General features: G+C 38.4%; 1 long non-coding RNA gene across 1 annotated transcript; it reads right to left on the reverse strand.

The window, feature by feature from the left end:
• Positions 1–10,172: 10,172 nt before the first annotated feature.
• Positions 10,173–60,621, reverse strand: LOC145420453 (uncharacterized). Its single transcript, XR_013901765.1, has 3 exons — positions 60,388–60,621; positions 11,320–11,426; positions 10,173–11,227 (listed from the first exon to the last, which is right to left on the reverse strand). It is a non-coding gene; the product is annotated as an uncharacterized LOC145420453 (long non-coding RNA).
• Positions 60,622–68,410: the final 7,789 nt, after the last annotated feature.

A 68,410-nucleotide genomic window follows, 5' to 3' on the forward strand; every position in this document is an offset into this window, starting at 1 on the left:
CTGCTTTTTTGCAAATTTGCACTATAATATTTATTTTCGTTTTTCCTGCAGTGTATAGAAATTGGTGTATTTCAAAAATAAAACTATGAAGACACTCAAAATAAATTTCCTGTGGTGGGAAACTATTTTGTGCAACTTTTTTGTATTTACAGTTTTGAGGGATAAGCCTCTTAAATTTCTCTAACTAGAAATATATGTTAAAAAACAAAAACGATTTTCAATTTTTTTGTAGTTTATTGCAGTTTTTTTTTATAATTTATGTAATTACTATGCACTTAATGCAGACATATTATTAAAACTTATGATATAATGGTTGTATTGATGCATAGCAACTTGAAATACTCCCAAAAATGGCTCCACAGCATGTAAAAATATAATATAAGCTCTGGCGGAATTGGTTCTATGGTAGGTCTTAAAGGGTTAATGCCATTCAGTTTGTTGCCTACTACCCAGATCTAAATGTGGCAGGAGATGAGTCAAATGGTTAGAGGAGAAAGATGTCTCCTCTTCACTGAATGAGCTGCCTTGAAGCTTAGTCATTCTTCAAATGTCACACACACGCAGGCAGGAATAAAACATGTTGTTCGTTATCATTGGCAGTGCATGTAAATATGATAATTAACACTGCAGAAATAAGTCATTAAGATGACCATCATCAAAGAATTTCAAGCCATTTTCATCTACACGCAATGATGATGTCAGATGTCACGTTTTCAGATTTGCTTGAACATGCTTTTGCATTTGCACGGAATCAAATTACTGCTGCATTTTCTTGAGTCTGCTCCTGGTGGAATCTAGTATTTTTCTTTACTATAGCTTGCATGACAGCCAGCTAATAGAGATCAAACGCAATGCAACAGTGTCTAATTCCTGTGACATACTCACCACACACTAGCCACAGGTATTTCAAGCTGGAATTAATTTTTACCATGTCAGCATTCACCTCTTACCTCTGGGATAGCTCTTTTTCCTCGGAGGCCTCCTCTACGCCTTGTTAGCCAGAAAGCTGAACGTTCTGCAGACCCTGCAACACTGTCAACCTCTTCACAGCTGTCTAAAATCCCAACAAATCACCTCAAGCATCTCCTGACACTTTGCTCTTAAATTCAACTCCTGACAAATTCCCAGCCTATTTTACTTCATGTCCCCAGAAGAATGACGGCCTGTGGTCGGAGCAGTTTCCCTGTTAACCAACTGGGGGCACTGTTGCATTTCCAAGCTTGTTTTCACATGTAGGACACTAAGGTGTTGAGGTACGGGCATACCACAAATATATCCTGTGTTATTCATGGTTTCCCCACTGTTTAGGGAGACTTTGGTCAAAGGTTTGGGCACAATTTTCTGTTCACACACTTGCCAAAGACCTTTTAAGGTGCACGTCAGCATGCCACCACACACCAGAAACACAGAGAAAAGAGGAGAGTGGGCGGGAGAGAACGAGAGAGAGTAGAATCCAGGAGCTGTGGGTGCTGCACTGTGTTGTCTCCTGAAGCAAATGAATATGACAAGTTCCTGCCGACTCAGTTTGCTGGCAAATACGAAATCATTCTTCACTAAGCCAAGACTTTGCGTTGGAGGTGCTCCTCTCCTCCCTTTGCTGAAATCACCCATAAACAAGTGGCTATCATTTTTCGCTTCTTAGGCTCCTGCCATTGTGACAGAAAGAAAGAAAATATGAAAAGAGAGCATTTTTCTCTGTGCCTCATCTCCCTACAAATGCTTAACTACAATAATCCCCTTTCAAAAAAGATTGTTGCTACTGAATTATTTTTAAAGCAGTGTTGTTCTCCTTCCCAGCAGGTCTGCGGAGAATCAAAACCTGCAGTCAGTGAAAAATTGATTACTCAAGAGTTCTTACTTGTAGGTGATATTTTGAAAAGTCATGTTGCAGGTATGGTGCCCCTTAATAATTGTTTACTTACACGTGAAAATATAATTAGCAGCAGAAATTAATTGTTAATTTTCAGTTAATTATACAAAAATGCAAGCCTTCACTCGCCAATTATTTCCCATCTATAGTGATCACTGAGTAATTGGTATTTTTGTTGCAGCCCTGAAATTTAATCAGCTGTCCGACTGATTTTCTGGCATTTAACAAGTTCAAATTCAGTTCTGTTTTCTGACTGGGTTTGCCAGATTTGCAGACCATAACTCTTTTGTAGGCACAGATAAAACCCATATGACTACACAATACAAAGAACAAAGTGCTTGACATGTACATACAAAATTTAGTAGAGTAACATCTATGTAACTGGGACCAGCCACATTTGTGTTGAATTTGTATTACATGCCATGCTAAACCATTTCATTTTCCTGCAGTGTTCTGACAGACAGCTAGTCCCATCAATCAGTAAATCCCATGATAGTAATTTCCTTTTTGTCTGATCAAACCTTCAAACTTGAAAGTCTCTCAGGGAGGTGTCTGGCAAGGTGGTGACTGGATGAGAATGATAGTTAGAGAAAGAGCGAGAGAGAGAAAGAGAAAGAAAGAAGAAAAGCTAATTTAGAATTTACTATTGTGTAGTGCTAGCCAAAACATTAAGCAACATATGTATGTGTTTCCCCTGTATACTAATATTTGTGAGTTTAAAGTTAAAAATAAGAAAATATGGATTTAAGTATTCAAATATGTTTTAAAAGTTTATCATTAGGTGTAACACACCAAGACCTTTAATTATTTAAAAGAAACAAACCCTTAACCTTCTTCATGTAATAGTAATGTCATACTTCTTAAGCAAGGTATCCAAATAAGGGCAGCAACAGAGGATGATGACACCCTTGATCCAAAAAATGCATATAAAAGAACTAAGATAGCATCTTATTTGTATATGAAGCAATGGAGCTCTAGTTGCCTGCCTGATCATACTTCCAGGCTTTGCTCCATCTATGGTTGTCAGCTCTATTATTGCTTCTGTGACCTTTAAACTGACTGTAATTAAATTGCTAGAAAGAGACATAATCCACAATACGCAAAGTACAACATGGTTTTTGACCGATATGTATATATATTAAAAAAATGTTCTGTTTTATAGGAGCATAACTGAAATACAGAGGGGGAAAAAGGCAATTAAGATCTCCCACTGGACCTTGGCATATTGTACCTGGTATATTTTCACTATTTCTTTCTTAATCTTTCACAATATTAATACAATGAAACAATCTTTAAAAGAGTAATTGCATTAACAGTTACATTTAAACTTCAGTGAAATATGCAAAAAATGTTATAAAACAACATGCAGATGGCCTGTAAAGAAAAAAAATACCTTATGAGTCTATATCATAAAACAGACTGGAGAAACTCTGCCAACAGTATCAGCAAATAAAGATTGCATTATCCCAGAGCTTAGTCGACACCCTCGTCCTACCTCAGAGAAAAAGAAAAGAAAGGAAAAAAAACACCCTTTCTTTCAAAAGAAAGGGAAACGTTTGCCATGCATGTTGCAGTGTCTGTCATTATGCTGGAATGGCATTTCAAGAGTCAATTTGGTGCTGGAGTTAAAGTCGAAGCTTAGATGGCAGCAGCAAAATTACACTGGCATCACTGCAAGTCATGAACTGAGCCTCTGCAGCTGCGTCCCAAATCTCCCTAGCAACCACAGATGGTATTGTCATGAAGGTCCACAAGCTGTGGACAAATAAAGGTTTAACACATAACAGCTAGGAAAGAAAATGAGACTTAACTGCAAAGCATATTTGGTGATGTGGGTGAAATTGTTTGGATATGGCTGCTGGCATGGGTTGTGACATTATTGTAGTTTCTTGGCCTTCAACCTCTATGTCTTAACTACAGCACTGAGAGTGGCAGGACCCATTTCATTTAAAGAGATCTGAACCTATCATCATTACTAAACCTTCCTGTTCCCAGATTTTTTAACCCTCGTGGTCAATTAACATTAGTTATTCATAGTTTTCTCATCACACAAACTCAAAACAACTTAAAATCACTTAAAAACACACCTTTTAGAGGGACCTGATAGCTGAGTGGTTAGGGCACATACCTTACACCGAACGCGATGGACGCGACCAGAGCGTCAGGCCCTGAGCAGAGTCCCAGGTCCTATATAAACCACCAAGACAACAGAATTAGATAGAATCCCTTTATTTGTCACTGTAGAGGTGTACAGCAAAATTTGGACCGTCTCCCTGAAACATACATACAACCAGTTCCTCTTGTTTTTATTCTGTACTTGCAAGTGTTAATGCTGCTGTGTCTGTGCATGTGGCCAACTAAAACTATATGCCTTTCCCCAGTAACTAAGGGTGTAAGACCTACAAAGGAGAGACACCCACAGCAAGCCTATTATCACTTTATCCTGCAAAGAAAAACACCATTAGAAGTTGTGCAATAATAACAAAAAAGAACAACACTTCTAGAGGTCTCGCTGCATATTATTTGTTGAGTTTTGAAAATAAAACACCTCTTATGCCTAGAGAGAAATGTTTAATGATGTTGCATAATGGTAATATTGCAACAATAGAACAAGTTTCATTGTAGTTTTTGTTCATTAAGAAATGTCTTAAATTCTACCCGACATTGCAAGAGCTACTTTTCCACCACCGAAGCGCTGAGGATCTTTTCTATTGCGTCTGAAACTCGGTGTTCCTACTAAATGGCAGCCATTGTAAAGCTGCTGTACATGTTTTCTGATAATTAAACATTTTTAAGCTGCACAATATAATTTCAAAATACGGATAACGCTCTCTCTAAACATTTCTAAACAACATTTTTGTATCATTCCTCATGGCTACTTCACTTTTTACTCAGGAGTCCTTGGATTTTCTTTTGATTAAGTTAGATTGAAAGGAATTGAAAATACATACTTAACAGTGTTAAAGCCTACACAGTTCTGTTGTATTCACCTTTACATATGCCTGATGTGTACATTAAATAAACAATAATAGAGGTTTCAAAGTTTTCTGTATAAATTGTGTAACAGATCGATCAAATTCATAGAGATAAATCTTCCAGTTATCAGTTTTCCCTCTTTTTCAAGTGGCAGAAGTACAACTACAGTCAGTGTAAATGCCTACACAGCACAGGCATTGCCAATGTTTGTTATGCAACAACAATATTTAGCATGTTTATCGTCCAACCCCAACAGCTTAATGTATGTACTTTCAGGGCTGAGAGCAGGTATACAATAGTGGGGGTGGTTCTCCAATGCAGTGATTCACTGTTGAGAGTCCTGGAGGTGTTTTACTGTACATGCTTAACTGAACAAAACACTTGTTTTAAGAGATGCCCACTTGATGCCCACAATAACCTGCACTCATGTTTTTTAACCTCTAAGCTAAGGTTTAACTGATACAGAATGTGTGTAGTGCTATTTAATCTCCTTACTATGTTTTAAAAGTGTGTATTTTCACATTTTACCTTTATTTTAGCTTTAAAATATCTCACATTTGGGTGGTTCAGCTTGCATTTGCTCCTCTTCATGATTCACACTGACTGGCATATTCTCTCCTAACCCAGACACTTAGCCTCTTGTGGACTTACAGCTTTCACGTCTCAGAATGTATCATCTACATTCATAAGTGTTCAGCCCTGTAGTCCACAGTCTACACAATGGGATTCAGCCTTGGTGTGAGTGACTCACTGCTCAACATTATGCATACTCTACAGACTCTGCAACTGCTCATCTTTATTTTGTAGGCCTAAATCCATAAGCAACAACTTTCAATTGCTATTTGGGGAATTAAGAGGCAGCTGTTGTAAATATGTTACAAAAACAATACTTCTGGCACTAATAGTCACTAGTATCAATAAAAATTATAACTACTAGACTAGAAAATGGGATGTAAATCAATTCAAAAGTGATGTGCATAGATGTTTGTAATGTTCTTCAGCTGCAAGCAGAGCTTGACATTATTCCCATGTCTGCGCTTCACTGGGCTGAAAGTATGAGTCACAGTGAGTCAAACTATAGATAGGCACACATTGGAACATGACAAATCAAATGTTTAGGCATTACACTCTGAAGTTGTGCAAGATTTTAAAATGAGCTGTTAAACACATTGTAATACACTGAAATCAATATAGCAATTTTTATTCTGAAATTTCATGTTACTCACTGGCTGACACATACACACATATCTGGAATGAATAAATATCAGCTGAGATTAAGGTCAGGCTCGCCTAGATTAGCTCACTGCAGATAACCAGCATGCATGCCGTACTTCAGCTGAGCTCTTGCAAATTGCTCCAAGCAGCACCCAAAACAGCTGGAGAAAACCGAGAGAGCAGAAATGGGTTTAACCAGACACATTTCTGATGAGAGGTTCCGAGACAGCAGCGGTCATCAGGACACTCCTATTGATTATACACTTTGTGATTAGAACAAGTGATTGACATCTGACATTTGATATATGTCATGTTCTTCTCCTATACTGTGTCTGCATGAGAATCTGAACTGTGGATGAAATTCAGCCAGATTCAGGTGATCGAATTTATCCTCTTACCATCACATAGTTTATTCATACAGCATGATCAGATTTCTCTAAAAAAGTACAGCACACATGCAGTTAAATTATTTATTAAGCAAACTATCCCACATCAGTAAAGTTTTGTGGATTGTATCTGCTCTTGTTCCTAAATTCTGATGATATTTTCAATAATTTCTTTGGTAAAATTTGAGGAAATAAGAAAACCTAAAAACATGAGTCAGAAACATCGCAGAAAAAGCAGAAATTAGCCATGCTAAGCTTGAAGTAACTAATCTTAAGGTGAAAACGAACTGTTTAAACGTTGTGTACAGAGAAGATAGTATTTCGATCTTATGTCATGTTTTGTGCATTACATAAATTCCTATTACTAGAAAAAAAGTGCTACTGTGAAATGTGATTTCTGCTCCCTCCAAACTTTTTTTTCAGTTTTGTTTATTTATTTATTTGTTTGGCTGATCATGAGTTCCATTTTACAGTTTGTGCATCAGAGGATAGTAAAATTGAATTTCAGTGAACTTAAGGTTAGGACACTAGCATCAGCACACTTCAGCACACTCCTTTGTGCATTTACTCTTGATAAATCATATTCATTCAGCCTGGAACAATCCCATATTTTTGCATGCAGTTTGAGAACAACTGACATAATGATGCAGACTTGCACTCCTGCTGCATGAATAGCCATTTTTTACACTATCAAAAACAGAATTTCTGCATTATGTGTATCAATACGAATATTGCACATTTAGACAGTAACATAATGACATGTTGTATTTCACGAGTAGAGACTGTTAGAGAATCTATAGTTAATTAATAAAATGATGCCAGTTTCTTTCGTATTTCCACGTCAGATTCCGTTTAGTGCATATCTGCATATCTGGTCCAACAAGGCATGTAGTTTGCTAAATTCTTGGCACGTAGTGCAAATAAAATAAAAATGCTCATCCTACCCAGGTTGTAAAGTTAGTCCTATATCAGAGAACATTGAAGCCATACTGTAAATGTGCAAGCTTTTTTCAATGTTTGAGAACAAATCAAACAAAAACAAAGCTAAATGTAATGGGGGCTTAGCGAAAGCTTGGTAATCTTACATACAAAAACCCCCTAATTTGCCACAGTGACAGTGCTAAGTTCACATATCTGGACATGTGGCTGTGATAAGTTCGGGAATGTGATGCCAGTACCCTTGCACTTGCAATGAACTTCTTTTGGTGAATTACTTGCTTACAGGAATGAGGGTAGTATTAAATAATTAAAATGGCTAATTCCCAGCAAAAGAACTTACAACTTTGCATCACCTGCATTAGTTACAGACATTAAATGCCCCAGAAGGGTATGTTGTCATGGACTTCTGCGGTGCATTACCGGTAAAAGCCTTTGGCATTTTAATTTTGAAAGCCATCCAAAGCTATTATTGTCATTGTCAACAAAGTCTTCTGAAAGCAATAGGGATCCTGTTTGAAACCTCTTAAATATACTCCTGAGGTAGAGCAGTCATCTTTGCTGACAAGAACAATCATTGCATTTCAATTGAGACTATAATTACTGCAACATTTAACCCTTTATTCGCTCAATGCACCATTCAAGAGAATCAGATGCACCGTTATTGCCACACGCGCATGAAATGGCTTGATGACATTTCTAACATCTGACAGCATGACTAGTGACACACAAGGTATTACACAGCACACATAGTAAACAGTGACTCACATTAAAAAACAAAAAAAACAAAACAAAAAAAACCCACCCCTCACACACCGACCAAAGGCGCTGTGAAACTCACCATGAAAATACAAGCCATAATTTCATTCTCTAAACATACAGTGAGACTGCTTGTCAGCAAACAAACTGAAAACTATCATTTCATGCAGTTATTCCGTTATTCTCTTTCCATGCTTTCTATGGTAAGGTTGTATGTATAATGCACAGGGCTGTCACTCCACTACTAAAAAACTAACAAAAAAACAACAACACTCAGCGATGGGCCCTGGATGTCAAATTCACTTTAAGCTTCATGCGACATGTTGGTGGAGTCTCACACACAGACCTCAGCACTAGCTGTGAATGTAAACTAAGTTAGAGTATAATGTTGCAGCAGCACATGTCGTGTGGTTAAAACATGCCCAGGTGGTTGCAGGTCAGCAGGTTGTAACGTATGAAAACATTTAACTATTCAAATAGCGGATATTTACCTTCGAACTCTGTGTGTGAGTTCTGAGTTTTAACTAATTTGTGAGTTCTAAATGCTCCCACAAGGTTTTGCTGCGATTTGCCCTGATTGCCTGACTCTTATCTGGAAGCCAGTCATGCATTTTCCCATCAAAGAATTGTGTTCTGGGTTGTCTGCTTGTTTTTGTCCTTGGTGTAAGGCCACAGTGACTTTCCTGAGTGTGCTTCCACCCACACCTCCTTGTTTTGGGTGCAGTTGCATTGCCCTTCTCAGCCAGTGGAAGGATCAACACAGGCTGGGCGGGATAATCCCCATTGTGCTAATCTGAGAGACTAGCCTCTGGGATGCCACAAAATTGACTTGCTGAAAAAGCGATCTTGCTGCTCAGTATGAGCCCGGCTGACCACAAAACATAAACAAACTGGCTTTTAGTTATCTTGCCATTGTGAATGGCCTTACCTCACTAAAGCAGCAATGATACAAATTGAAAGAGACAACCTTAGGCCTAGGAAGAGGTGAGTCATTTGAGTTTTGTCCATATTTTTTCCTCCAGGTACAAACATGCCACACTAGCTCTAGGAGATGTTAAGCTGACAAACATAACTTCAGAAAAAACAAAATGCTTTACAGGAGAGTAATGAATTTATTGCACCACATTTGCCTGATAGTGGACCAAATTGTCAACTCATTGGACATGTTTTACATCTTCAGTGTGACATTTCCACTTGAGGCGATATTCATAAGGGAGGGGTTTTGATTTTTCCTAACCAATTACTAGAGACCAATGTATCAGCCCAGGCTGTTATTTATATATATATGCTAGTAAACACTGATGTGAGCTCTGCAAAGCGAGCTCTAGTTTTTTTTCTAAGGGATTTTAAGAGTGAAGCAAAATGGAACAAAATCAAACTACAAAGCTGGGTGATCTTAACAATGCATGCTGGTACACATGGCCTCCATTGCTCCATTACGTCTCTATGGGTCTGTTGCACAGCTTGACATCACTTGACAACAGCATTGCTTCCACCATTGGTACCGATTGGCTAATCGTTAGTCCTCATATGGTCTCATTTGACTGATTGTTTTCTATCTGAGAACGCGTCGTTTCACGTCAGACGATTCAGTTACCTTTAAGGAGTCAACCAACTCAACGGCGAGCAACCTAATGGACTGCAGAGATGGTTTTTGCTGATGAAACCAGTTTTCATCGGGCAACAGGAAACATTTGAGTTTGAACATGTTTGGGGTTGCATGCAGCAATATTAATAATTAAGAGGCTTATATAAGCTTAGTAAGTATGCAAGCTGAATAATTGTCAGACATCCATGTTTTGTAGTATGATTGAATTTCAGCCTTAGGCTGGTGAGCATGACCATTTCTCCCTTTGAGGTGATGTTATTCATAAATTGAGCAGTCTTTGTTATTTTGCATTAATTAGCATGCAACACGAAAACTGCACCACCACAAATTAATCTTGACCTAAAAAGAAGAACAGACTGCAATTTTGCATTTGGCACCTCGCAGCAAACTAGTCTGCATTGCGTTTTAAACATGGCTTCCAAGTGTAGGCACCCAGTAATCCTTCATTATCACTTTATTCTTTACAACTCTCATTTAACAAGCAGGGATTTTTTTAACAGTAATTCTGGGGGGCTTTACAGGGGTCCTTGGGAGGTTCACAACCTCACACATGCTGCTCTTCTGGCAGAGTCAGCAGGCAGATTTTCATGAGAGTGCGTGTCTGCTGTTGTCACCAGAATGGACCTGTGGCACACTCTGCTCTGCTGAACACTATTTTATGACACAGTTGTACAGACTATTTCAAAGACAAATACAAATGTATTTATTTTTCACTATTCCAACAACAAAGGAATACAAAATCATTACTCTTATGATTTGTGCTCTGCAATAACCCACTATAAGAATATAAAACTAGCCTTTCTTCTTCTCCTTCTGCACTAATTACTGTATTTATATGATTATCGGCCTCACAGTAAGCATAATCATTAGGCGAGACACTATAAGAGGCTTGCAGTTTGGCATCATCAAATTTTAAACATTTTTTTCCCCCTCAAGTAAATGACACTGTGCACTGAAGCAAAAACAGAAGAATAAAAAACCATTAGCACCAACTTATGCATACAATTATGCTACTCAATCTTAGTCTCCAATTTGTCTGACCTACTTCATTTATCTGGCAGCTAAACTTTTCATTCTGAATCAATACGCCATGCTGTTATTCTATCCTCCACTGCTGCAAAGTACATGCTTAGCTTGCGTTGTTTCACCGACAGTACAGTCCATTTTTTTTAAGCGCCATTTGCGTTTCACCATTGTGTGGATGTGTAGCTAAAATCAATCCAACTTCGTTTTGCCCGGTGGAAAAATGTCTTTTTGAGCAAGGCTGAAAAACACAAAAAAAACTAAACCCCACATAAACACACTTCTTTGTACACCGAGCTGCTGTTGTCCCATGGGATGATTATTGTTTCGAGAGGTTGGAAGGTTTTTGACTTGTTGACTGAGAAAGGCATTTCCCGTAGGACTGAATGTTGAGAAAACACTTTGCTGCCAATCCCACATGCCAGCCAATCATCTGACCACCACGGTATCCCACTGAAAATCAATGGCAAAAAAAATTGTTCAGACTTTTTTCCTATCAGGGGAAAAATCTCATTCACAATATCACAGAGAACATTTAGTCTTACCATTTTCCCTAGAGGTGTCAATACAGGGAAAGTTGTTTGTTGTGGGAAATACACCAATAATCCAGGACGGCTTTTTTGTTGTTGTTGTCGTCAGTTTTAAATTTGACCTAGAAAATAAAGAAAGTCTGCCATGCATGCAAAGATGGCTCATAACATAGTGAAAACTACATTTTCAAAGCATACATCGTCATTCGAGTCCCCTTTTAAGCCCTGCAGAGAAGCACCCTCAAGAGAGACATATCAATTACGTTTTGGCTGAAACACTGGTCACTAAAGGCGCTTTGTGCGTCATTGTGGATAATGTAATGTAAGTGCAATATTGCAGAGCATAGTTCTAAAGCCAGCTCATTTTCATTGGGTATCCCTCATTCATACCATGATTGGATTTGTGACATGCTCTCCACTTAGGTAAAAGGAGTGTAATTATGGGCTTGACCTTTAGGGGCATTTTCTCAAAAGTGAGAATAAAGCTGTGATTGGTTGAGTTTTGTAGATTTCATGAGCCACACTTCTATTTCATGGGGTTAACTGATGTTGAAATGGTGTACGCTATCACTTGAATAGATTTATTTTTTCCTTTTTAAATCCAACTATATTTTTCTGTAGCAAATGGAACGGTGGAGACATAGTCTAAGAGGGTTGGCTTTTCTCTCCAGGCGTTCGAAATCTAACAACAGATTTTGTAAAAATTAATTATTGTGTACTATTCTGTAGGGAAAAGAAAATAACATTTAGACCTGGTCTCCAGTTGCCAAATTTAACGATTTATATGTCTATGAAGACTTTATGTCTCATATTATTTTCTAATTTACATTTTTCTTATTGCACAACGTTCACTTTATTCATACTTAATTGTAATTATTAGCTGCTACAAGGAGATTTCTGCTATGAGTAAAATATAATGAGAAACATACATCTTATAAGACGTAAAGTACATAATAAATGTTTCTTTTCCATATGAAATTCAGCTATTGAAAAATTCTTTTTTCCATGTACAGAAAAATGGATATTTTTATGTGCACGGCCAGATCAGAAGAAGAGTTTCAGGAGCTTAAACTGTGAGGTAAAACCTTACTACGAAGGTCTGTTAGGGACATTATTGCTTAAACCAGCGGCCTCCAACCTTTTTTGCGCCACGGACCGGTTTATGCCCGACAATATTTTCACAGACCGGCCTTTAAGGTGTCGCGGATAAATACAACAAAATAAAACTAGTACCGGTACCGAAAAAAATAAGATTTATTCATAACACACATGAAAAGACCCAGGAAAACCGAGTTAACGATAAAAACTATAACGAAATAACGCTGAAAACCGATAAAAACCTTGAAAACCATACATTTCACACCTGAGCCTCAACTTTCGCCGCCCGGTACCAAACGACTCACGGACCGGTACCGACCGCTGGCTTAAACGCTCTCACTATCACTGCTGAAAACCAAGGCGTTTCAGCGGAACATGACAGTGACCAAGGAAAAACTAGGATATTTCAAAATATGGATAACACTATGCTAATGTCTGCTCAACAGCCTGCTAGTAGCCTAAGTGAAATATATTAGCCTCGGTAGAGACCATCAGAACTCAAATGCGGCAAGTGTGGATGTGCTGGATAGTCACGTAGAATCTCTCTTTCCCTCACGTCAGGATAGGAACTTGCCCATGCCAGCAGCATTTATGGCTGAGGTACTGTCAGATAGTCTTCTTTCCAGATTGTAGGTGCAGCTAACATGGTGCAGCTTACCATGGCCAGGATGCAACAATGAGTTGCTACCCTGCAACAGTGTTTGGATGGTCACTTCCAAGGCCAGAGTAGACATCGGGGTTGTGTTAGTTGTGTATTGAAATAGGCCGTTTGTTTTCCTCACCTTCCTGTTCAACTGAAATCCTCTTGGTTTTCAGTAGTGTGTGCAAGCATTTCAGTAATTTGTGTGAGACTGTTTCAGTAATTTGTGTGAAAGGCTTTCGATACTGTGTATGAGAGCAGTAATAATGTCCCCTCATACCCTACAGTATTAGGAAGATAACCACAACAATCAGACGATCCCCTATACGCAGGGGATGATGGGAAGGAAAAACTGACTTTCAAAAGGAAGAAGCCTTCAGCAGAATCAGGCTTAGGTAGGGACAGCCATCTGCCACCACCAGTGGGGGGGTATTTTGGTATTTGTACTGTTATTTCTTGTGTATCGGTTTGCTTTGGGGGGCATGGTTCTCTTAAATGACCTTCCCACTCTTCCAAATGAGTAGGTGGAAAGGCTGAAGGAACAGTGCTGCAATACGACTCAAACAGAGGACAAACAAGGCATCAGCGACAACAGTTATGACATTGATTAATTTGCCAAGTGACTGGCAGAGGCAGCAGTTATAGTAGGCTGGCTAAAGCAACTTAATGCCATGTACTGCATGATATTTGCCAATAGGATGCACAGAATAGTATCCTGATATCTCAGCTTATATAGGCTCATATTGAGAGCTTTAATAAAGTGATGTACTGGCAGTGTGTGTTATGGTTTGGCTTTTTAAAAGGCTCATTGACAGTTAGACTGGAAAAGTTTAACAGGCTTAATGAACAGTTACGGGATGTACAACCAGCAGGAATATTGGAATAGAATTGGAATTTCAAACTTTTCTTATTCTTAGGTTTCTTCAGCGAGGGATCGGGTTTCATCTCCAAGATTCTACAGGCTCACCACATCTCTGAGATTACAAAAGGTCTGCTATCAGATAATTTCCTTCAACGTTCCACAGAGTTACACAGACCAGTTATGCTCTAATCTCAGGTACTGTAAGTGTAAAGGAAGAGTGTGAATTAGGCAGGTAGACCCAATGGGTAGAGGACAAGCAGGTTAAGTATTTTAGTCAGCAAAAGCTTTAGGTGGTCTGAGCATCAATGCTAAATGACTGGGGCAGAGTTTAATACTGCAAGTGAGTATAATGAGGAACAGCTGTTTCAAAGTGGAGTTCTGGAGCCACTGGGAGGGGGCAAGAGAGAGGCTGGGTCCTTGTCTGAAGAACAGAGGGCATAGCTTGACCCCATGGCTTCTTGAACTAGCAGTATGATCAATAGTGCAATCTGTTTACCAAATGAACATGATCAAGTAAACTGACTTGTATTCAGATACCAAAAATGCAGGAATTATTCAAGTGTTTTTTTTTTTTTTAACTTTTGTTTCCTTGTAGCTTTAAATAAGTTGATGTACCATAGGAAGAATACGTTTATAATTTCTGAGTGATGGACATGATGCGTCTAACATGAAGTGCTGTTGATAGCACTTCATGTTAGAAGCTTTAAAAGACAATTGTGAACATGTCTGATACTGTTTTGTTTCCAACAATATTTGATAGCAATGCTACAAAGATGTTGCAATATTCATTGGTTTGAATGGGACAATTTGCTTAAGAAGCAGAAAATGTCACACACTAGATATTACAAAAGAGATGCTTGTTTGAGTGACAGTTTATTGTTTCTGACAACGCGCTGCTCGAGTATCGCTTTGGCAGTATTTGCCGGCAAGTCGGGTGTGCCATTTCTAGTGTACTGTGACTGGATTTTGTGGCCCCATAGCCAGAAGCAGTGTAAATAAACTCCACAAAAAGAAGCCATCCTCTATCACCTGCATTTGAATTAAAAGGAAAGTGACACCTTTGCACTAGCACCTGCTACCATAGTGATATCAAAATCAATGCAAGCAGATATTTTCAGGTATTACAGAAAGATGAAACCGTATGCTTGCATGCAGAGAACACTTGATGCTCAGAGGCAGTCAGACATCACTTAAGTGTCTCTTTCTATGACAGCCTCTTTTCTGGGGGCCCTGTTGGCAGGGGGTCACTGTCCTCCCAGTTCACCACACTCATTGCCTGTGTGACTGACTCTGAGCCGCAGATCTGCACAGAAAGCTGCTTGGATAACTGTCAGCTCTACCTCTCCCTCACTGCCATCAAAGATGAAGGGTCATTTTTCTTCATCTAACTATGACTCTGCTCAAGACATCTCCCTTCAAAATGCAGAAGGATGGTTTCCTGACCTCCCACACACCAGCATGTAATAGATGGCTCCTTTCTGAGTGACAGTCAATCTGGTACTTATGCTGTTTTTGTATTTTCTTTGATAGGTATGTCCTATAGAATCGAGTTTACGTTAAATTAAGTTCAAAAGCGTCAAAAAAGCATATCATGTTAAGGGCCACACTGGTATGTGAAAAGGGATGAATATATTCGATGCCAGAATGAAATTTGCTTTTTGTTGTACTGAAAATGTCAACGTTTGATGTGAAGTGCAAACAAATACAAAATCCCACAGACACTGGATTTCAACTATGCCTGCTGGTTTGTGAGCATACTGAAGCTCATCTCCAACATGGAGTTAAAGAGCACTCCAGAAAAGTGCAAATGTTATGGATAGGCATGTACCGTTTTATCTGCCCAACATTCTTCCTGTTGACAGGAGGCAGAGTGATAAAAGGATGAAAGACTTTAAAACAGTGAGTTATTTATTTATAATGAAGATTTCCTTCTTTCTCCTGGCAGGGGGCACAGGATGAATAAATAACAAAGACAAAATAAACAAACAAGCTAACATTACCATCAGCTATAGGCCAAATTGTTATTTTTTTTAAAAAGTGGTATTGGCCCAGAATTTCACTGTGCTGCATCCCTAATTATAGCAGCTTCCTCTCCTCCTCCATTAATCAACCTCAGTCAGACAGCTGTAAAGCATTTCTCCCTTTGGGTGAGGGATTGATGGTCACCTAAGCTTGGTTTATCGACCGTGAACCTAGCGAGCACTAACCATGGCACCTACTATTCCTGTCCAAAATCCTCCCATAGATACTAAGAGGCAAACACATTTCTGTATGGTAGTTAGACCTTGACAGATAGGGTGGCAGGAGCCCGTCTGATGTACTTTGGAGACATGTTTGTTTCAAAAAGTACAATTTCAAATGTATGTGCCGTAAGCCCACGGAAAACACTGCCCTCTGTTACAGCATCGTATGCACCAAAGGTTGAAAATCGTTGAATATTTCAGTTTTTATACACATGACTCTTTCCCCCCAGGTTCTTCATTTGTCGCTAAAAATATATTTTGTAAACATCTCAAAATCCCAACGGAGAATCTTCACCATGTCTCTTCAGTTGGCATTCATTTCATATTTGCAGTCACCTGGAAAAAAAACACCATCAGTCGCAACACACCTGAGACATTCACACAACTCAACCTGGCTGACAAGAAATGATTGATTTTTAAATAGAGACGTTATTGATCCTTATCCAGGATGTAAATGAAAGCCTCCTCTACATCGCTCCTGACAGCCTGGGCTGCTTCTATTAGGGAGATGAGAGGAAACGTGTGAAAAATGAAGACCATCTGTCTTGATGGTGCCATGTCCTCTGTATGCTGTGTCTGATGTAAACAACTCCATTTGTCAAGATATGATGAACCTTGAACTGTCATAACACACACACACCGCATGCACTAAGATCCCCAGCCTACACAAAGCAAAACTCAGCAACCTCTGACTGGCTTGGGCTCGGTCAAATCTTTTTGGTGATGCAACGCTATACATCTTTTGTGGACCAATCACTCTCAGATAACAAAGATTCAAAAGGTTATACACTGACTCCAAGAATAACAGAGGTAGAGAAATATACTGGACGTTAAGTATATGGTGAGATAATAATATATATTACAGTGTGGGGAGACTAAGCACATCCCCTTATTATCCCACTTGGGGCACAAAGGCAACTCCACCTTCACCACAGACACACCTACACACAGTGAGCATTAAAGCCAATGTTCTCTTCACATTTGCTCAGTTGCCCTCTACAGCAGCAGGATAAGCAGATATACTTACTGTAAAAATCAGACATGATAATATTTTAAAATAATCATGTAAAGAGTCAGAGTGACATAAATTATTAAAAATATATCAGGCATATTCACAGTAAGTGTTTAAAAATGATCTTACTGTAAACAAAACCTGAAGTCTTTCCAATTACTTGCCAGCAACCAGAGAATCAACTGTATTTATTACAGTCAAACCAACAGCACGAAAGACTATTTTATCAACTAGTTTTAGCTTATTTTAAATATACCTACAAAACAGGCTTTTGGCAGTTCATAAATAGGAGAGCTGCAGCAGGAACTGTCTGTTGTTGAAGAAGCAGTGACAGCATTACAATCCTGTTCAACAGACAGCAGTGACTGGCTTCTGTTCTTCTATAGTAATAAAGTGTTCTGTTCTGCACTAATCTTGTTCCAAAAAGCAGAAAAAGAAAATGTGGATATTGTATGGCTCAAATATAATCCTGTATTGGGTGCAGTGTTTGTAATAAAAGCCAATTACATGTTTTGTGAAATATGCAAGAATGTTATTTCATCTACATTAAATTTAATTGGTGTCGTATTTCTGGATGCACTGATGTGTCTTCAGATCTGCAGCACAAGCCAGGATTGGTGACCGAGAGTGGTCCGCGTTTACGTGTTCCTGCTATTTTTCCACTGGCTAAATTGTGAAAGGTAAAACCTGAAACCAACCTTGACACAAAAAGTGGAAGTAAATAACAACAAAATGAAACAAGCACAGCTGCATTCCTAGTTTCTGGCTAAAGGTTAACCAACATTCAGGAATATTTGGAGGCAGTAATGCTAATATATGTGAGAGCTTGATTTTGTACGATTACATTTTTTTCCTGCTTTAATTATTTGTGATTGCAAATATTACTTTTTAGCTTTTTGGATCCACGAAGCTGCCCTCTCAACCTGCAGCACTACCGCAGAAAATAATTTTGGTTGGATGAAAAAAATGACTGTTAGCTTAAGGGTCTTCAGTTATTTAAAATTGTGTCTCTTTGATACAGAGTATTTCATAATTGTGTCCTTCAAAGTTTTTACATTTTATTTTTCTTAAGCTTCTGGTTTATTTATCTGACAAACTTGACCTGTTTTGATATTTGACAACCACAGAAATACAATAAACGACTTTCCTTAAAGTAGCCCAAAATAGACAAAAATTTAAATATATAAAAATGTTATACAGTTGTAAGTAAATGTTTTTACACTGAGGCTGTTCTAGATCACACATTTACCATATCCGTTGAGAAGTATTTCAGTGTAGGTCAGATTAACGAAAATTGTTGTTTTAGGGAATTTGCGAATTGAACTGATTGCGTCCCCCACCACATTTGCTGAGGTTCCACAGAAACAGGTGTTTTTAAACTGTGAAATAATAAAACAGTGCAGGAGTGATCATATATGATCATATCACACAGGGGTCAGAGGATACTTTGACAGAAGATGCACACATGAGATCTGCACCTAAAAGCACCTGTAATATGACTAAATACTAACAGTAAACAAATTAGAATCCTTTTACTTCCGAAACAAAGTGAGTTTAAAACAGAGAACAAAGGATGAATTTTGCTTACCTGCTGTGATGTTACCCATTGGTTTCTGATGTTTCAGTTTTCCTTCCATCCAAGTTCCACAATATTCTTGCCATTTTCACTTTCGATAAAATATATGGAAATCATTTTAGCTGTTGTATATTCATGCCTTAGGTAGAACAGGACATGGATACTATGTCCTAGATTTTTTTCCCAAAAAGGGAATGTTGTGAAGCTAAAATAGAAATACTCTCTGCGCGTATAAACACTTATTATGAGGGACCTATTAGCCTGGGTCAAACTTGAACCATGTTGTGAACGCATGGAAATTGATACTATGTAAGTGTTAAAATGATTACTATAATATCCATACAGCAAAAAGCAAAAACACTGAACCAAAAGAATGCAAACCATGAACAGTTACATGATGTAATGAGCCAGAAATAAGATGTGTCTCAGTTTGCTGAACTCAGACTGCACAAGACACACAAACCCAACAATAGGAAACTTTCGGTTCGTCATCAAGTTACTCATGGAATTAATTAGCAGCAGCTGAAACGAGCTGCCACCAGCAACCATTTTAAATAGTGGAAATAATAATCAGCCCCAGCTAAAATGAAAAACTACTTCCCAAATGTTTTGTACACTGATCTTTTTTAATGAGAACGGGAGAGAAGAAACAATGGATCTGCTAAGCTAAGCAGCTTAGTCAATTTTGCTAACCTGGGATTCAGAGCAATCAACAGTCAGTCACTATCTTAACCAGTTCTCTTTTTTTCTTCTTCTACTTCTCTTATGCAACAAATGTCTACCATTTGGAGAAAGAAAGAATCACAATTTAAAAAAAAGACTTCAGACACCCATTCATTAACATATAGCTGAAGCTCAACTACTCCATTACATCTTAACTATTCACCACTAATGGTTAAAGAAACGCCTATTTCATATGTAAGTGAAGAAGCAGGTTAAGCAGGTGGAACAACTAACATTCAAGAGTAAGCACACCAAGAGTTCTTAGTCTATCTCCAAACCCCTGCATAAGTTTGAAAAATGTTAAAAAGTGATGTGCATGAGGCAGGGAATAGGGGTTTGGAGATGGGCTGAGGAGGGGGATGTGGACGTGTAAGGCAAGAGTTGTTCAGTGACATCCCAAGGCCATAGGAAAATGGAGAGCAACACCAAATCGCAAGACATCTATCTATGAAAGTAAAAGGCTCTTTCGAAGTGGAGGAGTTTTCCTCCTCAAAATACCCTGAAGCAGACATTAGTGTGGCGGAGGACCATGGTGGTCCCAAGCCGTATCAATTTGAGCTATTGGTTGCAGGCCTGCAATGCCCAAAGCTGGAAATCTCTCTCTGTTTCTCTCTCACCCCCTCAGGAACTGTCTTGCCAGCTGCAACCATTGTCAGGCCATGTGATGGTCTAAAGGGAAACACTGCAGTTCTGTGGCACTTTGACAGCAGTCAAACGTACCGTACAAGTCCAAACCATTGTGCAAAACTTTGAAAACAATGTGCAGAAGATGAAAGAAGAACAAAACTGACAAGTTTTCTTCAAAATGCCTCAAGGCACTTTATGTTGTATGGTAAAGACACCGATAGAGACAAAACAAAAAAACAAAACCCACAATCATATTTGCCCCTACGAGCAAGCACGTTTCAACACTGGGGAGGAAAAAACTCCCCTTTAACAGGAAGAAACAATATGGGCATACTTGTACTCTATTCTCTCCCTTATCTTTATAGCATAATAACAAGAGAGCTTAGTTTAAGAGATTCATTATGAAAGAGTTACACGATCTGAATTTTAGATATTGGAAAACTAAAATGGTATTTGTTGGGTCTTTTAGCGATTCTTATCTTAATTTGTGGTAATATTGAGGTGAAAGTCAGTATTTTACCTCCACCTCAGTAGTGTGGCCCAGACAGAACTTTATTTATTCTTTATTCATGAATTTAAAGAGTGGTGACCTTCATAACAATACCTGGATGGTTGAAATATATATATATAAAAAAATGCCCTTTTGATTATTACATATACTTCTGTAAATTCCAAACGTAATATACAAAAACGATTTTTAGGAGTTTTGTGCATGAGATTAAGTTATCTTCCCTTTGGTAGGGCACTAATGATAAAATTGCTGCCACTAAGAGGATATCAGATGAACAATCTCCATCTTAATCACATGAAAATGAAAAAACAAAGCAAAAAACCCAAAACAATTTCTTTTCTCAGTAGTGGGTGAAGTGTTTGTATTTTACAATTCAGTCATTGCACAATTGAATAACTTCACTCAGTAACTACTTACTGGATTGGATGGCCTATTTTTGAGCATGCAACACTCATTCTCCTTCTCTCAAAAACATGTGATATGATCACATAGCCTCAAGCATGTTTTAATGAGTTGCTGAACAAAAATAACTCTTCTTGCTCTTCATGTGTGTATAAATTTATTAACCAAAAATGTAAAATGTCTCAGTTCACCTCACCGGCTCACAAACATCTTGTTTTTATTTATTTTTTTAAAGAGATTTTAAATAAAAGAAGTATACTAAGACAGGTTTCAATCAGTCTTCGGATGCTTCAAACTTACAAGGAAACTAAGAAACAAATCACCTTGTCTGTTATTCAGTCTCAAGCAATGCGACTGAGCAGTGTTTCCTCTTCACACTGGATCTCTGTTGCTTTTGATCAAGTTGCCAATCACATCTATGTCGGACCTGTTCAGACTCCAGCCCTCTGTCGACAATCATGCCATTTCCGCTAGCAGTTTATACCTCCGACAGGCGACTGGATTGAATCTGCAAGACAGTCTCCAAGTGGTTTCTGCCAGAAAAGGCATCATCAAAAGTCAAACTTTTGTTGCAGGTTTCGAGTAGCAAGTGGTCATGTATTCACAGTGCAGTTTTACTCCCTCAGCACCAATATCACTCAGTGTCTAAATGAGGAATTGTCAAATGTTTCCACATCAAGAAAATCCATTTAGATACACATTAGGCCAAAGACCTCAATTTCATTAGCACTTGTTCCAAACCTCCTCATCTAATATGATCTTTTTGGAGTTTTGGAACAAAATTATTTTACAATGTGTACAGAATTATTCAGCAGTGTGCACTGTGCAGAGAGCAGGAAATAATGTGGGCAATGATGCTTGTAATCTGAACAATCATCATTTTGCTTAATCGTTTCCATGAGTTTTAGGGTAATGAATAACCTTTTATGTGATTTGGTACCAGAAGACAACTCGATAGCCTAAACCTGGCCAAAAAGCTAAAAATTTTACTACAAAGTCTAAAGAATACACATATCACTTGAGTGAATTACATCTTTTTTCTGATTTTGCAAAAAGAAAAATTAAAAGGCAAAAGCTGAAAAGTGGTGGTGGTTCTGGCTTATTAAAACCACCAAGGAGAGAGTGGGAGCAGCTGTTAGTTAGGCGAGGGCAATTAATATAAATTAACCTTGAAACTATTTTCAGAGGTAGTGTAGTGTAGAAAATAATAAAATTGAAGTAGAGTGGCAAAGTGTTCGAAAAACTTCAACACATTTCAAATAGGACAGTGTTGCACTAATTATACAAGCAAAAGTATATTCAGATTTGTAGTACCACGCCACATCTGACATTTAAACAATAGATTTCCAGTAGTGTATGTTCACACTTACAACAAGTGATGTAACATGATATTGCTTCGGTTTCCTGTTTTTAGCAGACAGCAGTGGAACCCAGTGTGGTCTTCTGCTGCTGCTCTATAGATCTTGTCTCTTTTTCAGACCAACCTCTGTAAACCATAGAGATTTTTGTGTGAGAAAATCCCAGTAGTTCTGAGATAATTACAATTTCAGACCACCTCACTGGCACCAACAAGCATGCAAAGTTCAAAGTCACTTCAATCATCTTTCTCCTCTATTTGAACTTCGACAGGACATGCATCTAGGCACTACTCAATATTCTCAGTGCTTTCCAGTTCACTCCAGCGTGTTATATCACCAGTATCATACCATATATAGACTATATGGTGACACAGAGTCATTGTAGGGTCCAGTTACTCTGCCCTCAGTCCAATATTAGAGGATAAGTCAGGATAAGACCTGGGGCACACTAGCTAACTTTCCCTGTGTGTGACAGCTACCTCCCTGAACTGCTGCACTCAGCAGGCATGTAGTATCTATATAGACACTGTTGCTATGGCACTATTACTGCCAGTCCACAGAAAGAAAGAATGAAGCAGAAAAGAGGATGTCCTTATCGCACTGCTTCCTTAACTTCTTTGAAAAACATAATTATAGCCTAGACTGGGCTCCTACAGTGACCATATATAGTACATATGTAGGCGCCCTTGTTTCCCATGAACGTATTTCCAAATGTCTGTGAAATAATGAGATATAACTCCTGCATTCAAACTTCTAATCTGCCATGATTGCATGTATTTTTTTTTTAATTTTCATCCCTAAATACCCACTAACTACTAACTCAGTGTCAGTAAAACAAGAAAAAGTGCAACACAAACTATAAGTGGAGCATCACCTTCAAAATAAAAGCAGTCAGCAGTGATCAACATCTTTTAAGAATTCAGGAAACATAACAATGTTAAACAAAGGCGAATGACTACTTAACAGAATAGAACCTTATTTTACCCACTGTAACAGCACATAAGTTAAATATTCACTTTATTTTTCATTAAACTGGATAAATGCATTCTGTATATGTTAAGCTTCCATGTTTCTTCATCTTATTTTTTGTTAGAGCTATCAGACGTGAATTTAATGAAGAAGGTTGTGGATGGTTCTTTGATGAGCAGGGGATCAATCCTCTGAGAAACAAAATAGCCCAAAAGCTCATCAAGAAATAAGCTGGTATATAATTTGTTTTCACTAGTTATTGTAATGCAAGCTTCATTTATTTCATGAAATAAAATGATGATCTGTAATCAGCAGATGATTTGTCTGAACTGTGCTGGGTATGTGGCCATCATAACACATGCACTGAGTTAGGCAAGGTTGGGGCTCTTGCAGTTGATTAATGTCTTAATTATGGAACTGCCATGCATGTGCAATGGAGTCTGGACATGATTCACTATTGTCAGTGTTTCTGTACACAATTACATTGTGTTCTCTTCTGCTTTAGGTACATTTGAGTCATTTATTTTCTTTTTATATGCTTCCTTTAGCTGGCCTTATTCAGTCTTTTAGTGACCTGTCTTATCATTTCTATGCCGATGACATTAAGCTGTATATGTCCTTTAAGCCTCATCAGCTGGATAGGCTGTCCACCCTAGTCCAGGCTTTAACTCAAATCTCTGATTGGCTTTCTAACAATTACCTTTTTTTAAAACATGAACAAGACAGAGACCATGATCATAGCTCCTCCTGATCTATATTCTAAAATCAGTCAGGTTCTTGCCCCTTTCTGTTCTTCAGCTAAGCCAAATATTCGAAATCTTGGAGTAATCAGATTATTAAGTGATGACGTGACGAATCCTACTTCCGGGCCTAAAGTAGTCTGCGTTTAATATGGCTTTTGTGTTGTTAACATGTTTAATGTTTTGTATTTTCTTCTATTTAATCTCAAAAAGCTCCTAAAACAGTCAGTGATCACTGTTGACCTCCCTCGGCTTTTATTACCGCTAATCATTTATTTAAGCTCAGTTTTTAAAACCTTACGATTTAACTACAGCACAGCCCATGCAGCAGTATATGAATGACTAACCTCGTATTGTGGATGGATTATCTCAGTGGTTCTCCTGGCTGAAGTTTGGTCCTTTTACAGCATCCTGCCATGCGATTACATTTGTTCCTGACCACCGAGAACACTCACGTTAACTTTTATGGATTGGAAAAAAAGTTAGCTTGTTTATATTATGCTAACATACAGTAGCTGTGTCGCTAGCGGTCACGTAGCACATCATTATATACCAGCTAGCCTAACTTCAGTAACCCTACAAACGTCACTGCTTAGTTTTCTGTCTTCATTTATGTTGGAAGTGATAAGAAAGCTGTACGTTTTAATTTGTTTCCAAAGCCCCGCAGTCAGGACATGCTATATTGCATTTAGATGGAAGCTAGCGAGCTAACTTCCTGCTAACTTCTAACTCCGTTAAATGTCATAAATTCCATTTTCATGGATGCCTGGATGTTAAACTCAATTGTTACACCTGGTAGAGCAGAACGCTGATAATTTTATTAAAGATGAAAGACTTAAGACAGTGTTTTAACTCTCAGTAATGCCACAGTGATCATTTGATATATGGACCTGCAGCAGAGTTTAGGCCCAGACACGGCTAGTGACGTCAGACTGAACAATCGGATATTTGACTCTTCTTTGGGCCTTGACTCACACGTAAAATCGTTTCTTTCATTTAAGGAATATTTCTAAATTGCGACATATGGTCTCCTTAGCTGAACTGGAAAAAATTGTCCATGCATTTGTGTCATCGCGTTTAGATTATTGTAATTCCCTGTTTACCAGCTTGGATAAATCATCTCTTTCTCGCCTCCAAGCTATACAAAACGCAGCAGCTAGACTACTAACTCGCTCTAGCAAGCGAGCTCACATCACTTCTATTTTATGTTCTTTACATTGGCTCCCAATAGATTTTAGAATTCATTTTAAAATTATTGTTTTAACGTACAGAGCACTAAATGGCCAAGCCCCAGATTATTTAACCAAGCTTCTCACAAAATACACAATTCAATTCAATTATTTATATAGCGCCAAATCACAACAAAAATCGCCTCAAGGCGCTTCATAGATTCAGAGAAAAACCCAACAATCATATGACCCCCTATGAGCAGCACTTTGGCGACAGTGGGAAGGGAAAACTCCTTTTTAACAGGAAGAAACCTCCGGCAGAACCAAACTCAGGGAGGGGCGGGGCCATCTGCTGCGACCGGTTGGGGTGAGAGAAGGAAGACAGGATAAAAGCCATGCTGTGGAAGAGAGACAGAGGTTAATAACAGATATGATTCAATGCAGAGAGGTCTATTAATACATAGTGAGTGAGAAAGGTGACTGGAAAGGAAAAACTCAATGCATCATGGGAATCCCCGGCAGCCTACGTCTATTGCAGCATAACTAAGGGAGGATTCAGGGTCACCTGGTCCAGCCCTAACTATATGCATTAGCAAAAAGGAACGTTTTAAGCCTAATCTTAAAAGTAGAGATAGTGTCTGTCTCCCGAATCCAAACTGGAAGCTGGTTCCACAGAAGAGGGGCCTGAAAACTGAAGGCTCTCCCTCCCATTCTACTTTTAAATACTCTAGGAACAACAAGTAGGCCTACTACAACACTACTGCTCGCCCTCTCCGCTCACAGACTCAGAGTTTGTTGGTTGCTCCGAGAACACCTCTGAAGACGAAAGGGGGCGGAGCTTTTCAGTCTGTGGCACCAAGGCTGTGGAACAGTTACCTCTACAACTACGTTTGGTTGACTCTGTGGAATCCTTTAAAAGCAGTTAGAAACTTTACTGTTTAAAAAAACTTTGTTGACCAATGCTTTTTACATTTTTATATTTTTAATTTACATTTAAACTCTATATTGTGTATACTGTGCATTTTGCTATTTATCATACTGTTTATTTTAATCTCTGTGTGCAGTGCTTTGTGACTACCTGTCTATGAAAAGCGCTTAATAAATAAACTTTACTTACTTATTTACTTGAGTCTTTTCGGTGCTCTTTCCTGAGCACATTAACTGTACCTGTGCTGAAATAAGACATTTGAGTTTTGCAGGAGAAAAATTATCTGTCTGTACTTTTCTATAGTTTGTAACCTAGTGATACCAGCTTTTCTCTGCTGGACATCCACAGAAACAGTGCTACACGAACACAAGAAAAACTAATGTCATTTCTTTTAAGTTATTATCTTTCCTGCCGAGACTAAGTGCATGCTTTGCGGGATCCTGTTCCACTGGATATGGTCAACTACTTCTTATTGTCTTAGCTTTTGTTGCCTTAGCTTACATGTGCCGAGCAGATGAAGGAATTAAAATAAAGACTTCTTTGTCATACAATGTCTGTTCAATTGAATTAAAAAAGTGATAAAAGAGCTAGCAAATTAATACTCAAAGCCTATTTAAGTTTAGAGTGCTTTATTTAGGGCTTGAAGCTCACCATGTAGGGCTGGTTAAACACAAATTGCTCTTTTGATCAGGGGATTTAAATCCTGCTTAATTACTTATTTTGAAATTATTGTTCTTGGTTTATATTGTCTAAAAAGGAAGTTCTACATACAGTACACACATAATACATAAATACTGCGTATACTGTAAGGTGTTTCTACATGTTATTCTGAAAATTATAGTAATAGATTAACTGATGATAGCAAAACTGCTTTTATCTGAGCTTGTTTCTGTCTATCAGGCAATAGTTGACAAGGAGTATGATGTTGTTCCATTGCTTTTAATCTGGACAGAGACATCGGTGGTTTGGGGCTGACCTTCCTTCAGTTTCCACAGGGAAATCTAGCGTTTTAAGCTCTCCTTTGGTAAAACAAAAGTGCATTACAGCAAGAATGGAAAAAAAAAACATTACAATCTTTGTGAATCAAATAAACAGTAAGTTTAACTTAAGTGGACAAAAAGACAGTTGAGTTTAAATATCTGTGCTTGGAACACAGAAACTGAATCCACACAGACTACAGTTTTATTTGACTTCACTATTGTTTTCTGCACATGCTCACGCACAGCAATATACTATCCATCTACACCATCCATCTTCAGATATATACTCTTGCATTACTGCTACCATTATGAAATCATTAGCATCATAATAACCAATGATGCATTAATAGATGCAATTATAACCTGTATTGATCCATTCAGCTTATTTTTGTTGGTATTTTTGCCTTTCTCTCTGATTGAAAACCGATTGTGCTTTGTGCATTTAACCAAATCAATAGTGAAATGTATAAGCACTGTTAGTTTCTAACCTTATTAGAATCAATACCCACTACAATATTTGCCTTTTTTTTGACGGTACAAATGTGATGGTAGGCTTTGTTGCACAACCTTTGTTTTTTTGTAGGTGTAGCAGTAACTTATCAGCTGCTTTTTTAGGCTTGAAGTTTGATATCTTTTTAAATGAACCTATGCTACTGTATGTACATTCCACTATGTTTCAGAATTAGACTAGCATAGAATTAATTATATATAGATTTCTCTCTCACCTGTGCAAGCAGTCTTTATCCTTCAAGCCTCTACCAGAGGCCTGGGAGCTTGAGGGTCGTGCACAGTATATTTGCTATTACTACTGGGACCACCATTACCTTCACCCTCCACATCTTGAGCTCTTCTCTGAGCCCTTGGTACTTCTCCAGCTTCTCGTGTTCCTTCTTCCTGATGTTGCCATCATTCAGTATCGATACATTGATCACTACAGCCGCCTTGCTCTGCTTGTCCACCACTACTATGTCCGGTTGCTTAGCCATCACCATTCTGTCTGTATCTGAAAGTCCCACAGGATCTTAGCTTGGTCATTATTGACCACCCTAGGGGGCATCTGCCATTTTGACCTCAGATCTTCCAGGCCATATTCGGCACAGATGTTTCTGTATATTATGTTGGCCACTTGGTTATGGTGTTCTATGTGTGCCTTACCTGCTAGCATCTTGCACCCTGCTGTTATGTGCTGGATTGTCTCAGGGGCATCTTTACACAGCCTGCACCTGGGGTCTTGCCTGGTGTGGGGTCTTGCCAGCATCGATGGATCTTGTACTTAGAACTTATTCCTGCCATGATTAGTGTCTCTGTGCTGTCTTTCAGTTCAGCTTTGTCCAACCACTGGTAGGATTTCTGTATGTCAGCCACTTCCTTTGTCTGCCGATGGCCCAGCTGGACAGCGTAGTGGTCAGACTACAAGCCTTTGGAACGGGACTTCCGAGCAGGACATCTGTATCTAGTAAGGGTCCCTAGGCTAGACCCCTATGCTAATCAAGCCTATGTCAGATATGAGAGAGGTGGGCTAAATAAATAAATAAATTTGTATCTAAATAAATGTTATGAAATCCAGACACATGCAGACTAATGACTGTGCAGAAGTTTTTTAACAGTCATCGATTTTTCATAACTTTCCCTGTAATACTGATGGCAACATATGGCAGGCAGTGTCTCTTCTGTTCACTCTGAAAATATAAATATTGTATGTTCTTCAATATGTTGTTTTTCTGAAGTATTTGCATTTCTTGCAGTCCTCTTCACTCAAATGGCTGGAGGGTAATTGAGTTCACATTTTATACTGAACCTTTGTAAAAGTGCAGTGAGTGGAATGGCTGATTTGACAGTAATCAGCTGATTAGCATACAACCCTCACTATACCATACCACTTAAAGTGAGTTATTAAAAATTTCCAGATCGCCTCCTGCCAACAATGTGTCACCTACTGCTGTAGCAATTACACCCAACATACCAGCAAACTCAGATTTTTCAGCCAGAAAGCAGTCATTATCTTTCATTACACACAAAAGCTACTCAGCAAGCTTAGCTTGACAACCCAGAGAAACAGGACTGTCCTCCAGAATTTTTTTTTTTTTAAATAAATTTACATTTTAAAAAAAGTTCTTGCGTTGTTTCTCTAAAATGGACATTATTGTCACCATTGTCGATAAGAGTGTTTGGTAGACAATGTGAATATATCTTTAGTGATATTTTGAGCAAGGAAGCGAGGCTTTCAAAGGGGATTGTGGTTACTAGGCAACAAGCAGCAGAACCAATTGAGGACTAAAGTTAAAAAAAAGAAAAGAAAAGAAGTTTCCATCCATCTCAATCATGCAGTCTCTCTCTCTTATACAGTCTCTCTCTTACACATGTGTAAGTCCGTGTTTTGCCTGCAACCAAAATCCCCTCTGAATGGGGTTTGACCATAGATGGGGACTCAGCCCATTTCTTATGCTCACGTGCAGGATTTATGTCCGGTTGACACTGAGAGAAAAAGCTTAGATAACAGAAAGGGTACACAAGTGTTGGTAAAAATCCATATTGGTATGTTCTTTGTTCCCCTTTGAAAAGGCTTAAGAGAATGAGAAGCAAATGTTGCTGATACAACCTTCAATGACGAATAAAAAGAAAGAAATGTCATTGAAAAGTTTGAATGACCATTCAGGATGTCTTGTTTCTCTTTAAGCTCCTGTTGAACCACTTTTGTGTTTTCTTTTTTTTGCCTGTGCTAGCACAGGACAATTAGCCACGCAATATGGGCACAGTAATTGAACACAGTGCTTTGATGATGTAGTCTCTTGTCATTTGAATCTGGACATAATTTTTCTGTTGTCTCACCTGTCATAGGATGAGACTTCAAATATAAACTGATGATTACTGTGAACAAAAGTGCTTACATCGTTATCACTGAAATAACTGTACCCTACAGTCATTGTTACTAGCAGTCCCTTACATGGCTGATTCTCAACATCTATTTTTCCAACTTTCAAAGCATTGGTCTAGCACTAAAAACATAATACCCATTGATGAACTGCATGCAAATGAAAAACCTGCAGAGTTGTGTGTTACAGAATACCTCAGCTTGGCTTTCAGTTAATTTCTTTCTTTTGTGTTTGCACATCAATTTTCAGCAAGTCATGTCAGGTGCATGGACAGCAGCAGGTATTGACTGGTGGAAAAATCAACACCGACTCACTGCTGGGAACGGATAATAACACCTGGAGCATTCTGTAAGAATTTTTTCTCCACTCACTGCAGATGCTACAGCTGCCACAACTGCCAGTGTAACAAAAGCATAATCTGCATTCACATTGATGGGGACCTAAGCTCTCATCGTCTATCTATTCAAGTTTGGGACAATTTTTGTGTGTTATCTTCCTCTGAAGATGTTTTGTTGGAGACTCGATTTGACATTTTAGGAAGATAGGGAAATGTACTTTTGACAAAAGATAGAGAATGAACCTTAATCCAATTTAAGGTGTTATCAAAGAAAAGGTCTGTTTAAAAAAAAAGAAGAAGAGCGAAATTGTCTGCAGAGCACACACATACATAAAGAGAATGATTAAAAGAAGTCTTATGCCAACAAAGACAAATCCTCTCTGACGTCAAGGGCAGTTATAGCACAAGTTGCTCTTAATAGAAAGACAGAAAAAGTGCATCTAAAGGAGCTGGTGTATTTTAGTATCTCTGGTCATATAGGGGTTTGATTTGGACATTTGTTTACACTACCTCTGCATCCAAGCTTTGGAATATAAAATCCTAGTTATGTAAAAATGTTTCAAATTAAACACTACAATTAGACTGATATGATCAGACTAGTAAGGCTGAGTCAAAGCATGCCCGAGGTTAAAAGAATGAGTCATAGTTTTAAGCAGTGTCTTGTGAAATGTCAGGACTTAGTAGTTGCTCAAGGCCAACCCAGTGTTTTATACATAAATGCTAAAAAAAAAAACATCTTTGTGTATGTGTTTGTTCAAAGTATAAACCCGGTTAGACGGGGGAGGGGGAGTAAATTAGGGACAAATCTTGTGTTAGATTTGCAGAATGGTTGAATGTCAGTAAAGCAGCTTGGCCTTTCGAGCCCTGTAAAATACAGATAAATGCTTCAATGTGCGTTAGGTTATATTAATAAAGACAAAATAAATAGTGTTCGATGACATACAAAGCACTGCTCTATTTATTTGCACTTGAAAGGGTTGAAATGATGCCAGAGCATAAACTGTCTTATAAGTCATGTATTGACACAGCTCTTGAGATTTCTTTTTTTTATTAGTTATTCAGGCCCAGTTTGCTAAGCACTCAAGCACATTTTGCATACTACCATTTTCACACTTGTACACATTCACATCCAGGGGCTACATTAACAGTGTTTCCTATTGGCAGCTGAGAACTGACAGCCTGGATTTGAGTTCTTACCTTAAGGGGGTCTCAATAAATGTTTTCTTTGTTTTAATTATTAGTGAATAGTAAAACAAAGAGTTGGTTGAACAGCCTTTTTGTTATTGTGCTGTGTTTATTCGTTTCAGGTTGACGCTATCTTTACAGTGTCATGTTTTTCTTATTTTGTTAAGTTTTTATTTAGTTTCATTCATATTTTATATCAAACAGAGAAAAGGAGACATGGTTTTCAGATTTTAAGGTGTAGGCACCTCCTACTGGCAGTCTATCAAAAATATTGAGGCAGACTAGAAATTCATGTTTTATTCTCTAACTGTAACATGCATTATAAATTATATTTTAGATAAGGTAGTCGAGATTCTAGCTGTGTAAATTTTAAGCACTAAAATATTTTACCTAAATATCGAGGTCCTCACACAAAAACAGGAAAGTGGGATGTTTTTAGAACAGCACAGCTTATGATTGTGGGCCAACAATCACAATTGTTTGTATTTTGGGGTATTTTCTGAATAGGAATTCTGTTTCTTCTTCAAATTTTTTTTATGTTACTTAGCAACTTTCTGCTCTAAGAGCAGTGGTACATTAGAACTGTGTGGTTATCTGAAAATAATATACACAATATTTTTAAATTGAAAGGTTTAACGTGCATGACAGTGGTATCAAAAATACTACTAAAACCATATTTGATGTTTTTGTGCCTTTCCTGTTTTATTAGGAAAGGCACAGTATTATTAAGTAAAAAAGCAAATTAAAATTTCAAAGGATTTCAAAGTATGCATGAGTCCTATAGCACCTTGGCCACAGAAAAGCAAATGCACAGACTGTAAAATTAATATAATCCTTAAAATATGAATCCTTTAAATCAATAAATGCTGAAAAGTTTGAATTCACAGGCTGAATATAATCTCTACTCTTTGAGAGCACAAGAAGCCTTAAGGTATTAATGTCTGCCAAATCTTTGTTTTTCCAACATCATGTGTGGGGAATAAATTCTTCCTAATCATGAAGCTGTGTCAATCATGCTGTCCTTCCAAAAGAAAAACAGCAAAAGAAAAAAGTTATTCCACATAAAGCTCCAGTGGGTACATAGAGGAAATCACTCACTGTGGACCATTATCTTTATTTTGGAGCTCCCTGCAACTGGCACCCAGTCAGACGAATAAAATTGATTTTGTTAAGAAAAGGTGGCTGTAGATGTCAAGCACTGATGAGGTGTGGATATCACTGTTATGCTTTTGTTTGATAAATTCTTATGTTTAGCTTTTCCAGGTGAAATATTCTTTCTACCCATGCTAGACTGTAATAATCCCAGTGATAAGTCCATTAATTTTCCTCTGGACTCTCTTTCTAGCATCCACCTGAAACATCTGCAGCATTTGATTGAAACCTGTGTTGTTAAGCAGAGGAGGCATTTCTTTCATCTGTCTTCAGATAGCATTAGCTATAGGCTATTGAATCAGGACTAGATTAAGCAGTGTGCAGAGGGAACACAGTAACACAAGTAGTTTTATGGTGAGGATAAAAATGATTATGGACTTGTTTATAAAAGTTGCTATGGCTCAGGAGAATATGCCAATAGTTAAGCGAGATTGCAATATTGCTGTGAATCTGTTGAGTAGTCCGACTGGAAAGCAAAATGTTGCCCTTGGAATTTCTTCCACTTAAAGCACCACATCTTTCTAGGAGTCTTTCTGTGGACAGATCTGAGCCAGGCCCTTTTTAACCTCGGACAGTTGGGCTTAACAGCCGGAAAATAAAGGGTTAGCTTCTCAGTCTATATAGTGAGCGAGTGTGTTTGAGAGAAAGAATGTGTTTGTTTTTCTATTTTTCTGGGATGACCTGAGTCATGCTACGGGACCAATTTTTCTTGTTTGTGTGTATGTAAGAGAAGGAGTGAGAGACCGAGATGTGTTGAGTGACAAACCAATAACTTTATGACCACAAGCAGATGCTGCTTTTTTCACTTTGTTTGGCACATCTGAAACAGAAAGGTATATCAAAGCCTGCCATTTATGTCGCATATAGCACATGCTAAAATCTTATAAGGCGAGCTGATGTTACTTAAAATGATTTAATCACTTTCTACTGTCAGCCGCAATTTGGGAGAACTGAATTGTAGTAAATAATTATAATATTTTAAGAACAAGCAGATTCTAGGTTTTCTACAGATCAAAAATATTTAGCTGCCTGCTTGAAAAAAAGTGAAATATCAAGAGGAAAATAACAGCTATTACAGCAACTGTTATGAAAACTAATTAATGAGTGCACGCAGGCTCATGAATTACAAACATTTTTATATAGCTACAAACGAAGCATAGGTATAGCATCAGTCTCAAGAAACTAAATTCTATCCAACTCTATGGCTCTGCTGTATAATTGAGATTTTTCATGAATGTCCTTTTACCAGACATTGATGCATTTGATACATTAAGTGTGATTGAAGGGTCAGGCATGGGCTGTTGCTTTCAGCATTAGCTGCTTCTGGCTACAGCTGGCATGAGTTAGCTTTTCCTCATCAATGATTTCATAGCAGCAAGGAAACTGGGGCAGAAGCACGACTGTTTTCCATACTGGCAAGGCTCCTGAATTAGATTTTGTAAGCATCTGCTCACTGGGATAGCTCAATATAACTCCAAGTTGGGGCGCGCTGTGTGAATAGCAGCTCTCCACCCAACCACAGCAGCCTGTTCACATGTAGATGGAAATGATCATTAATGCGTCATGAAAAATCAATTGTCTCAATAAAAGAAAAGAGCTCTACAGCTGAAAGATGACAAAGGAGCTGGCTTCTGGTGATGAATCAATGCAAGCATGTGGTTGCACCTGCTGCAACAGGCTTTGATGAATATCTGGATGCTGCTGTTGTAGCCCAGCAGGAAAATATAATTACAAGTCTTTAATTTCCACCATCTTGAGTGTCTCACTATGTCCCAGGGAAACCAGTGTCTGGATTTATCACATGCTTATTACTATGGGTCATAGCTCCTGCCCATGCTGTTCTGCCCTCTTTTACCCTCCTTGCTTGCTTTCTGCTTTCTACATAAACAACATTGACTTCTTCTGTATCGTTCTTAATTAAAATAAATTATAGATTTTTTAAATTTCAGAAGTTTATGATCATAATTTGAAGCCTTGTTTTTTGTTTTTTTTTTTAAATTTTAGGCATGCAGCATATCTGCTATACATATGTAGTAGTATACATTTGTATGTATTTTGATGTGCTATAAGTTGTAAAAAGGAAAAACAAATAAACAAACAAAATAAAACAGGAAATGCAGACATATGTTTGGAGCGGTCATTATGCTGATATCATGATAGGCTGTAGGGAGCCGATTTATAATAGTCACATGCTGTTTTTCTTCCCTCAACCTTTGTTTCCATTTTGGTGTATGCTATAAATTTGTTCAGCTTCTGCGTCTGATTAAGGATGATGCCATATATTCATTGCATGTGTTATTAATTATTTTTTTATTGTTAAATGTGGAATTCTTATCAAATGCCTTTTCACAAGCTAAATCAACTGTTTTCAAATGTATCTTTAGAAGGAAAGTCACTGTAGCTTTTTGAATATTAACACTCTTATTCAGTGTTTATTCATGTAACCTCACTCATCAATATAAAAAGTTGAATACTCAGTTTGGAAAGTTAATTTTGCATGCAGACTTTTACTGCCATGTGTAACAACTACATAATATCCCCATAGAAACAACCTCATTAAAGAATGATTTAACTTTTAATACCTCTGCTTTAATGATGTTCATATGTCATTGATTGAACTGACACAGTCTTAAAAACTATGCCCAACATATTGGCCTAATCGATGCAGTGAATCCTGAGGGTGCCAGAAACTTGTAACCAAGACTCAGACCATCTGCTTCTGCAACAGTAAATGTCAAATGAATGAATAAATATGCTAAACGGGGGTAGGAATACTGTTTGTCAACATGACAACACCCACACAACCCGTGCAGGAAATGTGATCGAAAGTGTCTTTGTGATAACTTTGAGAATTAAAATCAGTTGACCTGTGACATCATTAAGGCTGTTTGTTATTGTGCCACTTAAAGTGGGTGGGGGAAATGCAGTTTAATCATGATTTTGTAAAACACTAAAAGTGACTGACATCTTAGCAGCAAATGAATACTAAAAGCTCCAAGGCCAATATCAAATAAAGAAGTGCTGTAGATTTAGTAGGAGTGCAACCATATCTGCAAGATAACGGCGATTATATACAGTATCACAGAAAATCATACTGAATATGAGACAATACTGACACATCAGTATATTTTTTTTCCATGTTGAACAGTTTGCTTTAATCAAAGATTTGCCAACCTTGGACAAGGAGGTAAAGAGGAAAAACAAAGCACAAACACTACATATACTAGACTTTTTTTTTTTAAAACAAGATAATTAATCTTAACCAGCTTAAAGTGGAAAATTATCTTCTCTTTGACTCTTCAGTTTGTTGCCTCTCTCTGGCAAAAGAAAAGTGATGAAGCAAGCTTTAAGTTCCTTGGATCAACTTTATTTATTGAGCAATTAAACTACTGCGCACAAAACAAAAGCTTGCAATGATTCTTTTGCGTTAAAACGTCTGCTGTGATTTTTTGGGATGAACAGAAATTTATCCATCCACCTATCTGACACTTAGTGTGGTGATGATGATGATGATGATGATGTGAAGCAAAAATAAACCAAAGACCAGATTACTGTAAGCATAGTTCGAGCTATGTAAATGATCAGAATAACTGGTCTGCTGATCTAGTACTTTTTTTTGAAGATATTGAGTCAGCTTTCTTCTACTTTCAGAACTGCTTAATACTGGTCTAATTCTGAAATAGTGTTTAACAGTGTGTAAAATAAGAGATAGTAAATTGGAATGTATTAACAACAGCAAAACTGCTGCTGACCCTGTTTGACTCTGCTGCCTTGGGGTCCTTGATGATGACTTAATCCAGGTTCAGTCCAGTGATGGTGACTCAGGGTTTTTTTCCCCTGCAATTTCATAATAATAATAATAATAATAATAATAATAATAATAATAATATCATCATCATCATCATCATCATCATCGACCCTTTTCACTGATCATAGTCTGCTTACATATCCTTCTGTGTCCTGTATTTAGTTATTTTTGGAAGAAGATTTTTAGGTGCAGCAGTATTTTTAATATCTTTTATTTATTGCAATATTCATAGTCATGTTCCTGGCTAAGATTAGAAATTAATATATCAAAGGGACAGCTGAGGTTGAGCAGTCTGGAGACAAAGTTAGAGAGAGAAGACTGTAATCACTGGACATGTGCAGAAGAGGGACAAAAATAAATGTAGAACCTGGAGCTGCCAGGCAGGAGGAAAACCACAGGGGAGGTTTGTGGATGTAGTGCAGGGGGACATGCATGGGGTTAGTGTACCAGAGGAGAATCACTAATTAACCTAACTCCACCAACTGCATGTCTCTGGACTGTTAACATTCTGTTCTGTTATATAGAGAGAACCCAGACACAGGAGTCGAAACCCAGGACATTCTTGCTGTGATCTAACAGTAGCAACCACCATGTCACCCGTGCAACTCATTTACTTTAGAGTATTCTTTTATTACCATGTTACTTTTAATAATATTTAGTTCTTGATATCTGCCAAAAAAAAGTATTCAAACACATTTAAGACACAGAGTTAGGTGAGGGACACACGGGACCTTTTTGTTAGGATACAGTGCTAAGAACAGCAACACTGTACCACCAAAAGTGGTTATACAGATGAACCCCCCCAATATACATTAAAATGTCAAAAAGCTAAATTGTCATCCTGAATTCCACCAGGAATATCATCAGTTGAAGTTTACGGATGATACCTTGCAGACTAGCTGAAGTGTTGCAGGCCCAGTGTGATGTGAGTGTGTGTTGAATATAAATTTTAATGGCAAGATACGGGCAAACACAGCCAAACTGCAACCAATTTTACATTCAGGATCAAATATTTGATTTTGAGAAGCCAGATAACAAAAAGAAAACACCTAAGCTCAAGTCTCTTTAAATGGAGAAAATGCTCATGCCCAGACAGAGCTTCCAGTTATAAGTCAGTTTCCTTCCTATATAGTAGTATACAGTTGCTGATATCTTCCTCTGAATGGCATCTCTCACTTCACTTCACTTCATCTACACATACTGAAGGGTGTCAGCTGGCTCTCATTTAAAATCATCTGGCAATTCTCCTGAAGCATGGGAGATGAGGATGTCAAGGAGTAGAGATCAGCGACTTTGCTTGATGAAAGGAGCACTTCCTATCAAACACGCTGTAAGATTATTGCTGATGACACATCAGCAGGGTCAATAGGAGAAAAGTGTCCTCCCTGGGCCAATTGACTCACTTAATCAAGAGCTGTGTCGGAGCCCCACGCTGCACATTGCAGACTATGATGATGTGAGGAGGGTTCACCTTGTATTTTGCCTTTTGAGAGGTGAACATACTCTTGATGTGAACTAATTTGAAGATCTCAAAGGGACAGTTATTGACAGATTACTTTAGATGCATGTAGTCAAATCATTGTATATAACCATCTCTATATAATTTCTTCACCTATTTTAATGCATTTTCTTCTTATTTTAGTTTTTTAGTTAGTTATTTTATTTTAACGCATTTTAGTTTTTCCATTTTTTGTCGTTTTTCTGTCTAAAACAAGACAAAAGAACATTAAATCCATGTGGCTCATAGAGTGATAAATAAACAGGTTAGAGTCTTAATGCAGCCAAAACCAGGACATGACTAAGAGCTTGAAAAGGTTTTGTGGGTGATGGCTAGTGTGTAGCAGGAATGAGTCAGCTAAAGGTCATGCAGTTCAAAGATGTTGACACCGGTGCTCACTTTAAAAACATAAAGCTGTATAAAGTTTCAATAGGCTGCAATGAACAAACTCTGTTTCCATTATCACAGCCTGCAACATATTTTCATTTACACACTAATTCAGTGTAGGGATCCTACACTTCAGCAGTGCCGAGTAAGGCTTACTTCCCAATGCTGCTGATATATTTTGTTTCCAAAATATATATATTTTCACCCTTTTTAGAGTCTTAGTCACTGCTTCCACACCCTTGGGCTGGGACTCCCAAGGGGTCACAAGATAAATTTGGGTTGTAACATGATGAATAACAAGGCAGGGAAAGAGAAACAACATTTTTTTGGCTACAAGAATGTTGTTGTTTTTCCCTCCTGCGTTTTCTCAAATAGACCATTTTCTCTTCTTTTACAGGTCTCTTAAACCTGACAGTGAGTGAAGGAAATATCACTCTTTAGTTTAACTGCTGACAGCTCATAAACAATCCAATGCAACTGTTCTGCCATGTCAACATCTATCTGAACAAAATTTATAACAAACTGATCATTGCCAGAAGTTGTGTTTACTCTGACGTACACTAGTGATGCAGAATATTAGAAAATCTGATATAGTTCAACATTGTGCTACCTACAACTTCAATGATGAGAAATAACTGACTTAACTCTTGTTAGAACTCTTATTCCAGAGGAGCACTATAAAACTAAGCTGTATATCGAATAATGTAGGTTTTATGTTACTTGCATATGACAAATAAAACTGAAATCTACTTGATACTCAAGGCTATTTCAGGATTTTCATCTTTTGGTTAGCTCATAACCACTCACCTTGCACACCAGTGACCCAACTTCTCCTTAGGGTTCCATAGCTGACTGATGAGATCTTACTGTATGAGACTGGTTATGTATGTATGTATGTATATACATACATACTCCTGAACTCTGCCTCCTGACATCTGACCCACGTTAACTCATGGACTGAACATACACACACACACACACGCAATGGACAACTGTACCCTCAAACACACAATAATAACATGGAGTGAACCACCACTCACAACCACTAGCACTTTATATAGCCTCTGTAGAAATTATCCACACCCTCACTTACCTTAACTGCACTACTGTATAGCCCTGTGTAAACAATCATTCTGTACATACGATAATTTTTAACCCTACAACTGTTTACAACTTGCATAGTTCCCATTTCTGTATAGCTGTATATCTCAGATTCCTGTAAAGTTATTTATTTCATATTCTGTATAGTTTTTCATATTTATATCCTGTCCATATCCTGTACATAGCTTGTACTCACTACAGCCTGTACATACTTATAGTTATAGAATATTCACAACATACTTCATACCGTGTACATTATAACATAATAGACCCATTTCTGTAATATACTTACATATCTATATTATTGCTAATATATATTGTAATATATCTATATCACTAAGCACTTCTGGATGGATGCAAACTGCATTTCGTTGCCCTGTACCTGTGCATGTGCAATGACAATAAAGTTGAATTCTAATTCTATATATATATATATATATATATATATATATATATATATATATATATATATATATATATATATATATATATATATTATTTTGAGTGCGAGAGGAACTGACCTGAAAAATAGGATCATGGCCAAGCTTGAAACCTGGATCCCCCGTAGCCGGTTACCAAGATTACGTGAAGTACCCTCAGAAGGTCTGCTAGATGATGTTAATGCAGCACTACGGGCAATATCTACAACCACGATTACCGACACTAACAAGCTGATCTACAATACGGCAGCAGTGATCAGTGAGATGCTTGGCTACAAGTTGAAAAGCGACAAGGGGAAGTACCCTCCATGGAGAAGGAGGCTAGAGGGCAAGATCAAAGTAGCACGGAGGGAGGTTAGCCAACTAACGGAGTTGCAGCAAGGTGCGACAAATAAGGTGCCTAAGAAATACAGCAAGCTGTCCATACCTGAGGCCTTGGAAACTGCCAAGCAAAGACTCACAGCCTTGGCCAGCCACTTGAGGAGGTACACCAGAGAGATAGAAGGCAGGAGAATAAACCAGCTGTTCTCCACAGAACCAGCAAAGGTGTACTCTCAGTGGCAAGGGAACAATAAGAGAACAGAACCACCAAGGCTGGAGACGGAGCAATACTGGAAGAGCATATGGGAGAAGGATGCAACCCATAACGGCAATGCTCAGTGGCTAGAGGATCTGAGGGCAGACCACAGCGACCTCCCTGAACAGGGTCCAGTAACCATCACAGTGGCAGATATCCAAGAAAGGGTCTCCAGTATGAAGAGTTGGACAGCACCAGGGCCCGACATGGTTCACGCCTACTGGCTAAAGAAGCTGACTGCACTCCACGAGCGTCTGGCAGCACAAATGAACCAGCTGCTAGTTAACGAGAGACACCCGGAATGGCTAACTGAAGGCCGGACGGTCCTGATCCCCAAGGACCCCAAGAAGGGACTGGTCCCCTCCAACTACCGACCAATAACCTGCCTCAGTACTACATGGAAGCTCCTGTCAGGCATCATATCGGCTAAGATGAACAGGCACATGGGTCAATACATGAGCGGGACACAGAAAGGAATTGGCAAGAATACCAGAGGCGCAAAATACCAGCTACTGGTAGACAGAACAATCAGCCGAGACTGCAAGACCAGACTGACCAACCTGTGCACTGCCTGGATTGATTACAAGAAGGCCTATGACTCAATGCCCCACAGCTGGATACTGGAATGCCTAGAATTGTACAAGATCAATGGGACCCTAAGAGCCTTCATCAGGAACTCAATGGGGATGTGGCGTACAACACTAGAGGCCAACTCCAAGCCCATAGCACAAGTCACCATCAAGTGCGGGATCTACCAAGGAGATGCTCTGTCCCCACTGCTGTTCTGCATAGGCCTGAACCCCCTCAGTGAGATCATTAACAAGACTGGCTACGGATACCGACTACGGAACGGAGCAGTTGTCAGCCACCTCCTGTACATGGATGACATCAAGCTGTATGCCAAGAGTGAACGAGACATCGATTCACTGATCCACACTACCAGGCTATACAGCAATGACATTGGAATGTCGTTCGGACTGGAGAAGTGTAGTCGGATGGTATCAAAGAGAGGGAAGGTAGTCAGAACTGAGGGGATTGAACTACCAGAAGGCAACATTGCAGACATAGAGGACAGTTACAAGTACCTGGGGATCCCGCAGGCAAATGGGAACCATGAAGAGGCCGCTAGAAAGGCTGCAACCACCAAGTACCTGCAGAGGGTCAGGCAAGTCCTGAGGAGTCAGCTGAATGGTAAGAACAAGATCCGGGCCATCAACACGTACGCCCTGCCCGTGATCAGGTACCCTGCTGGGGTAATAGGCTGGCCAAAGGAGGAGATAGAAGCCACTGACACCCTGAGGCTGTACGCTAAGCGGAAGGAAGGGGGCCGGGGACTGGTGAGTGTCAGCACCACAGTCCAGGATGAGACAAGAATCCAAGAATACATTGGGAAGATGGGAAGATGGCCCCAACTGACCGAGTGCTCAGTGAATACCTCAGGCAGCAGAAACCCAAGAAAGAGGAGGGAAACGAGGAACCATCATGGAAGGACAGGCCCCTGCACGGTATGTACCACCGGCAGATAGAGGAGGTGGCTGATATCCAGAAATCCTACCAGTGGCTGGACAAAGCTGGACTGAAAGACAGCACAGAGGCACTAATCATGGCAGCACAAGAACAAGCTCTGAGTACAAGATCCATAGAGGCTGGGGTCTATCACACCAGGCAAGACCCCAGGTGCAGGCTGTGTAAAGATGCCCCAGAGACAATCCAGCACATAACAGCAGGGTGCAAGATGCTAGCAGGCAAGGCATACATGGAACGCCATAACCAAGTGGCCGGCATAGTGTACAGGAACATCTGTGCCGAGTATAACCTGGAAGTCCCGAGGTCAAAATGGGAGATGCCCCCAAGGGTGGTGGAGAATGACCGAGCTAAGATCCTGTGGGACTTCCAGATATAGACGGACAAAATGGTGGTGACTAACCAACCGGACATAGTGGTGGTAGACAAACAGAAGAAGACGGCCGTAGTGATCGATGTAGCGGTTCCGAATGACAGCAATATCAGGAAGAAGGAACACGAGAAGCTGGAGAAATACCAAGGGCTCAGAGAAGAGCTCGAGAGGATGTGGAGGGTGAAGGTAACGGTGGTCCCCGTGGTAATCGGAGCACTAGGTGCGGTGACTCCCAAGCTAGGCGAGTGGCTCCAGCAGATCCCGGGAATAACATCGGAGATCTCTGTCCAGAAGAGCGCAGTCCTGGGAACAGCTAAGATACTGCGCAGGACCCTCAAGCTCCCAGGCCTCTGGTAGAGGACCCGAGCTTGAAGGATAAACCGCCCGCAGGGGCGTGTTGGGTGTTTTTATATATCGTTAGCTTCATAGCATAAGTGCCTAAGTCATTGACTTAGTCCAATGACTTAGGCACTTATGCTATGAAGCTAACGATATAGATATATATATAGATATATAGATATATATAGATATATATATATATATATATATATATATATATATATATATATATATATATATATATATATATATATATGTATGTATGTATGTATGTATGTATGTATGTATGTATTAGGGGTGCAACGATACACAAAATTCACGGTTCGGTTCGGTTCGATACTTTGGTGTCACGGTTCGATATTTTTTCGATACAAAAAATTGTTCATGCATTTTTAATTTGTCATTTATTAAAATTATAAATATATATTTTAACTCAAAAGTACAGTTTTTAAATTTAACCCTAACCAAAATAATTCCAAACGCCAGATCTGAATGAGGTTCAATTTGCCTGTTGCAAGGAGAGCTTAACTTCTGTCTCGCTAGCTTGCCCTGCGCTCTTCCTTCTGACTATGCTGTCTGTGTTGAACGCTCAGTGGATCTGCGCTGGACAGTGCAGCCTAGGCGGAGTAGTCGAACACAGATTCACTGAGCGCTCAACACAGACATCATCGTCAGAAGGAAAGTTGATAAAATAAATTACAAATGTTGTATTGTTCGATACATATGCGTACCGAACCGAAAGCACTGTATCGAACGGTTCATTATCGATACGAATATCGTTGCACCCCTAATATGTATGTATGTATGTATGTATGTATGTATGTATGTATGTATGTATATATATATATATATATATATATATATATATATATATATATATATATATATATATATATGTGTGTGTGTGTGTGTGTGTGTGTGTGTGTGTGTGTGTGTGTGTGTGTGTGTGTGTGTGTGCGCGCGCGCCCAGGTATCTTGGGTATGCGTTTAAAGCAAAGATGATGAGTGAAGGACGAAATTAACGAACTTTAGAAATTAGAGCTTTTCAAGACAAAGACTCAGATGGGCAGATACAGATGAGAAGCACGATGGCCTGTCATTGGTCGCAAGACTAATTATTTTTGTGGTGATGTTTTCTACCCTACCTGCTTCAGGCACAACAATGGAATTCCAATGATGTGAAATGCCTGGCACGGCAAATTGCTTGGCTGTTCTGGTCTCCCCACATACTAATGCCTGCCAGGTCTCTTCACAGTAGTGATAGGCCCTCTTCAATGAAAGCCTATCCCTCAATTACACTGGCAATAAAAACAGGGCAAGTCCAAGCATATAAATATCCACTCCTCACACCGAGAAAGGACAGAATTACTTACCCAAGAAATATGTGTGGCTGTTCAGATTAACTTTATGTATGGCAAGTATTTGTTTTTGAGCTTTAATGGGTCCTTGTGAATTTGGTTATATTGGCATCAATGTAATAAAGGATATAATGGAACTGACCAATTGGAAACTCAGTAGAAGCAGTTATCCCTAGACTCATAAATAGATGGTGAATGATGGAGACTGCGATCCCAAATGCGATATATGGTTGCATGCTCAGAAAATGAACTTTAAACTTAACGAATAGTTTGATGCTTTTTCTTAAAGAACCACAAGTTGAAAAAACTAAATATTTTTAAAATGCCTTGGTATGCCTTCCCAAAGAAATCTCTCTGTCAGAAAGGACACTGGAGCTGCAGCAATTTAAACATATGGTGTCTGGAAGGAGTAATTCACTAACATTGATCCCTGAGCCAAAGGAAAACCATTGACCAAATATTCTTGAGTGTTTCCTTTGGGCAACACTATTTATTTCAGAGGAGAGTTGGGCAGCAGTTGTCCTGACCTTCAGTCTCAAAGTGATACTATCACAAGACACGCCTTTCCTTTTACACTTAGCCTCAGCTGTGCTCTCATTTAACTGCCTTAATTCAAGACCTGAAAGATGCTCATCACAGCAGTGTCAATTTTAGAAAACACGTCTTAAAGTTGCTTTTGAAACACATCTTTGATTTTATTTTCCTTTCCATAACCCTGAAATCTAACTACTGTACATAAACATTTTATGCTGAAAGGCAATATTCAGTGCCACTCAAACTAATGCGGTGCTATGTTAAAGTATATAGCAGCTTGAGGGTTATGAATACATTAAGCATCTGCAGCACATATGCAGACAAGGGTAACCAATCAGAAAAAAAAAACTAAAAATTGATGGACTAAATTTGTATAGTGATGCTCATATGGTGAGAGTTGTTTAGAGCTGACACTGTTAAACAATTTCCTTACCTTACTTAATTGCTTAAATCTTCATATTTGAACTACGGCAATTTGCGACATGTCATTTTTACACAATTATGACACATCACCCCTCTGTGTTCCTCTCATCTTATACAATGCAATTCAAACTGTGCCAAGTGTTTGTGTATTAACCTTCGATAGCATGACTAAATGGTACAGTAAATGAAATGTATTTAAAGCAGGACTATCTTCAGAGGATGTCAATATAGTGCAAGAGTATGAAGATGAAATAAACTTTTACTATGTAAACTTAAGCACTTGAAATTATATTATTAAAAGAATTTCTTCTAAATGTCAAGAGGATTTTATGTGTATCAAGTGCACTTACTGATGGTTGACACTGATTTAATCAGCAGAATTTTTCAGGTTGAACAAGTGGATGTGGCAAAATGTTCACACTCAAAACACAACCTGGCTGTCGTTTCTGTTGATCAAATCAATCCAGTTTTTCTTTTTAAAATATGATACTGTTCTCTGCGTTTGAAGAAACACTCCATTACACGATTTTTCATCAAATAAAACATCAAAAACATTTTTATCAAGTTATTTCAGAATCATTGAAAAGTCTTTTAGTGTAAGACAGCTACTAAAAGGTCTTGTAGCACAATTAGTTAGGATCATTAGTTAAGGCATCTACCATTATGGGAAAACGTACACACCATCAGTTCTAAGATTTTACATATCAGGACATTAAATATTTTTCTAGTTCTCACCATGTCTTAAAATTAAGTAAATGTAATCTGAAATATAAATTTCACAGTATTATTGTGTATTTAATGAAAACTAAGTTAAACTGTAGAAGAAAGTACATCCCAAGAATCAATAGCTTTTAGCATCAATAAGTTAAATTAAAGCAATCTCTCTCTCTCTCTCTGTGTCTTTTTTTTTGCAGACGTGAAGTAATTTGACCCAATTTCTTTTAAAAACATTACCTGGGGTTTGGAGACATTTATTTATGTGCAGCTATTTTTTGACTGATCCATTGAAACACCTTGGAGTCTTTTTTTCAGTCATTCTGTCAATTTGATTCTCAGCACCTGGCTGCTACTTTCCCCTTGAATTTCTATGGAAGCTCTATGGCTGCAAGTTTTTGCACATCTCCTCGTCAGTTTAGTTTTTGTCTTATCTTATGTGTTTTAAGACCTGATAAGGACCAGATTACTTTCATCATGTCCTGATATGTGAGGCCTTACAATTAATTAAGTGTTCTCTCTTTTTACCATGACCCATCATATTCATTTTTTAAACTTTATAAATGCTTTTGGCTCAGTTGTCAGTCTAAATGTGTGTGTGTGTGTGTGTTATGTCACCCGGACGTTGTTGTGGTTAACCTATAACATTATAGCTAAAATGTAACCAGTCTTCATAAATATGCTAGATCAGTTGATTTGCTCTATAGAGAAATAAATCCATTTACTTGATCCATCCCTCACATTATATTCTTTGTCTAGTTTCAGTTTCCATTGTGTGTGTTGTTTTTGCAGTTAAAACACAGCTACTTAATCACAGTTTGGTGATGAGTATTTGAGCTTGTGATTGGGAGGATACCAGAGTGGAGACAGTTAATGGGGCAGAAAGCAGCCCTATCACGACTCAGAAACAGACAAGGATTGGCACTTGCCATTGATTTCTTTTCCAAATTACTTTCAGGTTTTCTCAATGGTCTGTAGTGAAGTGTAAGGCTAACCAGATTTGTTATTGTCCCCACTATTAATTTAACAAAAACAAACAAACAAAAAAAACCCATCCCAGAACAACCGAGACCATTTAGGTTTTTTTTGTTCATTTGCATTTTTTCACTGTTGATTTACATCCATTTATAAATTTGAGTTTCTTTGTTGTCTCTCTGGTGTTTCTTGTGTGTTATTCTAGTCATTTGGTGTCACTTCAAAGACACCCTGGACCTTTGGTCCCTTTGGCCTTTAACCAGTAGCCAGTCATTAGTTCATCTTTGAAGTGAAATGTTCTACCAACTATAAATTTTCTCAGAGATATGGGCCTTAGTTGGTAAATTCAGGTATCTTACTGTACTTCTGTACTGCACTGCTTTCAATACTAACACCTTTTGTGAGTAAATACAGCATGCTATTCCTACAGATACTTCATGGCATACCAAAGAAATCATTATAAGTGATGCCAAGGAGTTGGAAGACCTTTCTCTTGGCAGACTGTTAGACTCCATCTCTGCCACATGCTGGGTGTCTTTTTGAGATCTTAATAGCCCAATTATCACAGCTCTGGAACAGATCAATGGAGACCTGCCAGCCAGGGCTGCCTTCACAATGGGGGATGGGAAAGGTGTGACAAGACGTACGAAGACCCTTTGAAGAAGGTGACAGGTGCAGTCACTTCGCCAGAAGTCCCTCTTTCTCCAAAAAGCAAAGCGGTGACAGCAAGCCATTTATACATGAGACACAATGGATGTATAACATGCAGTAAATTTAGTATGCTACTGTTATATGGCAGTATGCAGCTGTGTTTCTTGCTGTCAGTGGGGAAGTCTTGAGTAGGGTTTACAGTATAAAAACCCAATGGCAAGTTGTGTGGCATTGTGCATTTTCCTAATTTACGTAGGCTACACATTTAGATTCTTATATGTGGTAGTATCAACAGAGAGGCCCCTGGTCAGTTCTAAATAAATCCTTCAGCCAGAGTCATAAGGAACAACAAATTCAACAACGTGGAAGAAACCCTGAAACATATGGTGTGAGCCCCATCTCTCAACGAAGGTAAACAACAATCTACCTAACATGAGCCTTTCTAAACTGCAATATATGGAAGTGTATATATATATATACCTTGTGCAATACTTTTTGTAAATAGTCAACAGTGCAATAGACCTCAATACTTGAAATGTGCAATTCACTTGTATTTTTTATTCCTATTTATTCTATTTATCCCCTTCATATATTTTATTTATATTGTCTCTGTATTTACAGTGGGGCAAAAAAGTATTTAGTCAGCCACCGATTGTGCAAGTTCCCCCACTTAAAATGATGACAGAGGTCAGTAATTTGCACCAGAGGTACACTTCAACTGTGAGAGACAGAATGTGAAAAAAAAATCCATGAATCCACATGGTAGGATTTGTAAAGAATTTATTCGTAAATTAGGGTGGAAAATAAGTATTTGGTCACCTCAAACAAGGAAAATCTCTGGCTCTCACAGACCTGTAACGTCTTCTGTAAGAAGCTTTTCTGTCCCCCACTCGTTACCTGTATGAATGGCACCTGTTTGAACTCATCATCTGTATAAAAGACACCTGTCCACAGCCTCAAACAGTCAGACTCCAAACTCCGCCATGGCCAAGACCAAAGAGCTTTCGAAGGACACCAGGAAAAGTATTGTAGACCTGCACCAGACTGGGAAGAGTGAATCTACAATAGGCAAGCAGCTTGGTGTGAAAAAATCAACTGTGGGAGCAATCATCAGAAAATGGAAGACATACAAGACCACTGATAATCTCCCTCGATCTGGGGCTCCACGCAAGATCTCATCCCGTGGGGTCAAAATGATCATGAGAACGGTGAGCAAAGATCCCAGAACCACATGGGGGGACCTGGTGAATGACCTGCAGAGAGCTGGGACCAAAGTAACAAAGGTCACCATCAGTAACACACTACAACGGCAGGGAATCAAATCCCGCAGTGCCAGACGTGTTCCTCTGCTGAAGCCAGTGCATGTCCAGGCCCGTCTGAAGTTTGCCAGAGAGCACATGGATGATACAGCAGAGGATTGGGAGAATGTCATGTGGTCAGATGAAACCAAAGTAGAACTTTTTGGTATAAACTCAACTCGTCGTGTTTGGAGGAAGAAGAATACTGAGTTGCATCCCAAGAACACCATACCTACTGTGAAGCATGGGGGTGGAAACATCATGCTATGGGGCTGTTTTTCTGCCAAGGGGACAGGACGACTGATCCGTGTTAAGGACAGAATGAATGGGGCCATGTATCGTGAGATTTTGAGCCAAAACCTCCTTCCATCAGTGAGAACTTTGAAGATGAAACGAGGCTGGGTCTTCCAACATGACAATGATCCAAAACACACCGCCCGGGCAACAAAGGAGTGGCTCCGTAAGAAGCATTTGAAAGTCCTGGAGTGGCCTAGCCAGTCTCCAGACCTCAACCCCATAGAAAATCTGTGGCGGGAGTTGAAAGTCCGTGTTGCTTGGCAACAGCCCCAAAACATCACTGCTCTCGAGAAGATCTGCATGGAGGAATGGGCCAAAATACCAGCTACTGTGTGTGCAAACCTGGTAAAGACCTATAGTAAACGTTTGACCTCTGTTATTGCCAACTGTTACACCCCGGCCTAGGCAACCGGGGTGCAACGCAGGAAAATAAAGATAAGGAAAATAAAACCACGAAGGCCCTCCACCAAAATCCCAAAACGAAGGTGTCTCAAACGAAAATATTAACAAACCCATTCACAACTATTTACAACAGACTATTTATTTACAACAAACACACCAAACTATTTACAACACGGGGGAGATCGCGACCATGACACACTGAAACACAGGGTTTAAATACATAGAGGGAGCAATCAGGAAAATGGACAACAGGAGGGAAACACAGCTGGGGCAAATTAGAACTGACGAGACAGGGAAACGTAAACTGAAAACACTAAGATAACAACAGACCTTCAAAGTAAAACAGAAAACACATGACAGTCACGCAAAAACAAAACACTGACAACACCGAAACGTAACATTTCCCCCCACCCAAAAATCAAACATGTAACCCCAAGTGAAATGTTTGATCAAAACCGGATGAAGGCTGGTGGAGGCTGGAGCGGTCCCACGGACCCTCCAGCGAAGACGGATGAAGTCTGGAGCGGTCCCACGGACCCTCCAGCGAAGGCAGACGAAGGCTGGAGCGGTGCCTCGGACCCTCCAGCGAAGACAAACGAAGACTGAAGCGGTGCCTCGGACCCTCCAGCAAAGGCAGACGAAGGCTGGAGCGGTGCCTCGGACCCTCCAGCGAAGGCGGACGAAGGCTGAAGCGGTCCCTCCAACGGACCCTCCAGCGAAGACGGACGAAGGCTGATGAAGGCTGGAGCGGTCCCACTGACCCTCCAGCAGACGACGAAGGCTGGAGCGGTCCCTCGGACCCTCCAGCGAAGACAAACGAAGGCTGACGAAGGCTGGAGCGGTCCCACTGACCCTCCAGCAGACGAAGGCCGGAGCGGTCCCACAGACCCTCCAGCGAAGGCGGATGAAGGCTGGAGCGGTCCCTCGGACCCTCCAGCAGACGACAAAGGCTAGGGCGGTACCCGGACCCCCCAGCGAAGGCAATCCCGGACGAGCCCCCATATGTTACACCCCGGCCTAGGCAACCGGGGTGCAACGTAGAAAAACAAAAATAAGGAAAATAAAACCACGAAGGCCCTCCACCAAAATCCCAAAACGAAGGTGTCTCAAACGACAATATTAACAAACCCATTCACAACTATTTACAACAGACTATTTATTTACAACAAACACACCAAACTATTTACAACACGGGGGAGATCGCGACCATGACACACTGAAACACAGGGTTTAAATACATAGAGGGAGCAATCAGGGAATGGACCACAGGAGGGAAACACAGCTGGGGCAAATTAGAACTGACGAGACAGGGAAACGTAAACTGAAAACACTAAGATAACAACAGACCTTCAAAGTAAAACAGAAAACACATGACAGTCACGCAAAAACAAAACACTGACAACACCGAAACGGTGCAAACCTGGTAAAGACCTATAGTAAACGTTTGACCTCTGTTATTGCCAACAAAGGTTATGTTACAAAGTATTGAGTTGTATTTTTGTTATTGACCAAATACTTATTTTCCACCCTGATTTACCAATAAATTCTTTACAAATCCTACCATGTGGATTCATGGATTTTTTTTTTCACATTCTGTCTCTCACAGTTGAAGTGTACCTCTGGTGCAAATTACTGACCTCTGTCATCATTTTAAGTGGGGGAACTTGCATAATCGGTGGCTGACTAAATACTTTTTTGCCCCACTGTATATATATATATGTGTGTGTGTGTGTGTGTGTGTGTGTGTGTGTGTGTGTGTGTGTGTGTGTGTGTGTGTGTGTGTGTGTGTGTGTGTGTATATATATATATATATAATATTCTGTAACTCTGTAACTTCTGTCGGTGCTGTGCTTTTTTGGAAATCGAATTTCCCAGAGGAACCCACCCGAGGGATTAATAAAGTTCTATCTAATCTATCTAATCTAATCTAATCTAATATCTCAATGTGTGGCTGCATACAAAATTGGATTTTCCTTCTTGGTTTACTGCATTTTGTATTAATTACTCTTTGTATACAGAGAGTAATTGATTTGTGTGTGAGAACATGCTTCATTCATTCACAATACCAGGAATGGACCATTAAATCCATATAAAACCACTCAGGTCCCAATATGCCCAAATATCAAAGTGAAATTAAAAATGCATCCCATGAAAGAGTTTGGGTCTTAGGAGGTTAAAGAAGTTCAGTTGCTTTCTTGCCAAGCTTCTTAGATTTTACATTTATGGGTTTGTCTCAAAAACTGTTAGATAAAATTACAACACGAGTTCAGTCTTTGCAGTCCCACATCCTCATGGTCAAATGCTTACATTTTGTCAGGGCCATAATTTCCAGGGGGGGGACCCAACCAATATAACCCCCACAATAAAATTATGAATTACCTTGCATAAATAGGTTGTTGATTAAACATGCAACTATTTTGCAGGTAATACCTGAAATGAGTAAAGAAAATCATCTGGAAATTTACCCAAATGTATTTATTTATTTATTTAGACAGAGATCTAGACGACCCCCCCCAATGTTCAGCATAAAGTTACGTCAATGCATTTTGTGAAAGAGACTTGCATGTCCTTCGAATTACATGTTGTGCAAGATAATGCCAATATGTCCTGTGCCCCATTCCATTATCTAAGACCAGATTCTCTATTGTATAGAGTGTACATCTAATCTAATGATGCAGTTAGTCATATCAGATGGGACTGCAAAGTTGGTCCTTGATATATCCATCTAGTGTAAAAAACAAAGCAAGCTGTGGAAGTTATGAAAGATGTACTAGTCTGTAGTCTGCCATAACCCTAACTAATAATTTGATAGCATTAGGACTGCTCAAATCTAATACTGTGTTTTTATTAAGACAAAAATGTGGTGAAATCGAATCCCAGCATTATCAGACCACAAATGCTGTCTATATGCTCGCATCTTCTTCACTTTTACTTTTTGTGACTGAAGTTCTTTTATAAGCTTGTTGAAATTCACATTAGATATGTGCTAAAGAGACAGATCATAGATATTTTTTAGATCAGATTCACTAACGTCAGCCTTTACACAATTATTTATTGTTTTTTTTGTTTGGCCTATTTTTTGTTAAAGAAAACGATGAAAAAGAAGAGAACTTAAAATGAGCCACATGTTTAATGTCTGGCATTGCATTTTTGATAAATGCAAAAGCTAAAAGTGAGCAGCAATAACTGTTCACTCAAGCAGCCTAATCTATCTTATCCTACTTTGTTTCAATCTGATTAGAGGTTGTTTAGCTCATAATGCACACATGCAAATTACCCAAGTGTATCTTTGTTCTTTGCTCATACACTGTACAAGTGGTGCACTGCTTCACAGTCACGCAGTTAGCACTAGCCCAAGGCTCTAGATGTGCTCTGCACTTAGCATTGGGAAATCAATGCTCATTGTGCATCTTATACCTGAGTACAGGGGAGCCACTCAGAGCTGTAAATTGCTGCTTTACTGGAGCTGTGATCTCACACAGTGAGGACCTCTACCACCATTTTCTCTCACATTCGGCTTCAGTTCATTAGCAACAGAGGGAGGTCATCATAACCTAGGACTCTCATGAGTGGCATTAGCTAGTATTCATATGGTTAAGAATCTGCTCTGGCTGATAGTATTATTGGACGGGCAGAAAAAACTTATCCAGCTGTAATTATAATCTACCAGCTTTGCTTTTGTTTTATGCGAGTGCAGTTCAATGAAAAAAGAAAAAAAATTCTGTCCCTACTATCCCGAGGGATTATTCATCACCATTAAAACTGAGCTCTTCAGCACTTTATTTGTTTCTTCTAACTGAAAGACCTGCTGACTAATGAAAGCTGTCATCGCTGCTCGTGAATGCCATCGTGATTCCAAACCACTTGAGACCAAGTTTTACCCATTTTTCTTTACTTGTGCATATTGTAAGTTGAAACAGTCACAGAGGCAGCCTGGCACAAGGTTTAACAGCAACACTTTGAAAAATAAAGACTAAATGTATATAGGATGTGTCATTTTTCAAGCTGCACCAGTAACCTCCAGTAGACGTAAACACGTCCAAAAGAAAATTCTACCAATTTCACATTTAGTAGAGTAACAATGTCAGACTTGATCTTGGACAGCTAACAAAAAACGGGGAAGAGGATCAAACTTAAAGCAGCAGAACTAGAAAGAGCCTACTAGCAGTTTTTTGTGTCAAAACCTGACACATAGAACAACATGTCTAGATCACTGACGGTTTGATTGGAGACTACAGTGTTTTATGCTAGGAGAGAGGTAGCTTTTTGAATGTCAAAAGAAGAGATGGTGAGCAGGCTACAGAGGTTCCGTAACTTTCCCCCCGTCGTTATTTTTATCTAGCTCTACATTCAGATTTTTTTTTTTTCCAAGGAGACTTCAGTTCCAATTATGACTCACATGACAGGGCAAAAATCAGACTTTGAACAGCTCCTTCTGCAGCCACAAATTGCTTTATACACTGTATTTCACATATGTTCTCCTTTAAGATCTGCAATTAGACTTGATGTGTGAAATCTGTCATTCTCTAAGGCTTAATGATCGTAATTCTGCCTGGTGTTGGTTTGTAGAATTTGAAGTGGTAATTAAAGCTGCAGTATTTCTTCATACTTCTCTAGGAGTAATGCTCCATGTACACTAAGAAGCTTTGCAGCCATTTCATTAGCTGAACATCTTTAGGTGCCATCATAGCTACAATGAACACATTGTGCAGCAAACAAGTTTTGCCCTCGGGCTTGTCAGAGAGAGAAGGCTGTAACTGAGTCAAAACTCTGTAAAATCTTACCCTTCTCAGCAAATGCAGAATATTGCAGCTCTCTGGAGGATCAGACATCACCCGTACAAATGCTGATTATAACAACTGGAATTGGATTCTGAGCAAAGCATCAATCTGACTTAGCTTTATGTAGCGCTCATTCTCCCCAAACCTCCACCGGAGACCCAACAGGGTTATAACTTGAATCTCCAGATTACTACCTACAGTTTCCCGATTCTCCCTAAATGGAAGGATGCTGAAAATTAAAACATAATAAAAAATATTATTCATGATTATGTTCAGAAGTTACAGCATCTACTAACACCCACAGTGACAGTTTGCAATGCCTTGTGGGCCCTAAATGGGTCAAGAGTGAGGAAAGGAGGGCTAAAAAGGAATAAAAGGCATTTCTAAATGTTGCCTGTCCTCAATGCTAATTTGGCCTTTGTGGCACAAGAAAACAATGGGGTGAAAATAATTTAACTGGCTGTCTTCAGCCAGAGGAGATGAGAAATAATGAGCAAATAGCAACAATAAAAGTAGAATAATACCAGGATTAGCAGTGGCCTCACAGGCTTCTGTCCAGCTTGGTTTATTATTTACAAGTTGTGTGCTCTGAGGCCTGCAGCTGCAGATAATAATATTGTCTTCGGTAGCAAAAGCAATAAGGGTAAACAAAAAACGTCAGGCACACCCCACATCACTCTCCCACTCCCTGGTGAAATTTGTGAAGGAAGGAGGAGAGGATCATGGGTAGTCATTAGTGAGCTGGAGGTGATGCTTTTTATTGTTTATTGCTAATTCATCTAGTTTGAGAAAAAGATGCATCCTGGTGTGATGCTTGGTTGCAGAAATTTAAGTGTAACTTCCTTGAATAATTTGGAGGAAGCAGAAATTTGTCTTTGCATAAATGACTTGAGAATGAAGCTCTTTCTGTTACAACTTGCATTTAAGCTTTTTCAGAAATGTTATGCAGTCGGGGAAGATTGAAAGTACTTGGAAATATCTGAACAATAGATGTTTCATAGCTATTAAAACAAAAAAGCCTTTGCATTCGCTTCAAAATGTTGGATACATGGAATGGCTTGTGAAACTGAAGGTTTGATAGTGTACATATTGTTCATCAGTGCTTTGGACCCATCAATCAGATGTCTGCTTTGTTCTTTGGACTAATGTACTAACACATATTCCCAAGACAATGGTCTGAAAGTTAAAAAAAAAAGACCCAGAAGGGTGGGAGATAAGCTCTTTCAGTATTTTAGAACACAACAGTGCTTCAAAAGCAGGTCATACATAGATCTTTGGCTCAGTGTGTTGCATTGATTTCTGTTCCCTTAAGATTGTTTTCAGCTCCATGGTGAAGTCTGGTACCTTCGGTCTCGAGAAGAACTCGAGTGTTGTGATTAGTTACTCGCAGCGCATGCAGCTGCTCCTCTTCTTTGACTGAACCCACTTTAAAATCCCTTTGTGTTAGAATCTTTCTCTTCACGAGAAGTTCATTTACTGGCCAGTACTCAGGGGTCACATAGGCCCTGCTGGCTGCCGAGGGGATTGCTGCAGGGCTGGGGGAATGGGGAAAGAGCACACTCAAAGCGGGGGTAGCTCGTGGGCTTTCACACCTCTGCAGCAAGTAAAATTAGATATACAATGACCCCTTTCTTTCTGATTCTGTTGACTGTTAGAGGCTTCTTTCAAAACAACAGCGAAATGTACTAGTAGCATTTTACTTGCTAGTATATCTTACGTTACAATTCTCCATATTTTTCTAGAAATGTACAGTAAACATGCATTCATTAAACTGCATGAAGTCAGTAACAAAGTAGAACTTGGCTAATGTTTTTAAGAACTTGTGTTGGTTTTCCCTACAGGATAGCAGGTTAATAAATGCATCAGGTAAGCACGGTTCAAATAAATACACATCTTTTGTTTCCAAGCAGAGATTCATTTGTAATTTCACAGCATGAACCCAAACAAAACAACCCACCAAAAATGCAATGAAGAAAGCATATATTCAGAAAAATAAAATAACTAGTTTTATACATGCTTTTAGTTTTGCCTCCGACTGTGTAATTTAAGGTTAAAATGCGCATGCTGATATTGTAATTTTGCTTGCTCCCAGGAAGCTGTACAAGCCAAGACTTGCTTTTATTTACTAATTGAAAGGTAAGTACATTTAAAAAGAAGTGAGGACTGGAAAAGAAACTTCTGTGAACTTAATATGTTTTCCACATATATACATACAAATCATAACTGTTTTACCCTTAAGGTTTGTGCTTGATACAAGTGTCTAAAACCAACTGAACAAATAACTGAGAGGAAATAAAGGACAAAATTGACACTTAGTTAATTATAAAAATCTGTACTGTGAAAATAACATGAAATGCTATTTTTCCTCAAATACTGAAGAGGTAGCTCAAACTGTAATTGTGACAGGCAACTTAAAATCTAAACTAGGGAACGTGCAGAGCACTACCTATGCCAGAAGAAGGCAAACACAGAACTTGTGGATTGGACAGAAGCCAAAATAAATTCTCTTCTGGGATTGGGAAGAAGGCTCGAGCAAAAAGGAGAAACCTAGCAGAACCAGGGAATTTATCAGAACACGTGTTGCAGCATGTAAGAAACTAGTATCGTCTTAGAACAGCCTATGCAGAGAGGTTGTTCGTGTCTATGCACACCAATTTGATGTTATTTGCAATTAACTGTGGCTTTGTCTGTCTTAAAGATGTTATTTGAGAAACAAATCTGATTCATGTGCTGTCTAAACAATGCCTTATATATGTGAATTTGAAAGTTGTTAAGGACAGTTGGGCACTTAAATATCTAAAATCAGGGAGGGGAGTTTTATACAGCCCTGCATTTCTAGACATCACAAGGTATGCATTTATGTGGGATCTCTGGAAAAGTTTTTTTTAAGATCCCTTCTTATTTCTTGCTGCTGGTTTGACAACACACTTAAAACACGACTTTGAGTTTTACTAAATTACACTCAGTTAACTAGAAAACAAATTCTCCAATCAAACCACTCCCTTCATTGTCCGGTGTAAGATGTAAACATCGGGAATCTTTCATATTCCGCCATCTAGTCCAAAAACTTTAAATAATATGTTCAGTGCATTGTATGCCTTAGAGAACGTTAACATCAAGACCAGAAGCAGATTGCTGTTTTCTGACAAAGCTGATTAAATAATAGTGATTTTTCTTTTTGACACTGTTGCTGAGATGCAGTAACAAAGAGCGTAGCAAAAACCATTACACATGTTACAGGGCCAGCAATATTTCACATTTAGTGGACAATGACTTTGATAAAGCACGTTGTACATAGATTCCTCAGATATACATTAAGCATGGTCTTACATCATCTTGGGACTTTATATAATCCTATCTTCTCACAGCTCTTCTCTGAACAACTGTATGAAAATACTTTTTGGTGTGTGCGTTTTATTTTAATCAGGTATTTCACAATTCCCATATTTGATTCAGGAAGTCTCAAATGAAAGGAGTGTTTCTTATCCCTCATCACAACTGACAGACAAAGTAAAAATGCATCTCACTGAGGCAATCCACTCTTGACTGGCTATGGCTCCCATGAGAGAGCATTCTCCCCACAACAATGAGCTACTTAGACTGCCAGAGGACACAATGCTTGTGCAAAGAATAGAGATAAAAAGACAAGTTAGATGTGGGGAGAATAGATGAGGACAGGGAGGAGGAAAAGGAGGTTATGAATTTAACATAGAACAGCTGTGAGACATATTGCACTGGCTTCAATGAGATTTACAGCATTCAAATGCTGAATGAAAATGTACATGATATTACGTCATGAAATTAAGCTACAGTTAAACTGATAATTAATGGTATGTCAGCATAAAGTCCAACAAACTCATACAGTCACATGCACAAGAACGTTTTCACAAGCCTGTGCAGGCCTGTGCAAAACTGTGATTCAATAATTTGATTGATTGATTGATTGATTGATTGGTAATTTATTTCAACATGTGAACAATATACAAGTACATTTAGAAAAGAAATAAGAGAGAAAAAAAATACTATACAAATTACATACAAAAAAACATTCTGATTAATTTACATGTTGAAAGGGAGTGGGAAGAAGTATACACTTATTTAATCCCACCCCTGTCCCATAAATTATCAGTGAATATTTAGTCAGCTTCCTTACTGATATAATTTGTAATAAAAATAGTGAACAGATTTCTGATATACTATATACTATAATATCACATCATGAATTTTTTGTTTGTTTGTTTTTAAATAGAGACATTCACTTAATTTAAATATTTTCCTTTTCTTTATAGATCGAGAAGATCATATTTTTATAACTCTTTTTGAACAGTTTTATGTTTGGACATTGCTTTAATTCCATATTCAGTTTGTTCCATAGTTTCACTCCTTGAACAGAAACACAAAAGCCTTTTCTTGTAGTACCTATCTTCATTGTTTTGAAGTTACAAAAACCCCTTAAATTATAACTTCCTTCTTTCAAAAAAAACATACTCTGAATATTACCTGGCAGTTCTTTATTTTTTGCTTTGAATAGAATTTGTGCTGTTTGGAATTTCACTATATCGTCAATTTTCAATATTTCAGACTGCAAAAATAGTGAGTTTGTATGTTCCCTATAACCTGCATTGTGGATGATTCGAATTGCTTTCTTTTGAAGAGTAAAAAGTGAATGTAATGTGGTTTTCTGTCAAATACCTGTTTTGCCTTGTTTAGTACTGCAATGCTTCGTGATACTTTGGAATGAATATATCTTACGTGAGCTCTCCAGTTAAGTTTTTCATCTATTATTACCCCCAGAAATTTATTTTCACTGACTCTTTCAATATCAACACCATTTATTTGAATCTTTGCATTTGTATTTAAACTACTATTTCCAAATAACATCAGTTTAGATTTATTCAAATTTAATGATAATTTGTTTTTATCAAGCCAGAACTTCACTTTACTTATTTCATTAGTCATATCCTCCAATAAATTCTGCAGATCATCACCAGAGCAAAAAAATGTTTGTATCGTCAGCAAAGAGAACCATTTTTAATACTTTGGACACTTTACAGATGTTGTTAATGTACAAGTTGAAGAATTTTGGACCCAAAACTGACCCTTGGGGTACACCACAAGCAATGTCCATACATAAGGAGCAACCACCATTTATTTTCACAAACTGCTTTCTGTCACTTAAATAACTCCGGACCCAATCTAAAACTACCCCTCTGACACCATAACGTTCTAGTTTTCTTATTAATATATCATGATCTATTTGTAGAATCACCTTTAGCAACAATGACAAAGTAATCCTCTTCTGTACAACCATCACTCCACATCACTGTGGAAGACTTTTGGCTTTCTCTTTTTTTCCTAGGCATACTCTGTTTACTCTTTTTGTTTTAGTTTATTGATATTTGCGAGCATTTGTTTATCCACAGCTCTTTTAAGGTCCCACCTCAGATCACAGTTGGGTTTAGATCTTTACAACACCACAAGTCTTTTCTTTTGGCCCAGAAAAACTTTCTGCTGTAGTTTAACTGATGTCCTTAGGACAGGGGTGTCCAACTCCATGCCTCAAGGGCCAATGTCCTGCAGGTTTTAGATATCACCCTGGGTCACCACACGTGAATCTAATGATTAGTTCATTACCAACCTCTGGAGAACTTCAAGACATGTCGAGAAGGTAATTTAGTCATTTAAATCAGCTGTGTTGGATCAAGGACACATTTAAAAACTGTAGGACAACACCCCTTGATGCCTGGAGTTAGACAACCCCGGCTTAGGATCATTGTCGTGTTGCATGACCCACATTCTGCTACAATTAAAATTTTTATACAGATGGATTCACATTTGACTCTGGAATGTTTTGGCATAAAGAAGAGTTATGCCTACTGTAGGTCACGCTTATGCAAAAATCACCCCTCCACCACAGTTCTTGATAGCTGGTATTTGTGCTGGTGTAATGTGTTTGGCTATAATGCATATTGCTTCACTTCGCTAAAATCAAACTCCACCTATTTCATTGAGGTCACCTCAGTCCAGTGTTTACTGTCCCAGAAATCTAGTATTTTTTTTCTAAACCATGTTGCCATGGTCTTTCTACAGAGACGGGGTTTTGTCCTCACAATCCTTTCTTACTTCAAATTCTACTGCCATCCTCTAACATTTAACATGCTAACTGAGATGCAGCTCCTAGGATTGTGGCAGTTTCTCTGAATATTGCATGGTCTGACCTTAGGTTGAATTTGCTGTGACGTCCACCTCCGGAAAGATTGTAACATTGTGTTAACATGCATCTGAATGCTCCAGACCATCAAGCTGTCAAAACTTCTGCTTCAAAGGTGATCACACTTTCTGATGATCTCTTGATCAAGAACATTTGATTAGCAGCACCTGGCTGCTGCTTACTTTCTTAATTCTTACTGAAAAAGAATGAGTGCGTAAAGGTGTGCTTACTTCATGGGGCTGCAAAGAGTCCTGTGAAAACTCTTTTTTTAAGACTGCACAGCTTTAAAAGTTTCAAAACAAGAAGTTTAATGGGGTGTTATTGTCTAATTTTGTCAATCAAAAAGCAGTTGAGACCAATTATCATAACCTTTTACAACATAGGCTCCAAACACATTTAACAATATGTTTTAAAAGGAAGTATACAATGGTTTAAACTGACTACATCCATTTTTTCTAGAAGGACTCCGTATATTTAAATTGAGCTAAATAAAATTGATCCTAATGAAATGTTCATACAGGCAAAAGAAAACCAACAGTCTGCTTTTGTGAGGACTCAGTATGATCTGAAAAAATATGAATCACGGTTTTTAATACTTATACAAAATATATACAAAACAATGGAAAAATTTTTTACATGCCAAGTAATTTTATTATTTGGTTTTAATTTTCATTTTATTATTTCATCAGCTAAGATCTGTTTTTGGAAATAGAGTGTTCACAAATAATTTTAAATTACAGATGGTCATGTTTGTAGTATTTTGGGTTTCTGTCACATTTACTGTTAGGTTTGAGTTACAACAAATTAAAAAAAAATATATATATATATATATATATATACGGTTAATTGTAAAAATGGCTGCGTTAATACTGTCTGAGAAGTGATTACTGAGCTAGGCAGAGTGTACAGCCAAGCAAGTGTAAATGCCACAGCAAGATGCTGAACTAGAGATAATCAGAAGGTGGTGAGCACACAAAGAAAATCAGAGGTGCAGAGAGAAGTAGGTTAACACTTGTAAAAACAAAACACCAGAAGAACTCAGTGGAGAGCTGGCCCAACGTGACCACGGTGCTAATGATAGAATGATCTGGTATAGACAGGGTTCCATATCTGGGATAGATATACTCTTTATGATTAGATGTTGCAGAACAGGTTTGCCAGCAGAGAAATGTAGACATGATATATACAGACACACACACAGACACACACAGTGGAGTAACAGTGGAGGTGTGGGCAGTCAACAGTATGGTGTCTGTCTATACTGAAACCAACAACAATGCTAAACATGGTCGACACTTCATGTAAAGATCAATTTATCAAAATACTCAAGAGGGCAACAGTTGAAGCATTTCCTAAACTTTGACGGTGCTTCGTTTCTTCTAAATCCATTAAAATTATGACCAACTTTAGTAATTTCAAGCTTACTGTGATGACATCAGTCATATGGATGTGTGTGAATGAATCAATAAATTAGATGTAACAGCAAGATGCTAAACCTTATTATTAAATGTGCTTCTCCACTGAGCAGCACAAGTGAATTCTTTTTGCTTGTCTGAACTGAAGATCTATGGTGACCTTGTGAAGGACTATGGAAGCACAGAAAATTAATGAATTCATTCATTTCTTGCGCAGTAGGTTGAATCAGCATTTTTTTTCTCTCCCACATAATATGAACATATTTAAGTGTTTAATCTCTGTACATATTACATTTTATTGCCTACTCCTTGGACAATACATCAGTGGCCAGCAGTGAGGGTTATCTCCTCAGGCTGGTCTCTGGACCCTCTCATCTACCCCACACTATTTTAGTGGGTCCATTAAAGAACTTCAATTACAGAGTCATTTCAATGACCTTGACATAGTGAGGTAAAAATCAATAGATGCCCCCCATTTTTTCCAACCTATGCAGGTCACTCTTGGAGTAAACCCAGCTCCAAGTCTTTGTTTTACAAAGGATTGCTGAGCTTTATCTTCTCGCTGACAAAAATACATGCCCGTAAAAGTTGAACAGATTTATTTAATCTCCTTCTTGATAATTTGATCCATACATCAACCCTTCTGGGCCCCAGTGCACTGTGTAACACAGACATATTGACAAATAAAAGGGTATTGTCACCTGCACATTAAGGAGTTGCTTTGATATTGCCTTGCTCAAAGCAATGGCTTAGTGTTGTTGCAATATAGCCACTTTTCTGTAATTTTGAAGGAGAATCACTCATTGATCATAAATAGGGTTATTGGATTTTTACTGAAAAAAAAACCTGACACAAACAATCCATTCAAAACATTTCTCACTGTGTGGGCAGAAGTTCTCAACTCTTGTGTAAATTGGCCCATCTGAGTTTAAGTTACAACAGAATACAACACCATGGAAACAAGCACCATACAGAGCAGCCACTCATCATCACAACAGTAACAATCCAAAAACATCTGTGTGCCAAACTAAACTGCCTTCATTAAAAAATAAATACATTTAAAAAAGAGACTTGGCTTTATTTAACGGAACCAGTTTCTTCTCACAGGCTAATGTCTGCCAATTTTAGGAGACTGGCATTTTCAGACTTATTATTACAGTCATTACAGACTCCCTGGACAAACTAACAATGTGAAAAAACTGCCAGAATGCTGTCCAATGTTCCTGGTGAATTAACCCCCAAGGACTCATTACAGCTTTGTGGATTTGTTCCTATTTTTCATTTTGAGACGGTCCACATTTAAACCCCCCCCCCAAAAAAGCAGCTTGCTTAACATGAACTTTGTGACCCATGTTTCCCCATATTGTAAAACCTTTCGTCACCTCTTGCAATTGTGCAAATAATGACTATCCTATGAGGGAAAAGTGGGAGGATATCACTAAAAGATTAGGGACGGATGGCAGGATATATGCACAAATGGATCACTTCAGCAATAGGAGATTAGTTTGCACCCATTGTTAAAACCTTAGCCGCTGATCTTAACCACACTGTTACTGTGATTTTGAAACCAATTTATCCACAATTTTGACACCTAAGTACAAAAATCACTAACTTTATGGAGCGTTTTAGTCTCAGTAAGGCAGCTGTTTTGCATCAAAACCTCCTGCAGACTGCCTCCGCAGACCAAAACTAAAAGCAGACATATTTAACAGCTTGATGGTGGAAAAAAAGAAAGCAAAACAAAACAAAAAAAGTTTAGTCAAACAGGTTGAATATAATTTTCCTAGCTGTTGGTGTAGACCACGGAGAAGACTAAAAAATAAAGGATTATGGAAATTGGACCTTTTTCTCTTTTAAACAAACACAATTAAAAATGAATGATTCATTTAAACTGATGTCGACTATCAGTAAAGCCAAATCTGGGCAGAATCTTAAGCTATGGTCTAACATCTGAGCAGTTGATTTGCGCAGAATGTTTTCTGCCCCCTTGTGGCCAAAGGTCAAAGTGTTTGTTTAAATAACAGCGTTTTGACTTTAGAACTCTGAAAGCATGAATATATGCTTTTCCTGCCAACTTGAAACAGTTTTCAAGTATGTTTGATGCTTTTATGTGCATCATGTTGGTAATCTTCATGTCATTTTACCAACATGAATGATCACACATGTATACATGTTGATCTTGTTTTGTTGTTTCTGTGTTGAAGTCAAGAGACACACACACACACACACACACACACACACACACAGGTTATTATAGAGCACTTTATGTTCAACTTTTGCATTTTTATTCAAATTCGCTGTCTACTCATAAAAACGAGCCATATAAATATTAATATGTTTACATTTATTTCGAGATCTGATAGTAACATGCAAAGAGTAATTTTAATCTGAGTGGCTTCATTTATGTAATCTCACTTAAGTATCACAAACCCAACATATTGCCCTGTTTTGATACGCATTTCTTTTTCTGTTTGTAGATGGGGTTATTTATTTATTTATTTATTTATGTATCTATTTTTTACTCGTGCTGAATCCAAGTCCTCATTTGACCATAGAGTTACATGGGGACATAAGCTCTACTTTGCCCAATTTATGTTCAGCTCTGAGGCAAATGAGATATGTTTTTTTTAAAAAGAAGAGAAGTTTTTAAATGATGCTTATTTGTTTAGTCAAGAAACACCATAATTTTCTAAAATACTGCAGATGATAAAAATGTGAGAGTGTTCATCAATTATACTGCGGGATATGCCCACAGTAAAAGAAGATACAAAATTATCAAAACGATATGTTTTTTGAACATTTTGGTTTCTTCTGCATGGAAGAAAAAGTAGTCTGATCTGCAAGATAATTAGCATTAGACAATTTTGCATTTCAGATACCAACTCTCAATTAGTTTTATTGCCTACAGTGTTTACCTGTGGACTTTTCTGACTTTGTTCTCTAACTGCAGTAATTTAACAAAGATGTAAAACATTTTGGGGATTTTTGTTTTCTTGTTATTAATGTTTGTTTATATATTTGTAAATCATTCCAGTAGTTCACATCCAACAGCTTCTGCAAAGAGTCTAAATTTCTTGGGACACTACTGTTGACTTCCCCATTTAGTATTCATCTGTGATGCTCCTTTCATTTGAATACTAGGTGCCAAGTGCAGTTCCTCTGTTCATGAATAACTCATGTGGTACCCAGGGGTTTTTGTCTAATCTTAGACATTTAAGGGAAACACAGTGAAACAAATGGAATGTGTGGATTTAGTCTAATTTAAATGAGCAACCTCGTTCCTCCTTCAGAACAGCTTCAAAGATAAATTATATTTACAGTTTTTTAAGCACAGCTACCTTACGTTAGCACAGAGTTGAAATATTACAGGGCACCAAGCAGTCATTATTTGTATACCCAACATATAATTTTTGATAGATATAGCTCTTTAACTGCAGTAGATTGTAATCAGGGGTAGACTTTACTATGAGGCAAGGCAACAGCCTGCAGCCCTTAATAAAAAGATTTATTTTTTAAAGAGTGATAGACATAACCCAGCCTCCTGGAGAGTTTATATACTACTGATTTTTAGCAGTAAAATGGTGAAGTAGAAAGCTGCACAGATTTAGTTTTTATCAACATGACACAGTGATGAGAAGACTGAATATTTCACATTTAAGGAATATGTGCATTCACATGAAAGTAAAAATGGTAGGGGGAAAATCCACTGTGATGTGAAGACTATCACAACATGCTTATTTAAGAAGAACACAGAACACGCAGCTGACTGTATGAAAAAAATACTACTGTTAGTTCCTTTTTCAGCTTAAGTCAATAGAAATATTACTGACCTCTTTCTGAAAAATGAGAATATGACATCACATTTTATAATACTGTTGAGTGGAATATTACACTTCCACACCGCTAATTTAATATTGCTGTCACACAATTTCTGTTCCCACTGCTCACAGTTTACATATTTGTGGTAGATGTTATAGCTTTGTTGGATGAAAATATAATGTATGAAAGATCAACTTAAGAAATGGCTAATTTGGGTTTCTTGTGAAAGTCAAAGCAAATGCACACCACACAGACATGAGTTTAAAACATTCTGGATACAGGACATATAAAGCACAGTAAAATTTTATGGGGTTCTTTTTTCAATTAATTCAATTAATGTAACATTTTTTGTGGCATTTAACAACCTGTCTGTATTCATGATTTAAGTGGTAACCAGTGAAAAGCAATCAAAAGATATCAGAGTATTTAATTCACAAGCTCAAGCAGGAATCACATCCACTGAATTTGAAAATTCAAACATTTATCTCCTCAAAGTAGTAAAATATATGGCTGTTAAAATAATTGTTTTCAGGTATGTAAAAAGAACTGAAACCAGTAACTGCCCAGAAATAATATGGTCAGCAATAGGGTGGATTTCTTTTAACATATAAGAAGTGCTATCATAGTATGATCCTTTGTAAGTTGCTTTACAACACTGACCAGCTACTGAACCTGAACTAGAAAAAGGTTGTCTTCTGCTCTGGTTGACCATGATGCCTGGTGTTCCCATCTCTAGCTGTGGGCAGCCTTGCTCTGCACTAGTCTAAACCTCTTTCTGCTTCATCTTTCTGGTTAGGCAGCAATATTCATGAATCAAACGCCTCTCTAAAGGTACCTCATGGCAATGACTGCAAGTCTTCCAAACGGGTGCAGCTGTCCTGGCAGGGTGCCTGATAGTTAAGCTCTGATCTGGCTGCACAAGAGGCCTTTCTCTCTGTGGTTGGTTCCTTAGATTTCTGCTCACGACATGACACAGTGCTGGTTTTTGTCTGAAAGGAAATTTAGCCTGAAAGGGTTCAGAAGGTCCTTGGAATAGAAATAGCATAGTGTGTGCTGTATACAGCTATACTTCCCTTTATATCTTGTGGCCAAGATATAAAGGGAAGCAGTGGTGTAAAGATGTGTGCACGTATATTAGGATTATCTCACTGTGTATTAGCACCGTATGGAATTTATAGGTTAACTACCTGTAAATTGTGATCATATGTTTGTTTATGTAACAAGAGCATAATGCAGTTGAAAGCCAAATGCAATGTAATATTTAAAAATGCAACTGCACCTTGTTTGTTTTGATTACTACTCAAACCTCCTTTGAGAGAAATACCCTCAAGAAAAAGTGTTTCTGGTTGCTACACAAAGTTCAGGAATCACTTTGGAATATTCTTCCTTACAGAACTGCTTCAATTCACTTTTATTTTTAGGTTGTCTGCTGTGAACGACCCTTGAGGGAATTCCACAGAATCTTTATGGTCTGGACTCTGATTGGACCTTTCCAAAGGCATATTATCTTTTAAGTCAGATTTACCTTGATATCTTGGGGTCATTCACCTGCCTCAGCAATAGAAGTATACCCAACTTACTGAACTTCACCTGATGCAGTGGCCAAGCTGAAGTTGACCAACACCTTCTTTGAAAACAGCTGAACATTAATTTTTCTCTCGATGTCAAGGTTGTCAGTTTGCTTTATTAAGCAGGTTTAAAGGTACTTTTTTGACAAGTTTAAGAGTAATGGCTGTAAGCCATGGATGCCTGTCTGGCAGGGTTTTTTATGCATTGCTGGATTATAAAGAGATGAAGGTTCCATATATTAAAGCTTTAGGCTGGTACCCTGTGCCCTTTTTATTAAACCTGGGTGTCCACTTAGAGAAGTCGTGCTATTAAATCATTATATTATTTCATTATCAACTATATTATGTCCAAATACAGGGCATCTCAAAAAAAAAAAACCCCAAAAAACCCCACAGTGGCCTAATAAAATGGTGGCATATTGTTGCAGCTATTGGCAATGTTGCCTTACGGCAAGAAGGTCCTGTACCCATCTGAATTTGCACACTTCCCTGTGCCTGTGTGGGTTCTCTCTGGGAACTTTATCCCACAAAGACATGGTTGTTAAATTTATTAGTGATTCTAAATTGGTTGCAGGTGTGAATGTGACCATGAATGGTTGTTTATCTTTGTGTCAGCCCTGCAACAGACTGGCTGACACAGAATTGTCCAGGGTGTATCCAGCCCCACTGTGACTCTGAACTGCATATGTGGGAAAAAGTGGATAACAATTAATAACAACTAGATTAGGGTGTTTTAAGACATGGAAATTTTGTGCATGTTACCTAAAGACTATTAATAAATTTACAGAAAACAAAAACAAAATCTTAAATGAAACTGTTGCCAGATATATTTTGAGATTTCACAGCTCTTAGTTTGAAACTTAATGTGAGGAGTTATAAAATATTGTTTTCCTTTTTAAAAAACATTGCGGTGGAATAAATTATTTTTTACCCAGTTATACAAAAACTAACATTATGTTAGATATCTCAGACAACAGAGTCTTAAAATTTGTTCACAGTTTCATCAAAATGAGAAGAACAAAGTGCGTTTGAACCTTTTTATTAAAATTTGTGTAGGTGAATGGGAGGAAAAAATATAACACATACGTAGATATGTGGTTCACTATGTGAACAAAATAAGTGCATCACTAATCCTTACAAAAGCACAAGAAAGGAAATTATTAAACCATTTTCTAAGGCTCTCAGGCTTCTGAGGAATGTGTCAGGAGTTCAGCTAATTTGTGCTGCG

The sequence above is a fragment of the Astatotilapia calliptera genome, chromosome 2 (genome assembly GCF_964374335.1).
Source record: "Astatotilapia calliptera chromosome 2, fAstCal68.1, whole genome shotgun sequence".
NCBI lineage: Eukaryota > Metazoa > Chordata > Actinopteri > Cichliformes > Cichlidae > Astatotilapia > Astatotilapia calliptera.